Below are 65,158 nucleotides of genomic sequence, written 5' to 3' on the forward strand. Positions count from 1 at the left end.
AAATTTAAATTTAAAATTTTAAAATATAATTAAAGTGTATAATTAATTTTCCAAAAAATAAAAGGACAAATTATGTGGAACTGACGAAAATAAAAAATAGAAACAAATTATGTGGGACTCGAGAGTATTTATTTAGGGTTAGAAAACAAAGACACACGAGGTTGACGTGAAAAGGACAGAAGTTTTCAATTCATTTTGTTATATAATTTTGGATGACTTTTCTCGTATGCTAATCAACTTTTTAAATTATTCCTACTTAGGATATGTTATGATCGCCGTCCATCAAGGGAGGAAAACACACCATAATTCACCAATGTACGATGTTTCCAAAATCTTGTTATTTATTTATTTATTTACTTTTTTCATTACTCTCAATATTATATACTTCCTCCGTTCCAGAACAAGGTTGTTGTTTATTTTTTACACAATAAAATTTTAAATATTAGTATTATAATGGATTGTTGTGAAAAAGACAAAAATACCTCTATTAATATTGTATAATATAAAAGTAATGACATTTGTGTAATATAGTGTAAGTTGAAAGGGTATTTATTATGTTATGCATGTAGTACAATTACTAAATTAGAAAATTGTAACCTTGTTTTGGGACGGACGAAAATAGAAAATGACAATCTCTCAATGTGACAGAGGGAGTAGATTTTTTGGTATTAATAAAAATATATTGATTATACTCCCCCCGGTCCCATAAATATAGTTTTAATTGAGTTGGAAACTAGATTTAAGAAATATTGATATTATATTGGTAGTGGATAAAAAGTATGGATAAAAAGACTTTTTTGCCTTTGTGAGTGTATTAGTAAAAAAATAGTGGCAATTATGTAATAAAAATGAAAAAGTATGAGTAGTTTTATGGTGATAGGGTTATTTATGGAAATAAGACTATTGCTTTGGGACGGACAAAAATGGTAAACAACACTATTATATTGGAACGAATGAAATATATAATATCAAGACTTATAAAACACAAACCAAACACACCGTATTATTTTGTGCATGTATATATATCATTTCAATTACTTCTCATTCCACATAAATTGTTTATATTTTTATTTTGGTTCACTCTACATAATTTGTTATTTATAATATTTATACATTTTAATAAAATTTTATATTAATTAAATTAATTAATTATTTTAATTTTAATATATAATTATTTATATTATTCAATAATTATTTACATATTATAATCTTTATAAATTTGTCTGTAAACTGGACAACTAAGGTGTGTAGGCGAAATTTTATTTTTGAAAATTTTTAGATTTTTAATATTTTATATGTTTATATATTGGAATAATGTGTGATTTTAAGAGGGAAGGTGATGGTTAATTATTTTTTTATTTATTAATTATATGTTGGATAAATTGTGGTTGGATTTGATTAAGATTTAATAATATTCAAGGATGACCATAATATTTCTAAAAAAATATTTTATACATGTTTGCATTAATTTCAGTCTAAAAATACTTTTGAAATTGAAATAAGTAAAAGCAATTTTAAATTAAAATTATTTTTTTAACAATATAATAATAATAATAATAATATAATAGTATAATATAAAAATAATTAACTTATATATTATATTTAATAAAAATTTTAAAATATAATTATATTATTATTTTTAATTTATATACTATAATTAAATTAAAATTTAAAATTATAATTGAGATATCAAATTTAAATAAGAGTATATAAATTTTTTAATTATACTAAAATTATTAATTTATATAATTTTAAAATAAGTTGCAAAATATAAATCATTTAAAAATAGATTGTAATTTTATTTATAATTTATACATTATCTTTAAATTAAAATTTTAAAATATAAATAACAATTTTTTTATATTTTAATTTGAAATCTATAATATAATTAATAAAAATTAAAAATAAATTATAAAAGTTTTATAAAAAATTACAATTATATTAATAAAATGTCTTTGGTGTAATTTAACAATTTTAAAGCACTTTCAACTCTATTACATCTCAATCCAAATGAGCTTTAATATATTTCAATATGCTATGGATGTCAGTTATTTTGGATTATTAGAGTGTATAATAATATTTTATCACATTTAACCATATGTTTATTATAATGAATTAAAATCCAGGATCGATTAAAGCCCGCTATACTAATATACTAATTAAGAATAATTAATCATACATACATGGATATAATTAATTTATCAAGTAATATTTATATTAAAATTTAGGATAAATTGATTTTTTAGTCATGCTGACATCTTTATCATTTTAGTCTTGTATCTGGAACATATAACAAACTAGCCCATAAGTAATTTTTTTTTTTTAATTCTAGTCCTCCGGCACCGGAGATGCCTACATAACACCCGCATGGCTCGCCGTAGGACACGTGTCCGCCAAGTCAGCGACACTTGGCAACACGTGTATTATTATTTTTAATTATTTTAAAATTTTTAATTTTAAATTTTTTAAAAAAATATATATATATTCTTTTTTTAACAAAAAAGACAAAGTAAATAAATTAATTTTTCTTTAAAATAAAAAAATAAAAAAATCCACGTGTCCGTCAGGTCGCTGACATGACGGACACGTGTCCTCCAACGAGCTACGCGGGTAACGCATAGACATCTTCGGTGTCAGAGGACTAAAAATGCGAAAAATTTTTTTACTTATGCGATTAGTTTGAGACAAACTCCAATTTCAAGATTAAAATGATAAAATAGTCTAGTTATGAGAAAATAAAATCAGTTGACCCTAGTGTTAAAATATGAAATTGAAAATTTCTATTTCAATCGTAAGAATACGTACATATTTATAGTGATATATAAATCGTTTACATAAGACAAGAATCCCATGAAACTCTTAAATAAGATAACTAACATAAATATAATATATTGCTTCTAAATATATTTTAACACCCCTCCTCAAACTCAAGATATGATGGAACAAACTTGAGTTTGTGAAGTGACCGAAAAAGATATAGCCGAGATTTTCCACGTACGAATTTGAATTGACCAAGATTGTCTGAAAGTGGTGTAGCCGTCCACTGAATTAGAGTCAAAAGCAGAACTCTCAACACCGTTAGAATTGGAAACAGGACTCGCTCGCTCACAACGGAACTAAAACTGAAAACATGACTCGCTCACTCTATAGGGCTAGAGTCGGAAACATGACTCTCCCGCTCTCAATAGAGTTAGAGTAAAAAACAGGACTCTCAACGACGTTAGAATCGAAAGTAGATGGAGACGACATGAAAATAATAACATGATCCTGGATAGAAGCAAATACATTAATAAAATATAAAAATATATACGGGATATAACAAGTTATTGAGGTACCGGGAGAGAATTTGGTTTTGATACCATGCTAGAATATAAACTAAAATTCTCTATTTCAATCATAAGAATACGTACATATTTATAGTGATATATAAATCGTCTAAATAATACAAGAATCCCATAAAACTTTTAAATAAGACAACTACCGTAAATATAATATATAGCTTCTAAATATATTTTAACACCCATCCACAAATTCTTAAATAATACTAATACTTATTAATAATATAATCCGTTAAAGTAAATGTACATTGTATATATATATATATATATTTATATTATTCATAACACTTATGAAAATATTTTTAGAAAACATTTTCATAATGATGTTGTCAAATAATATTCTCATGATAATTTGCAGAGTCAAATATTTAAACACAAATGTTAATAAAAATGAGTAATAATAATAATTTTTTATTTTTTATAATTAAAAAGTAAAAATAATATTTTTTTTTTTGGCTAAAAAAACAAATACTGTAATGACAATAAAAAAAAAAAAAAAAGCTTAACGAAAAGAATATATGTATTATATTGAAGTATATTTATTTATCTTAATGCTATATATATATATTAATATTGAAAATGAAATAATTATAAGGTTTATGGACTTTATTTCGTTGCATAGCATTTTTATTTATTTGCATTAATAGATTTCATGTTACATCAATTTCAAATTTGAACTCATTCATTTAATTAGTTGCAACCACATACCCTAATTATATATATCTATATTGGGTCCAACTGCTGTTTTAATTATGTATTCCTAATTTATCCAATATTTTGGGAACGCGCAATTCATGTGCCACGACTTTTCTGTAATTTCCTAGCTGTGAAATAATCATGATTTAAAATATATATATATATATATATTATTTAATTATAGTTTGAAAAGACAATAATAATAAAGAGGAAGACAAGGCAAGTAGGTTTGAAGATTACCCAACTTTGACATTGTAGCAACACAAAACAATTATTGAACTTTTGTTTTGCTACCTAGTCATGCTTCCCCATTCATTTTTCCAGATTTTATAAATCTGTATTATATATATATATATATATATTCATTATTTATTCCATAAAGGTAAAAAAAAATAAAATCTATATTGCAATTTTATTTAAAATATTTCATTTAATGTCATTTCTTTACTATATGCATTTGTAACGGGACCGACATCATAATAATTACGCTAAAGTGTACAGAATTCACGAATTATATATTTATATTTCTAAATATTTAAAAAATTATAAATATATATATTTAGTTTTAAAAAATTGTAAAAATAAACTTTTATAACTTAAAGAAAAATAACTATTTTTAGTATATTTACTATTTTTTGAGGCTAAATATAAAAAAAATAAATATATTTGTAATTTTAGAGGTTTAGAAATTGAGTTTTTAAAATTTATCGTCACTACAGTTAAATAAGACCAGAGTTAGACACAAAATTTATGAAAAGTATAGCTAACAGTTTTAAAAAGTCAATTTTGTAAAATTTAGGCTAGTAATAAAGTACTCCAGTGTTACTTTAGATTAATTAGTGGTAAATGCAGTTACAAAGGGTTAATCTCCCGCCGTCCATTTTTCAGTTGATGAGGTGTCAACAGTGTAGATTGGTTGATGTTCGTAATTGTGGATGCAGTAGCATTACTTGGTATAATTAATAATGAAGCTTAGCTTTACAGTGAGAAGAAGAAATCCGACGAGGAGGAGGAGGAAGTGTTCTTCTTCGTCCGGCGTCCTCACGGTTCGTTTCTGTTAGCTCCACCAATCTGATTTCCATTTAAGCTACCAGTTGCTTGCCGTTTTTCCGTCGCGATCTTGCTTCAACGGCTTCGAATGCCGCTGCAGTTGCGTATTGGTGTATCTAATCAATTGCAGGAGTTTTTATTAATGAATTGTTTGGTACCGAGTTTGCGCCGCCGACGATGGATGATCGCCGTCGTGATTTTTGTCGCGGCTCGAATGTTGCTGTTTTCCGTTGCCGAATCGACGATTTACGAAGCTGGTTTGTTCTGCGGCAAGTCTCTGCCGCCGCCGAACACCACTTTTATCCCTATGTTTGTCACGTTGATGGAAGGCCTTTCGCAGCGAGTCACGGCCAACGGAAGTGGCCAGAACGCCGTACATTCGAGTAAGGTTTCGATATACACTCTGGCGCAGTGCTACGGTTATTTGCGTCACAACGACTGCCTCCAGTGCTACGCCGCGAGCCGCACGCGCCTCCCGCGCTGCCTTCCCTCGGTCTCCGGCCGCATTTACTTCGACGGTTGCTTCCTGCGCTACGATAACCACAGTTTTTTCAAGGAGAGCGTGGATTCAGTTACCGATAAGGTGAATTGCAGCTCCACGGTCGGTGACGAAGCTGGTGGTATGGATTCCGATTTCAGGAAGAATGTCGGGGAGCTGCTCCGTAATGTGACCACGAGCGCAGTGGTGAATGGCGGTTATGCCGTTCGGGAGGGTAAAGGCGTGTTTGGATTGGCGCAGTGTTGGAATACTCTGACCAAGGAAGGCTGTAGAGCGTGTTTCGCAAAGGCGAGAAGAGAGATTACCGGATGTTTGCCTGGGAGAGAAGGCAGAGCGCTGTATACTGGCTGCTATGTGAGGTATTCGACATTGAAATTTTTCTCAAATCAATCTCTGGAAGGAAACTCAAATTCTGGTGAGTTTTAAGCCAAATCACTCCATAAATTCCCACTACGTTTCACGAACTACCTTCCTTCTTCCTTAAGTACGATCAGAATCACCACACTGTGTATTCTCTGTGCCCTAATTGCTGGTTATTATTCTTCCAGGGGTCTTTCGAAGAGGAGAATTAATCGCAGTTGTTCTGGCCATGATAGCCTTCGTCATGCTCTGTCTCTTTTCCTCTTACGCTGCTTTCAGAAGATGGAAAAAACAGAAGCAAGGTATTATTAACTGAAATGATTCTTGCAAGATACCTTGAAGTTACGATTTCTCGCATCATTCAACTTGCATTCTGTGCAGAACGCAACAATCTAGGCCAGATTTCATATTCCTACAACAAGTCCGGTTTGAATTTCAAATACGAAGTGCTGGAGAAGGCAACCAATTATTTCAATCCCGAAAGGAAAGTAGGCCAAGGAGGAGCAGGTTCTGTTTACAGGGGAACCTTACCGAGTGGGAAAACCGTGGCTGTGAAGAGATTGTTCTTCAGCACCCGGCAGTGGGTCGACGAGTTCTTCAACGAGGTCAATCTTATCAGCGGAATTGAGCACAAGAGCCTTGTCAAGCTTCTTGGCTGTAGCATTGAAGGCCCTGAAAGTCTTCTAGTTTATGAATTTGTCCCCAACAAGAGCCTTGAACATTACCTGTTCGGTAAGTCTCTTCCTCCCTTCACTAATATAGATAAGAACATTACCAAAATCTTATATGATGATATGCTGTCTGATCCAACTACAGAAAAGAACAAAGTAAAAGTTCTGAGTTGGAAGGAGCGTTACAACATTATTGTTGGAATAGCTGAAGGGCTTTCATTCCTTCACGAAGGCTTGGAACTCAGAATAATCCACAGGGACATCAAGAGCAGCAATGTACTTCTTGATGAGAATCTCGACCCCAAGATCGCAGATTTTGGCCTAGCACGATGTTTTGCAGCTGATAAAACTCATCTCAGCACAGGGATTGCAGGCACATTGTAGCACACTGATTCCCTTCAATATCATAAACATGTTGCAATAGATTTGTCTATTATTATAAACTAACACATGATTGTTGGTTTGCAGAGGATACATGGCCCCCGAGTACCTCATAAAAGGGCAACTCACCGAGAAGGCTGATGTTTATAGTTTTGGCGTGCTGGTTCTCGAAATCATCTGTGGTAGAAAGAGCAATGCTTTTGTCGAGGAATCCGGATCTCTTCTACAAACAGTAATTAACCATTTTCACACCATTTGTATACATTCCCCACTATACATAAACTGTATATTCATCCAGTCTTTATGGAACCAGGTATGGAAGCTTTACAAGACTAACAAATTAACAGAATCAGTAGATCCATGTTTAGCAGATGCCTATCCAGCCAAAGAAGCATCCAAAGTCCTGACAATCGGGCTGCTATGCGCACAGGCATCTGCCACACAGAGGCCATCAATGGTGGATGTTGTGCAGATGCTTACAGACGAAAACCGCAAAATCCCAGAGCCAAACCAGCCTCCATTTTTGAACACCAGCTCCATCTCAGCCTGCTCCACTAGATCCTCCTACAGCCTAAACAGTTTGATGTCAGGTCAGGCAACAAAAGCTCAAGCATCATACACTTCCACCGAGTCTTTCAGCAATCAGAGCTCCGACGACCATCTCCGAATGAAGTAGATAACATTAACGTGCTAGTACAAGACTGAAGACCCTCGTTTCTTCCGGAAATCCTACTTCACTTCCTCCACAGAGGTTAAAGAAAAAAACATCAAATTCTTTTACAATCCTTAGGGTACAGCAGTTCTATTTGGCAATGAGCTTCAAAGTTCCAGGTAAGTTTTGCAAGAACAGAAATTTGTCATAATAGTGTAGACCATAGCATAATTTTCATTACAGTTAAGTTAGCTTAGGCAAAATGGTGAATTATAGGCAAGTTTTTTTTCCTACAAGAAGTAGTTGAAATAAGGAAGAGGGTGGTTGTCCTGACCCCATTTGCATTGTATCTCCAACATGTTGTGTTTAGTAACTTTCTGGCTGCATCTCTGAAACATTGTCAACCTTTCAGTCGAAGCCGTAACAATAAATTGCGATGCGACACAGCATCTTGCGAGTGTGTGTACGTGTGACTCAAACTGTGTATGGGACCACGTGTGCTGCGATTGCCCGCCCGACAGTTGGCAAGATGGACCAGACGATAGTCGACGACAAGAACAATCACTCCACATGATCATCCTTGGAATCTCTCTGTTCTATTCAAAACATCATCATTCTGTGTCCTGGGACATCAGACAGTTGCGTGTCAATTTCGAAGTTTAATTTACTCACAACAAAGATATGAGCAAAGGGTTGAGATCAGAAAGACATGAAACAATTTTAACAACTGCAACACTACGCATAAAATGTGCATTGCAAATTTTGAAATTTTGAAAATTCACCGATGCCAATATCCAACATGACTTTCAGACGGGTAAGCTTAACGGACTAACTATAGACTCGACATTTTCCTGTTCCAGCGCATACAGAACACTCATCCTCCTCGCCAGCAACATGGCTCAAGCAATAACTAATTCTGTCGTTCACCACATCCTGCAATAAATTGCTACCTAAATTCATTTTTCCGCTTAGGGATCATGATTAAAACCTAAAACCGGATATAGGATGATATTATTATACCACGAGCAGTTCGTGCAGACCAAGAGGGGCAGTAATCACATATGACGCCCCTGGATGCTCTTTTGCAGCTTCGGCAGTTAGAGAAGGAATATCCTGTAAATTGCAAATAGTCAAGCACATCGGCATCCAAGCAACATAATCATTTAATTGGGGTGTTCAAAATTACGATCTACATTATCTGCTATGGAATCACCTGGTGCCAATGTCTTCCAGGAAACAAGAAAAAAGGGCTCACAATAACTCGGCGTGCTCCTTGTTGAATGCATGCAGTGAAAGCATCCTTGATGGATGGCTCAGCCAGTTCCTAATTGCAAAAGGAAGATATCACATGGAATAAAGCATCTTTAAGTCAGATCCTTAATGAAAAATCTATAAATTTGCATTGAATAATAGATGTAAAACATGGGATTAATACCATATGAGCTGGCTCGACGATCGGATATTGAGTTTTTTCTTTGAACATAGCCACAAACTCATCTGAACAAGTAAACATCACAGTAAATATTGTATCAGCATATGCACTGAAATTACAGTAACCACCATTACAAATTGCATATTATCCTCTAAATCACAACATGCTTTTTTAGAAATAGTTCATTGATCAATCGTGCAGTCTGTGAATCATCGAATGCATAAAAAAGCTACTCAGTTGAAATGATTTACTGCGAGTATAATAATGGTCGAAATCTAGGCGTAGAATACAAAATCGAGAAGAATACATGACAGTTTAAAATTAATACGCTGAATTTCTAGCACAGCTGAACAATTGGTAACAAAACCACCACAATAGTTTAACTAGCAAAGTATTCGATTCGCAAACTACGAATCGATAGTGAAAAAAACTGATAAATCATGAAAATGAACTGCTTACTCAACATAAGGTTGGACTCCTTGCGACGCGAACCATGGTCAACAATAATGACACCATCACCTTCGCCAACGACGCCTTTTCGTCCCTCCGTCCTGAAGCCACCGCCATTTGCAGTGGACACACGCAACCTCGAAGGTAAATATTCGGTTCTCAATTTCACAAACTCATGAACTGACCGACCAGAGACTCTCACAATTCCTCGTCCACTTTTCGGAGAAAATAAATTCGACCTTGCAATTACCCTCTCATAGTTTCCCAATTACCAAACCCCAAAAAAGAAGCAACCTTGAGTTCCTCGAAACAGATACAAAAACCAAACAGTATAGCAAAGACGAATTTCACTGAAGAAGGCGAAATCACTCACCTATTTCCCACGTTCAGCGACGATGACGGCGACGACTCCATTCCCGGCAGCAGCTTCTTCTGCAGTCCCTCCACCCTTTTCCTTTCTCAGCTTTAATTATCTAAAAAAATAAAAATAAACTTTTCCGTTATATTGGGCCGAATATATTTATTGAGCCTCCACATGCGGCCCAATTAGTAGAAAACACTTCAAGGCCCAATTTAAGTTGTTCACTAGCCCTAATTTATTTTGTATTTTATTTTTCACTTTATTTGCATTGGGGATTGAGAAATAAAGAATCGTCACAAGTTGGTTGCTAACGAATAATTAAAAATTTCTTTTCTAACTAATATGGTAGTATTGCACATCTAAATCTAGTGCTTGATGCAACATCTCATCTAGCCTTGTGGGAATTAGACACATGCTTTATATTTGGTATCCCAATAAATAAATAAATATATATAAAACCAAAAAAGCCTGCAGAGGACAGGTCGATCAACGGGGCAACGGGCACACATCACATGCGCCTATGATAATTAGAATAATCATTCCACTCGGGTCGGGTTAGGGTTCGGGTTCGGGTTCGCATTTAAAGGAGCGACATTTAAAGGGTACGCAACGCAAGGGAGGTGCGGTGTGCTATTAAAAGCCGACACCGCACACAATCTTGTTGCTTCCTTTCCATTCATACTTTCTCACTCTCCAAGCCAAGTCTTCTTCTCTTCTGGTCTCTGGATGGTGCGGAGGAGTTTTGGTTTGCGTGGTTTGGAGGTTGATCGAGCTTTCGGATGTGCGTTTCGGAGATGGTCATCGATTTTTGTGCGAGCGGATGTTGTTTATGTGTGGTAACTGGAGATGACTTGGGGAGATTGTAGTGGTTTGGGCGAGTTTTGGAGTTTTTTCCGTGTGTTTGGAGGTCTTTGGGAGTGAATTTGGGCGTAGATCGAGTGGAACTAGAGCAGCTGCCATGTGTGTGGGTGAAAAAGCGCCGTGTGATCGACGTTGGTGAACGGAAATGCACTGTGGATATGTTATTGTAGAATGTAGTGGTTTTGAGATGCTTGAAGGCATTGGGTTGGATTATTTCTAGTGCGGATGAAGCGGAGGTCGAATTCTCAGAAATTTCACCTTTCATGGAGGAGAAAATTTCTCGCTGTGGTTTTACTTGTATTTTGTCTAGCAACCATCGGATTGATGGAATCGCAGTACAGTAGAGTCAGAACATTGATGTTAATATCTCCTCCTTTGCTAAAGCCGAAAATTGCTTTTCTTTTTATTGCTCGGAATCGGATTCCACTAGATATGGTGTGGGATGTATTTTTCCAGGTAACTGCTTGGTCTATCTTTCTAAAATTTTGTTGCTATGGCAATTTTGGAAACCGATTTAACTTCACTTATTGCATTAAATGTCACTTTGCTATTTTTGGTTTGATCTTGGGCATCTGTTTGCGTGATAGAAAAAATTGATCAATTTCCTTTTATGTTGCCGTTGCATATTAATTAATCTTATTGTTAGTTAACACTTGCAATACAATATTTAAGTTGCTTTTACTTTTTCCTGGATAGTGAAGTATATAATTAAATATCTCTATTGTATTCTTGCATTTCCACCGAGCTTGCAAAACCAGTTTTATATAGAAGGCCAGCTAATTGTCAACTTCAACACGAATATCATTGATGCATTGATTGGTTCGTGTTGTCATTGTATTACTCTTTAGAATTTTCTTTTCCCAGTATGAACCCGACATGGAAACTGGCTGTTTTCTGGGGACCATTTATTTGCCATTTTCTTTTAACTGATTCTGGCATTGATGGGTTCGATTCATTAGCAAGTTCTTCATGAATTTAATCTAAGTTGACCTTTCTCATGAATCTATTTGGTGAATTCATTATAACATTCAGAGATCTAAATAAAGTGTTAGATTGTCCTTTCTAGTTTTGCCAGTTGTCCATCAGTGTTTTGTTTGAGGGTTTTGATTTGAATAATAAAATTTTGAATTGAAACTTTGTAGCACTATTTTTTCAGACCCTGCAGGTGGATTTCTGTGAATCATTTTCTAGGGATCTTTTCATGTATCAACTGAACCATTGTGTTGTTTTTCAGGGCGATACTGAGAACAGATTTTCTATCTATGTCCATTCAAGGCCTGGGTTCTTGCTGACCCAAGCAACAACAAGATCAGAATTTTTCTTAAACTGTCAGATAAACAATAGCATACAGGTGAAATTTTTTTGGCTTAGATTGCACCTGTTTTGTTCTAAAGTATCAAAACTTGTACTACTATATTGTTAAGTGTTATACAATTAACTTAAAATGAAAAGGAGGCAGTGTATTTTCCTCATAATATGATATTTGCATTGCTTCCACCTGTTACTTTATGTCAGAACATTAAAACCTAACCATTCTTGTCATTTCTTCAAGTAATCACTGGCAAGTGTTCCTTTATTAGGTAGAATGGGGAGAAGCAAGCATGATCAAAGCAGAGCGCATTTTGCTTCAGCATGCACTGATGGATCCTTTTAACAGTCGGTTTGTTTTTGTCTCAGACAGGTAAGCATTTGTTTCAGTGGTTCGAGAGTTTTAAGATCCCCCTTGACTTCTTACCTTTTATCTAAGATTAATATATACTGGTTTTTTTATTTCCTGCATTTTCTGTTCATTTATAATATTTGTGATTGATGTGCTTTTTTATTGTTTTTCCCTATTTGCAGTTGCATACCTTTGTATAATTTCAGCTACACATATGACTACATAATGTCTACCTCAAGTAGCTTCGTGGACAGGTATTGGAGGCTTCATTGTTACCCTATAGCAGTCCCTGACGTTCGAAAACTAGGGTGTGTTTGTTTGGGGTTTTAGATTTTGGGTTGAGATTTTAATAGTAAAAAAATTGAATTAGAATAGCTGTATGATGTCTTATGTGATATTTTGAATGTAGAATTGATTTTTAGTATAATATAAAAAATGAAAATAAGTGTTTGATTTAATAAAGAAAACTAAAACTGCTAGGAATGTTTACATACTTGTGTAGTATCTATTTAGCTCATGGAAACTTCTTGGTCTATTTGTGCCAAAAGCTTTGCTGATAAGAAAGAAAGTCGTTACAATCCAAGAATGCACCCAACGATTCCAGTTGAGAACTGGAGGAAAGGATCTCAGGTAACTCTTTCTCTTGCTATTCCCTGGTTTGGACTAGTTTGGACAATGTCTTTTCACCCACAGATGAAAATATGAAAACGAGAACAGAACAAAGAAATAAAATCTTCCCTGTTTTTATTGTCTACGTGCAGTGGGTTGTTCTGACTAGAAAGCATGCAAGGATTGTAGTTGAGGATGAATCTGTCTTTCCTATGTTTCAGTTGCATTGCAAGGCAAGTGCCTATAACTTACTTTCTACTTCTTGCTGTAATTATGGTGATGTAACACTCTGCCTTAGTAAATTCTCACACCCCCCCCCCCCCCCCCGGCGGTGTGACAGCCTTGTTAATGCAAGTGTTTCTATTGCTTGTATGTGGAAGGTGCTACACTTTATGTTTATGGCTTTATTCTGATGCTAAATTCGAGTGTATTTGTTTGGGGGTTTGGATTTTAGTTTGGGATTTAAATAGTAAAAAATTTATGTTGGAATAGTTGTACGATGTGATATAAGAATGTATTGATGTGATATTTTTAATGTAAAATTGATATAGTATAATCTAGAAAATGAAAATAAAAAATAAGTGTTTGATTTGATGTTTTTGGGGGAAAAAAAAATTATAAAAATTTGGTGAAGTTTGATAAAAGAACACATGTGATATTCCGGTGGGTGCCTCTAATTTCTTCAATGATGAAATGACACATTGTGATTCTACTTTGGTCATGAGTCCAAACACCTACCCTTAATTATGAGTTTTCAACATCCTAAGCTGATGAACTTAGGCGTTTGACATGCTATGCTTAACGTGAAGTACACTCATTTCTGTTATAATTCATGCAAGAATGCATATGAAAGAGATGACGCCATATATGCATGTGTGGCTGTGTTTTCGTATCATATGTGTATCTTTTCCAAGCATCATTTATTTTAATACTGTGGTAAAACTTTCCCCTTCTCCCTGAAACAGAGAAAATCTCTACCTGAATTTTGGCGCGACCGTCCAATAGTAAGTGTTCTTTCTCCTTTTTTCCTCCTTTCCTATGATATATATATATATTGCCATGACCTTGATTTACTATATTTGTGTATTTTCTCTTATTTGTAGCCGGCCGATACATCGAAGGAACATAACTGTATACCAGACGAACATTATGTCCAGACATTGCTGGCAGTATGTACACAATTCTTCTTAAGCCTGCCTGAGCACATTTTCATTCAACCAATATATCCTATCCATCATGATATTAACAATGTCTACTGACTGTCTTTGTACACTCAGCAAAAAGGCGTGGAAGGCGAAATTACTAGAAGGTCCCTCACTCACAGCTCGTGGGATCTCTCATCTTCCAGAGATCCTAAAAGGAAAGGATGGCATCCCGCAACTTACAAGTTGGCTGATGCTACACCTGCACTCATCAAATCCATCAAGGTACTCATTTTTCCGATCTAGATTTTCAAACTATCTCTACATTCTGATATTTCTGATGGCATACTTTAGAATATACACTGCAATTTGTGTCGAAGCTATACTTTGAATCATTTCATTAGGAGAAGTCACCATCATGGTGGGAAGATCATATACAACTATATATATTTACCTTATTCACTCTCAAGAAACTAAACGTGACCATAATCATTTCCCGAAGCTATTATCACTCAAATTCTACCAGAAATAGAGTTAAAAGGTTTATATATTATATGTGAATATGCTTACTTGCGCACACAGGATATAGATAACATCTACTTCGAAACGGAGTACAGAAGAGAATGGTGCACTAGCAAGGGTAAACCCTCTAAATGCTTCCTTTTTGCGAGGAAATTTACTCGTCCTGCTGCCCTGCGGCTTCTTAACACGGTGAATCAGTTCATTCTGTTACCATTTTCATCTTTTTTGTTATTTTCCATTTGGTATCACATTCATTCTACTTTTATCTGTGGTTGCAGTCTGCTTTGGAAATTTCAAGCAAAGATCAATCGGATACAGCATAGTTAGCTAATAATTGGGGAGGAACATCGAATCATCTACTGACCTGCAGAATATCTGAATTTGTGAGAGATTTCATTCCACGGGTAAAGTAGAAAGTCATACAATATATATATAAAAAGTAATGGCATCTGTGTGCATCGTTATATAATGCATATATAGTTATGGCAGTTAATAATCCAAAATTATTATAGTAGTAGAACTAGAAGGATCATGATATGCTTCACCTTTTTGTCATTAATATTGTATTATATATTATTCTTGATTTTCTAGCGCTTCTTTCCTGCTTAGATTAACAATGAGATGATGGCTTTTAGCATATCCTAGAAAAAGATTCTAATTCTCTTAATTTTTTACTTTTTTTTGAAGTTACAAAATTAGAACAACTCAAACAATCCTTTGATCCTTATGTTATAGTGAAATGAAGTAGTAAGTTGTAAGATGAATGAGATGATTCTTGAGGGGTGTGGTGACCAATAGGTAGGTAAAATTGCTTATAACTCCCTGTGGTTTCGAAATCCAGCGTAAAATCTCTCTGTACTTTAAAAATTGCATGGTATTCCCTTATAATTTAAAAAACGTTGCATGAAACTCCACCACCACGAAACTTTCGTCGTGTGATAAGAAGATGATTTCCTATCTATATGTTTTGCATGACATGTGGTTTTATGTAATATTTTTTAAAGTATAAGTGAGCGTCATGCAATTTTTTAAAGTAAAATGAGGATTTATGTGGAGTTTCGAAACCATAAAGTGGTTTCATGCAATATTTTTTAAAGTATAAGGGGACGTCATGCAATTTTTAAAGTAGAAGAGAAATTTACGCCGAGTTTCGAAACTACATGGAAGTAATGGGCAATTTTGCCCGAATAGGTATCATTATCAAATGGTATTAATTCGATTTTGTGGTCAATTGGTATGTATAACATTATATTGGATGGTGGTGTGGGTGGACTGAAATAAAATAAAATAAAATATTCGTGTAGATGGAATCCATAGAGATAAGTAGATAGTAGTATAGTTAGTTTGCTGGTGTCCATGAATTTTTGAAATTGCAAAATAATAATAATAAAATTGACAATGGAATGCTTCGCCACCAAGCAAGCAAAGCGTGCATGCATGCAAGTGTACGTGTTGCTGCAAGAATAAGTTTGTTATTATTATTATTATTGAATGCGAATCTCATTCATTTGTTGAGTATCCTCTAACAAAGTAGTTGTAGTATATACTTCCTTTCTCATTTACTCTTTTTCCCTTTTCATTTCTTTTCCTTTTTTTTTTATTTAATTTGCACCTTCCGATAAGCTATAGAATCTCCTCCAATTAATTACTCCCTCCGTCCATTATCAGTAGTCTGGGCTTTGGCTTGGCACGAAAAATATGAAAGAAAAATAAATATTTTATTGAAAAAGTGATAGTCAGTTGAGGGTATTTTTGAAAAATTAGTTAAAAAATAAAGTAAATAAAAAAGAGAAAATGTAATAAAATTAGTGGTATTTATTGTAAATAAGTGTTGAATGGAGGATAATAATTAAAGATTGATTTGTTAAATTTGTCAAAATTAGTAATGGAATAAATTTAGTGGACGGACTAAAAAGAAAAATAAGAATAAATTTGGCGGACGAACGAGTACTATTTATTATTTGCCCCTCCATCCATTCCTTACAATGACAAATACAATTATATATCCGGCGGCGACTAAAGTGCTGAAGTATATAATTAATATAATACAAATACATCACATGAAAAAAAAAAAAAAAAAAAACACATGCTATAGTATTGATATAAATACAAATACAACATATGATCTAACACCACATGCTACAGTCTTGTACTACAATTGATTTTAGCGTACTATATAATTCACTGTAATACGTGTTCATGTCAAAAACCAAGATGGTGCTGATTTTTTGCAGCATTTATGATAATACTATATAATATATGGATTTTTGGAAATCATAATGAACTGATTAGCGTCACCAATATTGTTGTTGATTGCTTGAAAATTATTATTATTATTATTTTTTAATTCCATACGTGACCCTTTTATGTTTACAAAAATTTTGGTAAGAATCATAATTACAGTTTAATTGTATTAGTCTCTCAAAAAATAAAATAAAAATAAAAATTGGCAGAAATAATTCTTAGGTATATAATGTGACGTGGCAAGTCAAGGATTGTACGGATTACACGTGGACATTTATCTGATGATTATTTTAAAATTATAGCTAAATTTGGTATTTATCTGCCATGAATTTCAGTGTACGAGGATCCTTTCTATCAATTTCTAATTTTAATTGTGGAACTAATTCATTGTCCTCTCATTTCCATATAATTTGTTCATATTTTTAATTTTCGTCAGTTTCTACATAATTTGTTCTTTTTTTAAAAAAAAATTAATTATACACTTTAATCATATTTTAAAATTTAAAATTTAATTTTTTTAATCTTAATTAAATTATCTTAATCTTAATTTTAATCTATAATTATTTTTACTAAATAATAATTATTTTTATTAATATATTTCTTAATTAATTACTAATTATACTTTATCTAAATTTTCGTGTCTACAATCATGCATCCATATTACATGAGGGAGTACAATATTTAGTTATAATATTAAAATACATGATTTTAAAAATAAAAAATAAAAATATCATGTGATTATTATTGTTGTCATGTCTAATAATTACTTAATTAAATAAGGCTTTCGGAGCAGCGTCCACGTGTTGGAGGTTTATTTATGTTGTAGGTTGGTGGGAATGGCTAATGTGCATATGTATATATATATCCAACGCTCCACAATCAAAGAGCAACTACTTCTTAACGCTTTTCATTCTTTTTGTATAATACATAAAGACTTGTTAAACGAAGTGAGCCGTTCGTGAATTCGGTTCGATTTGATTTAGTTAAAATCGTTCGCGAACGTTAGCGAGCTAAGTCGAACAATGTAAACAGATTCGTTTGGTTAATGAACGAACCCGGGCTTTATTCACGAACGTTCATTTAAATAATATATATTTATTATAAATATTATATATACATATAAAATTATAATTTATAAATAAATAAAATATTAATTTAAATTATATAAATAAAATAATTTTAAATTTCCTTTATAATTTATATATAAATTTTAAAAAAATAAAAGAAACAAGCTCGAACGAACTCGAACGAGTTTAATCGAGCCTAAACGAGCCGAACACAAACACGAGCTCAAACAAAAAAAATTCTTAATGAGCCGAGCTCGAACACTACGAACGAGTTCGAAAGTTTAACGAACGAACACGAGCCTTGTTCGCGAATGTTAACGAACACTTAAAATTTGGCTCGGCTCGGATTGGATCGTTAACAGCTCAAAATCTAAATGCATAGTATAATTATAATTATTATAATTATAACTGTTATAGAATAACTTTTCCATCTTTGCATTATTATATATATTCTACTATTTATTTTTGTAATTATTGGTTGCGCTTGTCATAATCAAGCATTACTTGCTTATTTTATTTATTTATTTTAATATAATATAATCTAACGGTGAAAAGAACAACAGGGGATAATAGTAATATCATTATCGATTTTGTTGTTATGATATGATATGATTATATAATATGACTAGCTAGCAATTACCAAAGGGATGCCTATATCACTAATTAGTAAGTAACATTTGGCTGATCGATGTTACTTCATTGTTTGATATTGTTTGATATATATATATATGTACGATCATTATTAATTAATCCACTCAAATATTCAAAGTAAAACCAAACACACACAGCGCCGCATTTTCGGATAGCGATTGCGAATTTTTCATTTAAAAAAAAAATTGCACTAATTATTGATATATATATATATATAATACCCACAATTCGTTTATCTTGTTGATTTGGGAAAATCAACACAATACATATTAAAAGTCCATATGATTCTCATCCTTAGTGCTATTTGTTCATATTTTTAAGATGTGTGCTATGTAAAAGTATGTTATGAACTCTTAGTTTTTGTCTATAAAAATATGTTATAGACTCTTTAGTTTATGTATTATATTAATATAAATGATGTACTTTCTATAGTAATATCATATATTTTTTTATAGTTCATCGTGTGCTATTCAATTTGGTACTGAATGTTATATATCAATAGTATACTGTCGTATGTAAATATGTAGGTGAAGTGGAGTTAATTAAGATAGTAGTATTATATGTTGAACGTAGATTGTATTTGTTTTTGGATTTTGGTTGATGCTGTTTGCAGATGGTCCGAACAACAGACGAATAGTGATTGACAGACGAGACTCAATTTCTCTTGAGCCTAATCAAACAAGAAAATGACCTAAATTGATCAATCCAATGATGACTCAAACGAATGGATCAGATCGAGAAAGTTCGTTGGTCTCCCAATCCATGTGTAAAAATAACAAATATTGGATGTAACAACCTTTGTGGATATAAGGAGAAATAGTGGAAAAATAGATTCTATTCTTGTTGAGTTTGTTAGAGTGAATATTATTAAATTTGGATATAGAGCTTCTATATAGTATATAGAGTTGAGAAAAGATAGATTAGGGCAGATATAGAAAGAATTGAGGGTGAGGGGTGTGTGAGATAGGTTGAGTACGAGAAATCGTCAAGAAATTGGTAGATAGATTGCGTAGCTCAATTGTATTCACACATCTTGTGCTTTAATGTTTTCAACATTGAGTTTTGTCTGGGTTGGAACCCCCAGATGTAGGCTGGTGCAGCCAAACTGGGTTATCATTTCGTTGTGTTTCTAATGTTTTTCGTCACCAGAATGTTCATTCGCAGTTCGATCGTCCAACGAACAACTAATCTGTGCTGAGAAATTTTTCGGTGTTGACTTTTTAAGTTTGTTGCTGTTGTGCGTGTTTTTTATGTTGGGATATTGCTGATGTTCGGTTTTGAGCGAGTGTTTTTTATGTTAGGATATTGCTGATGTTCGGTTTTGAGCGAATTTAAGGCCAACATTATATATATATATAGTAGTATATCCTTTGAATATATACTAAAGAGAGATTGAACATATACATACATATACATATATACTATATGTATATATACACTCATATAATTGAGAAGAAAATAGAGGAGAAGATGATGATGATGAGGTGAAGGGTGAATAAATATATATAAGAATGGGAATGAGGAATGAGAATTAGAATACTTTATTGGGTATTACATTTGGATTTTTGTGGGAATGTTGAAATGATAAGATTAAAAGGGTTTGGACTTTTTTTCATCATATATATTCATCATTCCCAACATCATGTATGTATATATATATATATATGTGCGTGTCTTAATATTTTGGAAAATTAAAGAAAAATAAAAAAAATCGAAATAAATCAATGTAATTCATTTTGATAAGATTCTCAATTCATTTTTTAGAAAGTTACATATGAATATATGTATGTGCTATGTGTATAAAGTGATGGATGCTTTCTTACTTACGAAGCAGTCACCCATCTACACATATAAATATTTCCAATTATTTTTATTGATTAAATTTCAAGTAATATATATATATATATATTTGAATAAAATGAAAATCTGCAAGCTGCTATTCAATAAGTGCAAGGTGAATAAACTCCTGCCGAACCTAATTATAATCATGCAGAAGGAATGGATGGAGATTGTGCACTTCCCAGTGTGCTTAATTAATTTTATATTTTCAATTTATATATATATATATAAAAACAAGTCCTAATATATGCTTCTTAATTTCTTTTGTGTATGCAATAATAAATGTTAACCAATATATATAAGGCTGCATATAATTTGTAGCTATTATTACATTTTTATTATAAAGAAAAGTATTGATTCATTTCTAGCCATATCTATATATATATATGCTGCAATGCATCCCACAAACCTTTATATTTCTTAAAAATGAATCTTTGTGAATAAATTTTACTACATATATACAATTATTGAAAGAAGAAATTGATTCCATACCACTTAGCAACTGCCAACTGCAACTATATATATATATATATACTGATTAAAATAAATGAATAAATAAATAAATAAAGACACTAGTTCTTCATGCATCATAACATCATTTATTCTGTTGATTCAGAATCTACTTTTGATTAATTTATTAATAATGCAAATATTCCTTTTTCCATACTTGCCATTCCTCTCACCAAAACTATTTTTATTGCAAACTACTTTGGAGATAGATATTCTTATTAAACATAATCCATACTAAGTTCTCAAATAACCAATTTGCATTGTAACTGAAGTTTTGATTTTTAAAAGTGTTGGAGGAGGAAGAGGGTGTAAAAAATTTGAATAATTTATATGATATTTTGAATAATAATAAAAAAATGTAATATCTTTTAATAATAATAAGTGAATGATTATCGTGCTAATTTGAAAATATCAACAATATTCAAATCAGCACAAATAAAATATACTACTGATACGTGTCTTTATTTTACACCGTACAAGTTGAGTGAAATAAAAACATTTGCTATATATTCATACTTAAAATATATGTGTATTGTTATTTCATATATTATATTTATCTTATATTAATATAAATGATGCGCATGGATTGTTAACACATGTTATTAGTATATCGTTAGAATTTTAAAATTCAATGTTACACGATGGTCTCTGATAATTATATAAATGATAAATGCATATATAAACAGAGACATGTATTTGTGATCGTAAGGTCATGGATTCAAACTCTCCGGCCAGAGATTTACCCGGTGCGCATAGCGGCTGCGGATTCCCACGCGTTAAATAAAATAAATAAATTTATTATTTTATTTAAATAAAATCGATGCCACAAAGGCATAACAAGCTAGCGGTGCAATTAATGAATAAAGACACGGGAATGTTTCATGAAATTTAGCACATGAAATCCACAACTATTATTACATCACATATCAACAGAAACTCATGGATCCATATATAGATCAAAACCCCTTTTTTTTTACTTTATATAATTAAATTAAAACTCCATCGGTAAAAACTTCCCACATTAAGCTTAGCCATAAAAAGATTCTGTATCGTAACCATTAACCAAAGAAAGATACATGTCATCTTTTTTACATAATAGATTCCATTGTAGCACTATATAAACCCCACTCACCCCTCTCCTCCCTCACCACCACTATTACCTCTGCATTTCCAATTACATACACACACATACATATATTATATATTTATATATATTTATATTTACTTCTCAGCAACTTACAGCTGCGATAGCTATGGCTCCAAGTTTCAGCAAGGGGGCCTCAAACGGCGCCGTTTTGAGCGATGACGCCGTCGCCACTCCTACAATATCTCTCGACGGCTCCAACTTCACCGCCAACGGCCAAATCTTCCTCACCGACGTCCCCGCCAACGTCACCGCCGCCGCCGTCTCCTCCGGCTGCTTCGTCGGCTTCGACGCCAAGGAGCCGGCCAGCCACCACGTCGTCTCCATCGGGAAACTCACCGGCATCCGGTTCATGTCCATTTTCCGGTTCAAGGTCTGGTGGACCACCCACTGGACCGGCTCCACCGGCTCCGACCTCGAGCGCGAGACCCAAATCCTCGTCCTCGAAAACTCCGGCGACGGCGCCCGCCCCTACGTCGTCTTCCTCCCCATCATCGAGGGCCCATTCCGGGCCTCCCTCCAGCCCGGCCCGGCCGACTTCATCGACGTCTGCGTCGAGAGCAGCTCCACCAAGGTCACGGCGGCGTCCTTCCGGTCGGCGCTGTACCTCCACGCCGGCGACGACCCGTTCACCCTCGTCAAAGACGCCATCAAAGTCGCCCGCCACCACCTCGGCACGTTCCGCCTCCTCGACGAGAAGTCGCCGCCGGGGATTGTCGACAAGTTCGGGTGGTGCACCTGGGACGCCTTCTACCTGACCGTACAACCCCACGGCGTCTGGGCCGGCGTCAAAGGCCTCGTCGACGGCGGCTGCCCCCCCGGCCTCGTCCTCATCGACGACGGCTGGCAGTCCATCTGCCACGACGACGACCCCATCACCTCCGAGGGCATGAACCGGACCTCCGCCGGCGAGCAGATGCCCTGCCGCCTCATCAAATTCGAGGAGAACTACAAGTTCCGGGAGTACGTCAGCCCAAACAAGTCCGGCCCGGGCCCGAATACCGGCATGGGCGCCTTCATCCGCGACATGAAGGAGACCTTCAACACCGTCGACTACGTCTACGTTTGGCACGCTTTATGCGGCTACTGGGGCGGGCTCCGACCCGGCGTCCCGGGCATACCCGAATCCGAAGTAATCCAGCCCGTTTTAACCCCCGGGCTCAAAACCACCATGGAAGACCTTGCGGTCGATAAGATCGTCAACAATGGAGTCGGCCTCGTCCCGCCTGAATTCGTCGACCAAATGTACGAGGGTCTTCACTCCCATCTGGAATCTGTCGGAATCGATGGCGTCAAAGTGGATGTCATCCACGTAAGCAATCAATTCTTCAAACATCTCAACAATCTCCATTAATGGTAAAACCCTCATTAATCTCCATTTTTCTTCTCAGCTTCTGGAAATGCTGTGCGAGGACTATGGCGGCAGAGTGGAGCTAGCAAAGGCTTACTACAAAGCACTGTCGAACTCGACGAAGAAGCACTTCAATGGCAATGGCGTAATCGCGAGCATGGAGCACTGCAACGACTTCATGTTCCTGGGCACAGAGGCCATCTCCCTCGGCCGCGTCGGAGACGATTTCTGGTGCACTGATCCCTCCGGCGACCCCAACGGCACCTTCTGGTTGCAGGGCTGCCACATGGTTCACTGCGCCTACAACAGCTTGTGGATGGGCAACTTCATCCATCCCGACTGGGACATGTTCCAGTCCACCCACCCCTGCGCCGAGTTCCACGCGGCCTCACGCGCCATCTCCGGCGGCCCTATCTACGTCAGCGACTCCGTCGGAAAACACAACTTCGACCTCCTCAAAAGCCTCGTCCTTCCCGACGGCTCCATCCTCCGCTGCGACTACTACGCTCTCCCCAGCCGCGACTGCCTCTTCGAGAATCCTCTCCACAACGGCAAAACCATGCTCAAAATCTGGAATCTCAACAAGGTCTGCATCATCTGCCCTAATTTCCTCGAAATCGATTCATTGATTCAATGGCTAATCTGTTTTCTCTGTTTGGGCGAAATCAGTTCACCGGAGTCGTCGGAGCTTTCAATTGTCAAGGCGGCGGGTGGAGCCCCGAGGACCGCCGCAATAAATGCTTCGCCGAGTACTCTCGCGTCGTCTCCTCCACCGCCGGCCCCGGCGACATCGAGTGGAAGCAGGGGAAAACTCCGATTCCGGTGGAAGGCGTCCAGACCTTCGCCCTGTACTTATTCAAGGAGAAGAAACTCATCCTCTCCAAACCCTTCGGCACTGTGGATCTCACCCTCGAACCCTTCGATTTCGAGCTCATAACCGTCTCCCCCGTCAAATCTCTCCCCAAATCCTCCGTTCAGTTCGCTCCGATCGGCCTGGTAAACATGCTCAACACCGGCGGGGCGATTCAATCAATGGTGTTCAACGATCGCGCCAATTCCGTACAAATCGGAGTGAAGGGCTCCGGCGAGATGCGGGCGTTCGCCTCCGAGAAACCCGCCGGCTGCAGAGTGAACGGCGAGCGCGTGAGATTCGTGTACGAGAATTATATGGTGATTACGAACGTCCCCTGGCCCAGCTCCTCCGGCGTGTCCGTCGTCGAATATTCATTCTGATCACGCCGGCGCCGTTTGCGCATTTTACTACAAAACGGCGCCGTCTCTTTCCGTCTAATTTATTATTGAACGGCGCCGGTTGTTTGGAATTTCTCCTTTTATTTTTATTTTTATTTTTATTTTTTATTTTTGGCTTTCCTAAATATGCAATCAACTACGACTTCCCTATCTATATATTGTCATCACTCAGGGGAAGCAATATTTCGTGTATTTCCAACTTCCAAGTATTATTGAGATATGAATAAATTTCATGCTTTTCCTTTACGCTCTTGTCTACGTAGAAAGTTTTAAATATTTACTTACAATATATATATATATTTCAAATTGAATACAAATTTCTTTCAAAATATAATGTAAATTTACTATTATCCAAAATTTTGAAAATTTAACATTTGAATTCTATATTAATAAAATATTATTTAATATCAAATCAAAATAAAAAATGTCCCAATTCAAACTCAAAGAAACATACCCTAAAACTATTTAAAAATAAAATAAAATAAAATAAAATAAATTGCAAATTCCTAAAAATATTAATAAAGAATACAAAATATTATTTTACCAAATTAAGAAATTAAAAAAAATAATAATTCAAATACTTGTTAAAAAGAATCAAATATTTAATTTAAAATATTTAATTTTATTTTTTTACACAATTTCTTGTACGGCACGCCAAAAATTAATATATCTGTATAAAAATGGTGAACAAACCCAATTTTATATTATGAATTCAATTTTTCTTAATTAATTATAAAAAAAAAATACATCCCAAATTTCTTAAACAAATTTTATATTTGGGCCATTAATAGGGCCCATTAATACAAATTGTGCTGAATTTTAGGCCATTTTGTCTATTCCTCGATTGTAAAAAGTGCTGTATTCGGTCCATTTTACGGCCCATGAACTCATTTTCACTGCGCTTTCGTGCGGTACACTGCGATTCCATTGCCACCATTTTCGTGGCGTAGCCAGGAAGGTAAGATGGGGTGCTGAGTCGAGATGACTTCTTCTGCCGACAATCTTCTTAGAGGATCGCTCCTTAATTTCAAACAAGAGTGGTCTGTGTATATATAACGCTGAATTGGGTTTGAATTCTGGTGGTGTGATGAACTCGACTATGCAATACATGGACAAGCAGATAATGGATCTATCCAGTGCGGAGAGCCATGCGGTTAAGGGCAGAGACGATAGAAGCAGCGACGACTTCACTGATTTCGTGAATAGTTTGCCGGAGAAGAAAGGGGGTTTGCTTCCGAGCTACGACCTTATGCCTATTCAACCAGCTGTTACATTTACGTTTCCGCAGCCTGATCGTTCCCCTAATTTCGATTCCGTCGGCGATGGTGCGCTCTACAGGACTTGGAATTCTATGGATCCCAAGACCAACGCCTCTCCACTCAGAGTATTTCGTTATACCTTGTTCCTTTAGCTTCGATATGCTTATTATTTCCTTTTTATCTTGCTTCGTTATTTCTTGTGGCAGGCTTGATTATTTGAAGTCTGGCTGGTTGATCCATGTTTAATTAAATTACTGATTATCCTCTGATTTTGAGTTCAATCATTTAAGTGATTGTATGGACAATAGTCAGGAGTATAGCTCAGGGAATTGGTTTAATGGAAGCTATTGGAAGTTCACAATATTAGTATGTGTTTTCTGGAAGCTGCGTTGGATTATTTTCACCCTTTCTTGTTGATGGTGTTGTTTGTTCATAAGTTCTTTGATTAGAGTTTGGGGATTGAGTGATCTTTTCTGTGAGTTTAAATGCAATCTTATGACGATTTTCTTGTGTTCTTTTCAGAAATATGGTTCTGTTGATGCAGACAAACATTCCAAATTCATTTCGGGGATGAATGAAAATCCCAAGTTAGACATTTCTTTGGCCTCAGAGATTGATCAGATAATGAAGAAACATGTGGATAATCTGGTGCATGCTTTGGACGGCGTGAGCACACGACTATCACAGTTGGAAACAAGGAGCTGCAACGTTGAGAGTTCGGTAGATGATCTGAAGGTGTCTGTCGGCAGCAACCGTGGAGACACTGATGGAAAAATAAGATTTCTGGAAAATATGCTTCGAGAGGTAGGTACCTTCAATGTCTTATATCTTGGCATATGATATTTGAGCAGCATTACAATTTCGTATGATGTGGTCATTAATATGGTAATTTGGCTGATTTAGTGTGTTGAAAATCTGTGTGTTTGATTTGTATCAATCTTATGATTCTGCTCGTCCTTGCCGAAACTCAGGGGCGTACACACTGATTTTTGGATTAATCATTTGGCCTTTTTTAAATGGAATCATGTTACTTAGATCATCAAATATCTTAAAGCTTGCTTGTGTTGTTCTTAGGGTAACTTTACACTCTAAATCGACAATAAACTACAGCATTGGTGACAGTGAAATGCTTAACCTGTCATATGAGATTTCAAAAATAATGTACCACAGAACACCGATCAACTTCACATATTGACCGGAAGCCAAGACTCCAAATTCAATTTTTGTCCATTGCTTTTCAAGTTCTTGCTTGCTTTGTGTCTTTTGGACGATGCACTGTTTCCTCTATAGTTGCATTCCATATCATGCTCGTAATTAGCCTTAGCCTCTAGCGTTGATTCCTTATTCTGTTTATCTCCATGAACTACATTAACTTCTCACATTTCTTGCATCGTATTCATATCTTCAGGTGCAATCCGATGTTCTGTTTATCAAAGATAAGCAAGAGATATTAGAAGCTCGACTACAAATCACTAAACTTGGGGCTCCAAGAGTAGAACAAGAATCTGAAAGCAAGAAGATTGCAGCCAGCCATTCTACCAAGACAGGAACAACTTTCTCCAATGTATCTCCACCACAGCCAACCCCAATTTCATATAATCTGCCTCAACCACCTACCCCGCAGAACCCGCAACCTCGTCTCCCCAATCAGTTACCTCAGCAACCCGATTCTTACAACCCCTCACCTAACCAGACCCCAGAAACCCCAATCCCATCGTACCAAATGCCTCCACCACACCCCCAATATCAGTCACACCCGTCGCCCATATCTTTTAACCCGACCCTTCCTCAGCCAAAATTATCTCATCCACCCGAAGAAACATCCCATATACTTTCTCAAACGTACACTCCCAGCCCTCACCTATTGCCCCCTCAACCCCAGCAGTACTACCGACCAAACCACAATATGCATGAGCCTCCCGGCCTAGCTTATTCAGCTTCCTTCGGTCCATCGTCAGGTCATGGCGAGCCGTATCCTTACAGCAACACTCCAGGACAACACAGTAAGCCACAGCAGCAGAGCGGTGGAACTGATTATCATCAACGGCTACCAACTGCTCAAATATTACCTCAGGCCTTGCCGACAGCCTCCCCAGTAAGTGCGTCGGCAGGATCAGGTGGCTCTGGGAACAGGAACCCTGTCGATGACATTGTCGACAGGGTTACAAACATGGGATTCCGGAGAGATCAAGTGCGAGCAACAGTACAAAAGCTAACCGAAAGTGGCCAGGCCGCAGATTTGAATGCTGTCCTCGACAAGCTGATGACTAACGGCGACGGCGAAGCTCGTCGAGGATGGTTTGGCCAGTAATGGAAATGAAGGTTCTTCTGCTTCATGTTTCAAGCTACCATTTGAAAGCTTCATTTGTGTATTGATCTTGTTCTTTCCATTTTAAGTATATATAACTTGTCGATATACTTTCATCTGTTTTACTAATAAAAAGATTGTTCTTTAAAAACAACATAGACTATGTTCCACAGTACATGTTTAAATTTCACTGTCTTACCTATTCATTCCTTGTACACATAAAAAGCCATATTTTGTCTGTAATTTATGTTATGGTTATTTAGAGAAGTTTTTTTTGGAGTGGCTTTTATTCGTTACATCATTCTCACGTGGCTATTATGTAGGAGAGAGATGCTGCCACGTGGCCACCAAGAGGTCTTTCTTCTATAAATTCTAGAACATTCTATATAGTTCCTCTATTTTGTATATTTTCCTTTTATGATACTATATTTTTAATATTTTAAGAGATTTTTTTATTTTTGTTTTTTAATAGTTCTGTACCCTATAAAATACCATTCATACATCAGTGGAAATAACCTTACAGGTCTGTGTTCCAACATTACAAAAATTTGTGGGGCAAATTTATAATATCGTAAAATTTGAATGTACAATCGAAAATATAAATTATATTTCCCACCCCAATTATTTTAAGAACATAGCCGCTAAAGTCCGTGGGTCACTTCTCATATTTATTAAAATTTGGGGTCTCTGAAATTAATTATTTTTCTTCATATCCAATCCCTTGTTCGTAAAACCTCCCTTTTCCAGCGTTTTTTCGTCTCCTCCATCTGAGAGCGAGCTTCTTCTATACCCGCGCCGACGCACGCAATTGATTGCTCCAGGTATATAATCAGAAGACCGAAGGAACGGTTGGGGGAGGAGATTCCGGTTTGTTATTGATTAAATCTTCAATCGACGGGAGTCTGGAGAAATCCCGTATGTATCCGCGATTAGGAGAATAAAAGGATCAAAACCCTAGGAGCAACACCGTTTTGCCAGGTCCGGTTTAGCTGTTCATTCGTTTCTCGTTTTGAATTTAATCTCATATGTGATGAATTTGTATTTTTCTCGCAAGATTTTTCGATGCTGTCAATACGCCTTGTTGATTGTGAGATTGATCCTTGTTCGTTTTTTCAATATATATTTTCTTCACCTAATATAGTTTTAGATGTCTTTATTTCTTGGGTTTGTTGTACGAGGCTGGAGAATGTGGATTGTTTCAACAAAAACTTGTAAATCAAATGCGTTTGTGTTCTTCATTGAATATAGGGCTTCTCTGAATCTCTTACGAGTGAGCTAGGGAATTGGGAGGATATGTTATTTGCTGGTTGTGTCTAAGTTGTTCCTTAATATTCGTAGATTGCTATACATCAAGGGATAATGGATTTTTCTTCGTGTGATATCCCTAGTGTTTATTTCTATTCTCTCTTCCAAGCTGTTCATGGTTCTTTGTTAAATTGTGTATGAACCTTTATGGTTGGTTATGGTTTTTAAAGCATTCAGCTCAAATATTGTTTCTAGTGCACATGTGCACATAACATGGGATGAAGTTGGTTGGTCACTTACATGCGTTGTCTGTTAACTGATTTTGATTCGCTATTACATTGATTTTTTAATGTTAAGATTATGATAATCATGTGCACGATTTCAGGAAGAAATAGAGACCAAAATTTATTGTATGCCATTCAATAGATTAAATAGATTCCTTGCTGGTAATATTATGTCATTCACATGGGCGACTTTACGAAAATATCGAGATCTCAAATTTATTGTATGACACATTGAATGATTACTGAACCTATTAACATAGAAGTTGTCTTCTGTGCCACGTGCAATTGTTTTACTGAAATTCCCCTCGTTTTTGGAGCGAATGTATTAGTAGTTTAATGGTACCTCTCCATTGCAAAATCTAAACATAAATCTTTTGATTGGAAAAATGTTAAAGATTGCTAATCTCAAGTGATTGATGGCACCACCATGTGTTATTGGAAAATTTCCATTCCAATGCCAAGTTAATGAAGAGTTTGAGAGTCTGCTTTAAGTTTATTGTCAGCATCAGACATTAACTGGTAGGATGGCTAGACAAAAATAAGTAGGGTTTGCTTTTGGAAGCAGATCTGTTTTGAAGAATATGTTCCATCTTCATGATTGCTAACATGTCTATGCTAGAGTAATCTATTGCGCCCATCAGTGCTAGTCTAGATTCATTATTACGCATTGTATATTCACTACAATGCACTTGTAATATGCACTTCAAGTGAATGATTGTATTTCACTGTTTTCTGATATTTTGCAATTATTTCCTTCCTTATTCAGAAGAGTTTTTTGTCTAACCTATTTCTGAAAGTGAATTTGTATAATCCTTATCAAAATTACTGATCTTATTATTAGTTTTTGTTTTCTACATTTATCTAATATTAAACGCTTTGGTTTGTATTGACATTTTTGTTATCCAGGTTCTGAAGCTAGCACAGACAACTACACAATTGTACCCCACTTCGGGATCTGCTAAACAGTATAGAACTTCTGGTGCAGAATAAAAAGTTTTTATAATTCTGTTACAAGGATTTCATGGAGCTTAAGACTGCTTCTCAGAAGACAGGCATTTCTTCTTCTGACTGCACCAGTGATCCTGAGAAAGAAGTAAGTGAAGCTGAGGATGAAGATGATGACCGAAACCATAAGCATCGGAGACGGGATGCACATTCTCAATCTCTGGATGAAGATTCAATAGATCATGGTTTGACACGACCATATAGAAAAAGAAACAGACCTTTTGAAAATGGGTATGCTTACAGGGAAGGTGACTCTCAATTAGGTGGAATCTGGAAAAATTCTAATATTCCTTCCGATAGAGACTTCTCAAGGTTTGAGAAGAGGCGATTAAACCAGCCCTCATTTGCCCGAGCTCCTTTGGAATTGAACCAAAGAATCAGAGGAAACCAAGCAATGCCAGGTGACATTGGCCTTGCTAGAGGGAGGGGAAGGGATCCTATGCCTTGGGGCCTTCGTGATCCTAGGTTTGGCTTGGTTGATGTTGCATCTCAAATTGTTCAACCTGGACTTGTTCCTCCTTCCCTGTTTGCTGGGAGGGAGTTGGCTAATGTTTCTAATTCACAAAGTACATCCTGGAATGCCTTTGGATTGGTTCCTGGAGTAGGTAATGGAGGACTTGACACACTTCATCCCATGGGTTTGCAAGGGGCACTGAGACCAGCCATTGGTCCATCAATCAACATTGGAATTCCACGACAACGGTGTAGAGATTTCGAGGAACGAGGTTTCTGCTTAAGAGGAGATATGTGTCCTATGGAACATGGGGTTAATCGCATTGTTATTGAAGATGTTCAGGTATGTGCATGCATTTATATGGGAATTATGGTCCGTCCTTAATAGTTAACTGTACGTGATTGAGATGTTTCACATTTCTAGAAACAATTAGCTGGATACACTTTAAATACATTGAAAAATTATTGGAGGAATTAAAGAGTAATACTAATACCAGAAATACTTTATTAATTACTTTGTTACTGTGTTTAAAAATTGCAGAGCCTTTCACAGTTCAATCTTCCTGTTTCACTTCCTGGTTCACAGCTTTTGGGATCATCTTCTGGACAAGGAGCTTTGCCTGTAATAAGTACTGGCTCTGGCTCTTTATCAAATAATAAAGCTTTTCATGTACCAAATAGCAATCATTCACTGAATGAAGAAGGTTATAGCCTGAATGTTGGTGTTGTGGGAGGTTCCGTGGCAGCGGCATCTGATGTGTACGATCCAGACCAACCTTTGTGGACAAATGATAACCCTGAAACATCAGCAGCACTCCTAGGGCTTAACCAATCAAATGCTGATGAAACAGAGTCATTTATGGATAAGGGCTTTTCTGGTCAGCCAAATATTGAATCACATGAAGGATTCAATGATGCACGTTCCCTCCGAAATGCTAGTACTGCTAGAGGCCCAAATTCATCTGTGTGGGGGAGAATACGAAACTCAAAGCGCAAGTCAATAGAGGAAAACACGGATTCTGTTGGAACATCCTCTACTTATCTTGACCAGGGCATCAAAAGTGGAGATGTGCTAGACACAAACATTCCTGAAGGAAAGTGGACGAATGTAGGGGGAAATGATCCTCTACCCAAGGAATCGTCTGTGAAGTCACATGGTGTTGGCAATATTCGGAAACCATCTCAGAAAGCACTTCGCACTCTATTTGTCAATGGCATTCCTCTAAAAGACAACAAAAGAGAAGCACTCCTTTCGCATTTTCAAAAGTTTGGGGTGGTCATTGATATTTATATTCCCCTGCACACTGAACGGGCTTTTGTTCAATTTTCAAAAAGGGAAGAAGCAGAAGCAGCATTAAAGGCACCTGATGCTGTAATGGGCAATCGCTTTATCAAGCTTTGGTGGGCAAATCGAGATAATATTCCAGATGATGGAAAGATTGGTATCAGTAATATGCCAATTCCTCATGGGATGACACATTCCTCTCCATTTGTCCTTGATAAGGGAAAAGAAAATCCTCATCCTGTTGGTGGAAAAGATGTTAATACCCAGGCACCTGTTCCTCAACAGACAGTCTATGATCATCCAAAGCCCTCTGTCCCCAAAGCCTCTCAACCACAACAAAAGAAATCAGAGAGTTTAGAGATTTTGAAAGAAGAGCTTCGTAAGAAGCAGGAGATGCTTGATCAGAAGCGAAATGAGTTCAAGCGCCAATTAGATAAGCTCACAAAACAGGTAATATTTCTAGAATATGTTACTTCGTATTTATTTTAATTATGCATTCTCTGCTGAGTTATATTATCCTTGCATTTATATCTATACATTTGGTTTGCAAGTTATATCCTTCTATCGTCTGGAGTATTTATGTGCCATGGTGTATCTTGTTTTGAAGCTTCAAATGAGCTAATATGTAGGTGCAAAGTAGATTTTAGCTCTCCGAAGGTTATAATGCTTATTCCTTGTTTGGAGTATTTATGTGCCATAGTGTTTCTTGTTTTGAAGCTGCAAGTGAGCTGCAAAGTAGGTTTTCGCTCTGCAAAGGTTATAATGATTAATTATTCCATGTGGGTTGGGCCAGGGTAGATATCCATGTGAATTGTTCATCTGAACCTGATGAGGTCTCTAAGGGATGAAGAGCAGAGTCATTTTCTGTGACAAATATCTATGCTAGTGTTTCTTCAGTTAATAGTCTCGTTCTGTTTCTGGTTTTGGTGAGACTAGTTATCCTGCTAACCTGTCATTTGCCACTCAATAAATTTCTGTTCTTCTGCAGACTGGGGGCTCCAAGGATGTGACCCTATCAGATGCTGCAATGAAAAGGCAAAATGGTGAAACAACTCCTACACAAGCAAAATCTGAAGCTTCCAATAAATTACCTACAGATGATAATGTAACAACAGAGAAAGCTACCCCTGCTGACCATGCTGTGGAACCTACTGCCACTTCAAACCAACCTGTAACTGTGCAGGAACCTTCTAAGGCTTCAGTTCGTCCACAAGCACCTACAGGAGCACCTTTTCTTGTAAACAGATTCAAACTGGACAATCGCCCAACAGCATTCAGAATTGTTCCACCACTACCAACAGGCCTTGCAAACGTAAGTTTCTTGTCGCTGTCATACATCTTTTTTTACATCCTTTGCTATGTTGATAGAATTACTCTATTGCCCCTGTGTCTTATCACAATCACTTTATGTAAAATACCGGAGTATTGATTGTGTCAAAGATGTGGGAAGGTAGTATTTGTTTTTCTGTGAGAATTGGAAACCTGAAATCTGAGATTGTCATCATAAAGTCTTTTTTAAAGCATGGTTTTATTTACTGCCATGTTAGTTTATGTTGTATCAACAGGCTTTTGCTAACTTTACAAACATTTATGGGTTTACCAGGTAGCTACCCTGAAGGAGCATTTCTCTGCTTTTGGTGATCTTTCTTCGGTGGAGCTGGAAGAATTGAATGGCCAGAGTAATGATACATCCATATCGTCTGATGTTTCAGCTTGTATAGCCTTTACAGCGCGGCGATTTGCTGAGAAGGCATTCTTCCATGGAAAAAGCTGGCAAGGTCACAAATTGCAGTTTACATGGGTTACACCTGCTAATTCTCGCAAAGAAAGTAGTGCCTCTGGGAATGTTTCGGCCTCTTCTAATATGCCTTTGGATGCTAATAATCCACCTGCTGGAGAGGCTACCCCCGCACATTCTGAGAATGCTCCTGCTAACGACGATGCTGGAGAAGCTGAGCAACTGGCAACAAAAGTTGATACGGATTCTTCTGAACAGGACAAGAAAGATTCGAATTCTACTTCAACATCATCTCCCCGCGAAGAACAGCTTCCTTGAAGTTCCTGGCAATCAGAGTTGTAAATTGAGGTAAAGTGATGTCCATTTAAATATAAATTCACATGGTTTATCAAGTAGCAAATTGTGGTATCGGTTTTATTTTTATATTTTTGTGAAACGGAAAAGGATCTCTCTAATTTTCTATTTTTAGCCGGCGGCAGCAACTGCATGTGTAATGCATTGTGGGTATTTTTAGATGTTTGTATGAACAAAGTTAACAGTTAAAATTTTGTTCTCATGAAATACCAATAACTTTTTAGCCTTTCCTTCTTTTTTCTCGTATTAATAGAGCTGAGCTGAGCTGCCTGTTGAATGGAAAGTTGTCTTTACTTGTAGTGGCTGATGAATAAATACATGGTTTGTCAGAATGATATGATCGATCTATCAAATGATATTTCTGTTCCAATTTTTGCCTTTCTTCTCCCTCTGAATCAAACTTTTCCTTGCCATAATGACTAGGGTCCTATTAGTATCGTCGAATCCTAGATAAGCACTAGGAAGGGGCTTTTGTTTTTGCTGCAATTTCTATACTATCAAATAAAGATTGCTCAAAAGTAGATTCCTTCATGGTTAGTTTTTTTACTGGATTTTCATTTATAAACTTGGGAATGGGATTTTAGGTGTGGTGATGTACTACTGAAAGAAAATCACCCAAACACTTTTTTAACATACATTATGCACATGAACCAAGAAGATGATGATGGCCTTTGATTTAAAATCACTTAGTAAGCTATATGATTGATCAGTGGTCGAGGAAGTATCTCGCATGTAGAGTATAAACGGAAGTAGGAATAGAACAAAGTGTCGAAGCAATTTTGATACAAGAATTCAGTCTTCTCCTTAAGTAATAAGCATGTTAGCAAGCCTTAGCTGCTTATCCGGAGGCAAATATTCTCTCAAAGAGACACAGCATTGATGCATCACTTGGAATAAGAAATCTGCCATGCCAACCTCGCTATGATCGATTGGTTGTGATCCTGGAAAATATGTGCTGCCATTCTCCACATGTCTGGCCCAATCATGAATTCTTTCAGTTGATCTGCAAAGATACGATGCTATGGATTCGGCAACTATACTCCAGCCACTGCCACTGTGTTGGTCTTGGAAGATGCATGAGACAGTAGCCGGCAAGTCACTTAACACACACCATTTGTCAGCAACCAAAATAGGCATGTATTTGCAGCAGCTTCCACATAGCAGACCTATAAACCTCAAAGCCTGCATAAAACAACCCCAACAGTATATGAGTTTCGAGCATGGGGTACACTACAGAACTGTACTTTTAACAATCAAAGTCACTACATTCATAGCTTACAAATTACTAATTTTAAGTGCAGCGTGATTATTCTTACTACAGATATGCATCCACATAGGCAGAAAGCCTAACTTTAAACAAACAAGATTCGTGAGAATGACCAGTTCATTAGAATAAGATGTATTGCAAGGAGATTATAGGAAGTAGGGTAATCAAAAAAAGAGAGGAAGCAAAAAAAGCACAAAAATAACAAAAAGGAAGGCGAACTTTACAGGTGAGAAGGCATTGGTATATAGATATAACAAATGGTTATCTGACTTGCTTGCAAAAAGATTGTAGTTAGATAAGGAAAAGAAGAATAACATTATTCAACAGAAACATTCTTTGGTTCATACCGTTGAAGGATACCGTGTCACACACAGAATTTCCACTGCATCAACAAGCCACTGTCTTCGAACACTTTCATCACTGTGTTGCAAAGTTGCAACAATTTCCACCAGAATGTACCAGATAACTAGATATTTGGATAATTGATAGTTTCTTGTTAGCATCAGAACAGTATATGTAATGGTGCTGCTTAAAAAATATATTGAGTTACCTTCTGAATCAATATCCAAAATATATGCCTTCAATCTTGCAAGTTCCGACAATGGAATGGCACCTATTCGAACAAGTACAGCTTTGGCCAGGACCCTTTTCAATACTTCAATGCTTTGGCTGCTTAATTCTTTGAAACTTGCATCAGAAACCTGTACAGTAGGAGAAGAAAGAAAAAATTAACGCGTCAAAGCAAAAGTGATTATCGCTGTCTAGGGTTTGTTATAGACAACTTCAAGGGCATTCACAAGATAATTATGCAATAGATAGTTTGCTGAGTCATTCAGTTGAGAGTCCACAATTATATTTCCTCAAATTTTTTATTCCAAATTTACTTGCTTACAGAGAGTAGACAAAAGCAAAAGCAAAAACAAATCATGGAGAGGAAACAAAAGTAGGAGTAAATTTTGGGCAAAAAGAAGCATTTTCTGAAAGACGAAAACAAGGATCAGCCAAACAGTGAATTTCCAAAGATTATATCACAATGCCAAATAAGTTTTTAACACACATCTAACTGGACTCCACCTAGTAAACTAATGAAAGATTACCGATAAAAGATCTGACAGCCAGCTTTCCCTCGCCTTCCCAAGGCATCCAATTGCCTCTGTCCATTCTGATTTGAAATTTGCTTGGTGCGGCTCAGCAGTGACACATGAGGTAGACAGCGGCAGCATTGTAAAAAGAATCTCCATGCAATGTTCTAAACTATATGAATAGTCTAGCGTTTCAATGGCACTTTCATTCAAACAAGTCTGCAGGCCCTTCCAGCAAGCAACTCGCAATGAGATTTTTTGTTCTTGGTTGTAATGATCAGAGTAAACAACCCCCTGTAAGAAGTCCACCACGTCATCAAAAAGCTTTACAACTCTAGAACTAGAGTATATCTTCAACAGGTTTGCCAAGTGCAAGAGTACGAGGGATTGCAGATTTATCTCGAGTGTCTTAAACCTTGCTAGATCAGTTAGTTCATCAAGGAAGCCAAGAAGTGTATCTGATTGGTTTGAATGAGATAACAGAAACAGAAAGCATTCCTCCCTGAGGATTCCCTTTCTGAAGGCTTTATCTTCAGAAGGCATTTGAGCAAATTGGCCCCCATATTTCATGCATCGCCTGATCAGTGCTCCCCAATCTAATGATGGCAACCTTGGAGCATGAGACAAACAATGCAAAGCAAAAGCAGTTCTTCTAACAATATCACTAGTTCCAAGCTGAAATTTCATAATAAGAAAAGGTAAGTTTACATTAAGCTTAACTAACAATGCAGTATAGCTGCACAAAGGGACAGAAGTGTGCCAAAATGTACAATTGCAAGCAAAGTATGAATTACCTCAGCAAAGTTCACTTGCATAAGCCACAAGGACAGTTTCATGACAAGGCTATCTTCAGAAAATCCCTGAGATATGGGTTTAGGGGTAGTATGGTCATTATGTACCTCAGTCTCCTCATTTGAGAGTTCTCTGGAGAAAACAGAATGTCTGAGAAACGACACTGCCCATGCTGCATACTGCTGTAACTGAGGATCATCAGAATTTTGGGCAACAATAAATATTTCTTGAATCAGAGTTGTTAGCTCCATCTCCAAATCATGATTTGGAAGCACTGGATTTGGGAAAGGAAATTGTTCCTATAACGAAAAAAAAAAGAAAAAAAGAAAACCATATCAAACCAATGAGCTATATAAACACAGCAGGCAGATTAGTTGATTATGAACTATGAAATATTGTTCATCCCACATCTTCTGTCCATTTTGAAGTTGCCTGTGTTTGATGAAAGGATGTTCCATTCCAAGCTACACGAGTTTCAAGAACAAATATAGTAACAATTGATTACTACCCACACCATATATGCACTCATATTAGTACATACACGCAGAATACCTAATATTGTATAAAAACTCAATATAGACTTTCCAAATACAATCAACTACTCTCCGCACTAAAACCACTATTTTCCACCTAAAACATATGACCATACACAAACTCAATTTTATCACACCTCATGAAAAAAAAGTAAGAATGCCACTACTACTATTTTCATAAAAAATCATATGAAGTTCAAGGGAAATTTTTGTTTGCCAACCTTTTGATGAAGGTTATGGATCATCACCGTACCAGCACCAGAGCCCATTGCATTTATCACACCAAGCATACCTCCTAGATGAATAAAGGGCAGGTTAGGACTCGAGTAAGTTCTTCTAAACACTTCCAGCAAACCTTTAATATGTTTGACTTCTACAGAGTGCAGCCCCGCATTCAAAACAATAGAAATGAGACTTCCAGCACCAGCACAAGATGCCACCAACAAACCCAAGTGGAAGGTATCAGATTGTTCAGTGGATAACAGTCCCGAGTGAAGCTCCAAGAAGCCACTGACAAGACGGCTCAACTCATCATCATCAAGTAGTTCTACTCTATAACAGAACGACACTATAGTTGGTAGTGCAAGACAGGCTCCAATAGATTCTGAAAACAAAGCATCTGCACTAGGTAACCATGAAATGATCAAGTTTTTTATGTAGATAACTGCATCATGACCCCCAGCCCGATATATTGCCCCAAGACAATTCCCTATTCCAATGATAGGTCCAGCTATACCCCATGGATCCTCCTCTAGTTTATCAATATTCTCAGAGAGGAAATCAGCTTCAAGTGAGGAGGAATCATCAATTACAAGAGGAAAAGACTTTGCTAGAACCTTCAGAATACCAGAAGCAGATCCAGTACCCCGTGATATCATCTGCACTAAAGTCCCGATGATCTTTCCCAACAATTCAATTTCCTTCACCTTGAATGATTCTTTTTCATATTTAGTATTAACTTCAGAATCAACTCTTGTTAGAAGATCTTGGCTTGAAAAACCCAATCCAATTCCACAAGCAGCTTTCACAAGGGTGCTTTTGCTATTCTTTGCTACCTAATAAAGAACAGTCCAAATAGAAATGAAACAGCTAAGAGAATTCTGATGTGCCAATTATTAAGGACCCAAGTTATGCATCAAATAGTAGCTATTGCATGCCAGCCTTTCACAGAACAGAGTAAGTGGTTACACCAACAACGATTTCAGAGTAAAGAAGACTTAAAAGCTGTTTCATATGAAAAGAAGTACGGCTTTCAAGTTTCAACAAAAGCTTCTAATCATAAATCGAAACACAAATAATCAAAATATAAGTAAAGTATATCTTGCGAAAGCACGAAAGAGGGAAGAAATCAATAATAACTTGCATTCCCCATATACCTGAAGAAGAGTATTGATATTCTTAAACTTCTGCTGGTGATCAGTAGCATGCAGGCTACTTGAGATCAATCCAAGAGAAACTGCAGCTGACCATTGGCGATATTCATGCTCATACTGGGACAACCAATTTAGTAAGAATGTCGAGGCTGCAGACTTCAGTGCATGTGCAGATGCAGGCAATACCTACACTGAGAATACCAGCTTAACACACTTTAACATTCACAATAATCTTTTAAATTTGATACAAATTTGGTGCATTTGGTCGGGGGATTTTACCCCAAATTTTACTATTCACAATTTTTTTTTCTTTTAAAAATATTGAATCGAACACCTATTTTTTTATTTTTTATATTATATTAAATAGCAACTTTACATTCAAAATATCACATCAACACATATTTATATCCCATATGATGATAAAGAAATTAAATACTTCACTTAATTTACCTGACAAAAAGCACCAACTGCTAGTGCTATATTCTCAGCAGATCGAGGGATTTCAGTTTCGGCTAATTTTGTCAGGATCTGCAAGATTAAGCATGTTTATAGGGTATATTTTCAAAAGAGTGACAAGACACAAAAGGGTGTCGAAGATATTAAAGAACAATAGGGCACCACACCTTCAGAATATCATTAGCAACTTTTGAAGTTTTGTCCAGCACTGTGCCATGAGATTTTGCCTCAAGTACCATTACACAAGACCCAAGCCATTTTTTCATGAAAGGTTTCCATGATTGTAAGGAGAGAAGGGCGAGCAAAATATTTCTTGAGAGCTCGAGAGACTTGGATATTTCAACAGCTGCGTCCTCATATTTAGCATGCACATCCCCTAATCCCTAAACATTGGTGTTCAGAAGTCAGAAGTCAGAACTACAGAAATTAGGAAATAATTTGATACGATACAGATACAAAAATCACACTTTTGATACTTGTTGCTTCTTCAAATCCTTTGGAGTTGGAAGACAGAGCAGAGCAGCACCAGGTAGTACTTTGATGCTTCGGTCACTTCCTGCGTAGGAAATGCTCAAAACATGAACATATTCAAATTAAATATGAAATTCACCATCCAATGATTAAAATCAAGCACATTCATTGCATGAATACACTAAATCATTGTATGACTACTAAGTAATCATTGTCCTGACAGATTCATCAAATATTTGCACAAATAAATATAATTATGCAACTTATTACTACAGAGGATGTCATTACGCTTAGTTCATATTTATTGAACATAAAGAAAAAGAAAACATGATCCCTAATTTGAAAGCAAAAGATGGTTTCAGTAGAACAAGAAAAAACCATTACATTCAGATAGGTCAAAATGGTTGGACTTGCTGGCGTATTAAAAAATCAAGAGATGTCATGTAGGATCTATATGTCAAGCAACATATTATAAAGAACAGATATGCCAGTGCTCCATTAATGACTAATATAAAAATATCACTGCTGATTTGTACCTGACCCGAAAATAACCCCAGGGACAACATCCAGCAGTTTAACAATTTTGCTTCTCGAAACAGAGACCTTTTTCTGTTTTACGAATCTCCGCCTCGTACTGCAGAATAGTGCAACATTATCAATATAATAACTATCATTTCTTTCCTCCAAAGTAATTTATCAAATATGCAGATAGTATTTTTCTAACATGTGCTGATAATTTATAATTTTTATCTCAAACTCTTCCAATGATGTCAGTAATTCTGGATCAGCCTGAGAAATTAATAATTCCATGTTCCTGACGCTGAAATCTGGTATCCATCTCTGAAGTTGATCCACCTATGAAAATTTCCGAGAAGGGTAACTATGATTGTTATCTAAGATATCAATGGAAAACCAAAAAAATAAAAGAATCCACATAGATACGCAAATAGAACATAAGAAATTTTATGATAATCAGCAAAACTTAATCAGGTAATATATATATATAAGCCCAATTCCATACTTCTGAGGAACTCAATTTATTTGATATCAATTCATTTTGACAAACAAGATAGTTTGCAAAGCGCAAGTAAACTGTTTTGAAAGGAACAAGGACATCAAAATGACCTACCTCATATTGCATTAAAGCTGTGAATGCAGCTTCTTGTGCTCTCTTCCACAAAAAACTTTGGCCAGATTCTTGATGGGTTCCAATATCCCACAATATTTTTACAATATTTTTAGCAGCCTCTGGATATGCTTCGGCATCCATTGCTCCCCATCTCAAAAGTAGAGACAGCCTAATGAACCATAAAGTTATATGACATGAAAGTCGTTTGAGATTATGAAAAGAGAGAGACAAGCAGTCATGTGAATAGATATATATATACATATGTGTGTGTTGCTACAAATGAACGAAACTAAGCCAAGCATTTCCAGGATGAGTTTACTTGTTTGTGTTCCATTCCAGTCTCCACTCATAATCAGCTACCTCAGACGGATTTACATCTTAAACTTAAAAATCATGAAGATATATGTAGACAAACAAACAAAGAGAGAAAGAGAGAGGAGAAGAAGAAATTACCCATAAGAGACCACAGCATTTTTTAAGTAAATCTGCACATGCTGTGCAATCACATCCCAGGCAGTATAAAAATCTGCACAAGAGATAACATATTTTGATACAAAAAGATTAAGACCAATAAAAAACCCTTTCTTTAACAAGGTATAAGAATTAAAAATGACTTTGCATCAATTTATAAGCAGCCTTCAAATGGATGTTATTTTTTAATCTGTGGAGCAACAAAAAGTTAACATTGAAATTACATCAATTGCCGCAGCATGCTTGATTATAGGAAAATTTACAAACGTGCATTAATAAAATCACAAAACAAAGAAGGTCTTTGACAAAAATATTCACAATCAACACTAGAGAGCTTGAAGGAACAATGAGCCAAATTTGGAATTTGAAGATATAAAAAATTAGAAAACATTGACGTCTCATTAAGTATGCACCAGTCCTAATTGGCACTCTTCATTTAACCCCCACCTTTTAAATTTTATTTATACTTGTTATATACAAATGAAATAGCACATTAGTTTAATTGTAATCACTCCAATAAATCTAGTGATTGAAATGATCCGAAGGAAACAATAATTTATTCAACGACATCTCATATTTACCTACAAGCTCTACTAACCGTATCTGATATTTACTTGTAGTATGTTCACAAAACATACCATCATGTTCATATTTAATTTTCATTATGAGACTGTCTGCCACAACCATTTTCTAGCCTTCACTCAAGTGCTAAACTTAAACCAATTGTATCAACGTTAAATCAGGAACACCAAATTTACTCGTACTTTCCTTTTTAGTCTATCCGCTAAATTTACCCCATTACTAATTTTAATCAACAAATCAACATTTAACTATTATCCTCCATTCAACACTTACTTACACCAAATGCCACTACTTCTATTAACTTCTCTCTCCTTCTTTGTTCTTTAATTTCTAACTAAAATTTCAAAAATACCACCACTTACCCTTTTATTTTTATCACTTTTTCAATAAAATATTTATTTTTTTTTATCTCCATACCGGAACCACATGTTCTAAATTTACCAGACGGAAGGAGTAATAAAAATTTAAAAAAAAAAACTACAATAAATATTTAAAAATTATTAATTTTATACTATTTATATAAAAAATTAAATAAAGGCCTTTCTTTATTCTTTTTGCCCAGGGCCCATTAAAACTCAAGAATGGCCCTGACTCAATCTAGAAACACCAATACATTGGAAAGAAGGTGAACATTTTATCAATGGAATTACGAAACAAAGGACCCTTATGACTTATAGCCACATAAAGTGGCTTAAGTGCAATTTTTAGAGCATGATCTGTTCTTTTCAAAGCTTTGCTAAATGGAATAAGACAATGGAAGATCAATAGAATCATGAAACAAAGGACCCTTAGCCAGACAAAGTAACTTTAACGGAATTTTTAGAGTAGGGCTTGTTCTTGTCAAAGCTAGGTAAATTGCAAGAATAACACAAGGAAAAAGGTTAAAGGGAAGGACCATGCAAGAACCATGGTAATATTCAAACAAAATATTATCTCTATATTAAACCTAATATATCTCCACCTTAGAGTGTTTGAAAACAAAAAGCCTTGTTCATGATTTATCCTTGGTCTATTGACCAAGATTAAGGCAAAAGGATTCAAGCTCTTGTCATATTTTCATGGTAAGAGACAAATAGGTTAGAAGTAATGAAACTTGAAAAGATTACATTACCGATCACATCAGCTTCACAAAGATGGGAAAGGCTTTGTAATCCGAGAGATTGAACCAAAGGGTCATGATTTTCTATGCATGCCTGATAACAAAGTTATGTAATTAAGAGATTAAAACGCAAGTACAGGAAAACCTAAACAAAATGAAGAGCCTACCGCAACAGATGAAATAATGTCCACCCCCCTATCAGGGTTTCTCTTGCAAACATCTTGAATAGAAGTAGCAATGCTGATACAAATTCCTCGGTCATTTGCATCTTGTAGTAATGCATTTGGATGCAATATACCCTACAATCCACAAAAAGATTTGTACAAAATAGAAAAAGAACAGACTCATTTTTGCGTATAATTTAATTGGGACAGAACAGCAAAGGCAGTGACTTGGTAAATGATGATCTCATTGGTATGGATAATAATTTCTTTCAATATCTAGATGTTCTACTCAGGGAATTCCATACACACTTTTAACGGTGGAAAAGAATAGAAACATAAAACAAGGATTACACGCTACATGCATTAACTGCATACAAAAATGATGGATGGAAATAAAGGAGGTTAAAAAACACAATAGTAAAGCCAAAACGACAAAATAGCAGCAGGTAAATGGTGTAATTAGACAATCATAACAAATCTTGTACTTTCCAAATTTCAATGATCTTTTTTTTTTTCAATTTTAGTTGAAACTTCAAGAGCTCAACAACCTCCACCACACGAACACACAGACATTGATAGAATATAAACTTGCCTGCAAACTTTCAAAGACACGGTCGTTGATCTCCCAGGTCTTAGAAATCAAACGTATGGCAGTGGCTTTTAAGACACTGAAATATAGAATAAAACCAAAGCTAGTAATCATTTAGGAACAAGACATAAAACAGAGAAAGAAAAAGGAAAACTCGCCCTTGCACTCCATCCTCACTCTTGAGTCTTGAACTCTCGATACAGCAATTAAGTAAACAAAAATGCTCAAGGGTCAGAACAAAATCTCCTGATAATGATCTTTGATTCTAGTACTTCTAAATTATTGTAAAGTGATTGCTTTATGAATAAAGAAATAGTGTTTTTATGTTGAGGTCATATATGTTCTTCTCAGAGAGTAAACTAACAGTAACGATCAGAATGAGAAGCCACTACGTTTTTAAATCTTCTAAGTCTAGATAAAAATGATATTGCTTCACTTGTCCAACTACTTGTCTACATGATAAGATTGTTTGCAAGAATCAGAATGAGAAGCCACTACCCATGTTAAGCTTGTAAGATTACAAATCTCATGCTTCCTTGTCTTATTTGAGTTCTAAGACTTAACAGTATGTAAAAATGATCAACTTACCAAGTGCCTCCGTAAACCATGACTATTTAATCGCAGAAATGAAAAGGGCATCATTGATAGTACCCATAGAGTCACACTGATTATTGTCCTATGTACCAACTATTTAAAATTAGATAAAAATTGCAGATAACGTACAGATTCATGTCCTTCTGAAGCATTGGAAGAAGAATTTGAAGAATTAATGGTATACTTGCAGGATGTGAAGCAACTGATGGAAGCAAACCCAAGAGCTTCAGCTGCACAAAAAAACAAATTATATAAAATTTGCAGAGAATGCATGTATGAGTTTAATTTGGTCAACATAACAAATATGAGACAGAATTCAAAGTGCATGCTGCATAAATAGAAAATTCTAGAACTCACCAACATATCAGGAAAGCCATCAGATTTCTCGATGCTACAAAACATGTGACTGTAGAATAAAACTAGCAGCAATAAAGGAACACCCATTTTAGGTTGCATATTAGTGACGGCAGCTAACAGATCAATGAAGGAGTTTCCTTTTTGATGCAAAAGAAGTACACTTGATACTGCAGAAAGTATTTGAGGCATATCTGAAAGAACAAACAGTATTTACAATCAATCACAGATAACACTTAATTTAAAGGGCCATCAACCAAAATCGACAGAAGTGGATGTATAGAATCAATTTAGGGGAATTTCACCTATCAAAAAGTTTTCTTCAGAGACTGAGATAGTTGAAGCAGATTTGTGCTTTCCAATATTACCCCAACAATAATCACTCATAGAAGTTGTCCAAGTTTTTATAGCAGAACGTTCATCATCACAAGCCTCACTATTAGAAAAATAACATGATGAAGCATACAATAACAACTCATCCTGAGAAAAACAGTTATTTAACGGAGAAGTTAGGAATATGTGAAGCAGAAACGAGCACAGTAAAGAAACAATTAGTGTATAAACGGCTTCTCCCAACCTATTAAAGTATGCTTATTATATCAACAGCCATTTTTCAATCCATGATGACAAATAAAATAAGAAGATAATAGAACCACACCTCAAACCATAGATTCCTTAACAACCTAAACACAATGTATCCTGGAGAGGTGATTGATAGATCCTTCCCATCTGCCCTTTGCTTTTTTTCCAATGGTGAGATTAGTAAATTAGTTGTAACCTTTCCCAAAAGAGAAAGTAAATCAGTGGCAACTTGTTTGATTGATGTCGATGGAGAGGAAACAAGGGCAAGTACAGGGAAAATAAACAACAGCTCTTCACTCGGGTCACTAGCAGAAGCATCATTGAGGTATCCTGCAAGAATGATGCTTTCTATCAGAAGACATAGTACCAAGGTAATGGGATAAAGAAGAATTTCATTCGTGCAGATACAATAAAGATGATGACAATTATTCCAGATTTTAAACATATATTCCAAATGTTGCACTTAGATTGTAATTCATCAAGACCAAATGGCTGTGAACTCAAATAGAAGTTGACACAAGAAATTGCAGCATTGAAATAAGCTATGACTACAGAAGACTGCAAATATATTAGCCCCATGACTGTAGTTCAGAACACCAGGAAGTTTCATCTTTTGATGGTTTCGATCTTCAACCATATACAATCAAAGAAAGGAGAAAATTGGGGGGAGGGGGGGGGGGGGGGGGGGGGGGAGGAACAACAGAATAACAAAGACATAAGATTAACAGAAACCTGTAGCATTTTCACTTTTCCATTGTAAGAGAAACAAAACCAGCTTCAATACAGAATATTGTTCGTGCTCAAACTCAGACACGATCAGGATTTCGAACAAGGAAACTATCACTGAGGAAAGTTCAGCAACAAAATTAAGGCCAAGCTCTTTCTGGACAGCCAATAAGTGTCTCGCCAAATATAATACTTCCTCAACACCACTAGAATACTTGCGAAAATTCCTATGTTTGTATAAAATTGCGTCCAGCATCTCTAAGCCACATACCTGAGCTTCATGTACAAGCTGTAACATTGAGAAAAGAAAAGAAAATATGTATATAAATCATGTAGAATCTTCAACCAGGTGCACCTAAAGGAACATAATTATTTAAATAAATATATATATATATATATAAAAAGGTCGGTACAACAAGCATACCAATCCCATTGGAATCAACTGCCTCAAAACCACTTGATATGCGTCCACTAAGCATTCAAAGATGTAAGAAACATTACTAACATCCTGCAAACATTGAATAGAACAGAAGGATTAAAGTTTGCCCCATTTTACGATAGCCTGATTTAGGTTCAAAGGAGATGCTTCTGCAGCCATGTTCCATGTCCCATGTCCCAAAACCCAACCAAATAACCAGCATTGTTGTGTGCAAAATTTGAACTTACTTCAGCATTCTTACATGGAATAAATTTGAGGCGCCCCAGAAACAGTCTGAATATGGAAACGGCTTCTTGGGGAGATGAGCAACAAAATGCGGCCAATGTAGAGGTTAAATTCCTCACAAATGTGCTACCAGAACTCACCATTGGAAGCTTTATTAAGGAATAATTAAGAAAAGTGCCCAAGAACCCGCAGGCAGCCTCCATTCCAATGTGTTTACACTTGGTGATAAATATAATTATTTGTTTCACAAGCTCGGGTTGAACTTCAATCCCGCAAGACAGTATCTGCCATCAATGAGGCATAAGCATCACATTCGGTCGATTATATCGATTAAAAGTACAAATTTCATTCGTTAGGGAAATTAAACAGATCAAATATATATATATATATATATATTCTGAATTTTATTGCAAATGACGTAATAGCAAATTGATAATTATAACTCTATAAAAGCATTTTAAGCAAACCACTGTCCTTACTTTGACAAATGGATGATTATCTGACGAATAAAACCTAAAGGCAGCTGGCTGTTCTTGGAAACCAATCCTACAAAGCAATCCAATTGCTCTCACAAACACACCAGCCAACTGTGGATTGGAAGACTCCTCAAGTGCGGACTGAAGCTCCAAGAGCCCCGCAGAGACATCCAATTTCGAATCCTTAACGAGGCGGCAGAGCTCCCTGGTAGCCTGATCGACAACCGCCGGTGAGGGAGTGCGAAGGCAGCGGCTAATGGCATCCCGACCTGCATCGGAAGGCGACGTGGAGCGAAACTTTTCGAAGATTGCGATAACAGCAAGCTTCTGGAGCGAGGTCTGTGGAATCCTCGTCTTCTCCAGTAGAGCAGCGTAGGAGGAGTCCACCACACTCCTGCTCATGTTCATCGGCGCAGAAGAAGAAGAAACGCCGCTGAAAATATTAAATATTATGCGAAACCCCCTTTCATATACAAGAAGCTCCGTAAGACAAAATCGCGTTTCTTAAATTGAACACGTTTCTATGTGTTAGCATTGTCATGATTCGACGATTAACATCAGGAAACAAAAGTTGCTAAAATTTTACCCGTCATACTCAAAATAACATAGTATTGAGGGTATGTTTCTCCAAGGTTCCTGTTTTTGTTTTTTTTTTTTTCTGTTTTTTGTTTTTTGTTTTTTTTTTAATTAAAATTTTATTTAATATTTATTATAATTAAATAAAAAATATATATATACAATATATATGTTATTTTATAGAAAATAAAATTTTTTATAATACAAATAAATAAAAATTTAAATATATATATTGGATATAATATAAATTCATAATCAAATCATACCATATAAATTTTATCAATTAAATTTAATACACATTTATATTATTATATTCATTATTCATCAAATCAATAGATCAAAACTCTCCAAACTCCAATCAAACTCAAACACAAAAAAAACAACAAAATCCAAATTCATCCCAAAATTCAAATAAAAATCAAATCCAAATCAACATTCCCCAAACTCCTCCGAAGAAACATACCTTGAGTAAAGAATAAATGAAATAAAATTACGGTTTATTTGGTAGAATACAAAAAAAAAAAAAAAAAAAATTGTAAATTATGTAAAAATAATAAATATATGTAATATATTCCCTTTTCATTTATTTTTTGTTGCGTCTTGTATCTGATATTAAAAATATTATAAAAAAAAAAAAAAAAAAAACATTAGCTTCCTCTCTCTTCATCTTCAAAAGGGTTTTGTTACTAGGTTAAGAATTTAGTAAATTAATAAAATTAGATTATAATATTATATTATTATTACTTCTCGCTTAACTATCTATATTTTTTTTTATTTTTACTGTCTAATAACAAATTGTCTATTTTTTTTTAAATAATCTACTATCTAACTAACATTATAAATATTATTTTAATTTATACTATATTACACAAATATCGCTATTTAATTTTTTTACTTTTATTTCTACTGTATCTTTATATAATATTAATATTTTTAAAACTATCGAAAAAAAGCAAATGCATAATATGAGAATGAGGGAGTATTATTTTTTATGCTAATGATATTAATGTTTTTAGAATAAAAAATAATATATATAATGTAAAATTTTTAAAATAGTTAAATATTTTAAGTACTGTATCTCATAAAAATATATATAATATAAATATTATTTTCAATAAAATTTTATATACAAAATATATATATTTATTTATTTATAATTAATATAAATTATATTTTAAAATAAAAAAAATTAAATATAAATAAAAATATATTTATTGAGAATGGAGAGATACAAAAGAGTTTTTAGTTTTGTTATAGATAAGATTTTAGAATTTTAATTTAATTAATTTATATTTATTAAGTATATTTTAAAATGAATAGATTTACTAAAAATCAAATATGTTAATTAATATGAAATAGATTAAGTATGATAATTTAAAAATGAAAGAATGTGATAAAAAAATAAATGTATATTTATTTATTTTTATTTGAATGATGTGAAAATATAAAAAATAGTGTAAAAATTAAATATAATTAATTATTTTTATTTTACAAAGTGTTTAAAATAAATCAAAAATAAAAATATTGCAATATAGTTGAGGTGTGAAAAAAAATAATACTTTAAACAAGACAAATAAAAATAATAAAAAAAATTAATATTACATAAATATTTATTCAAATATATTACATCAAATAGTTATTTAATTCAAAACTTAAATAGCCAAACACAATGGTGTGTTTCTCAGTCCAGTTTTGGGCTGAATTACTGTACAAACCGATTTGGGGATAGACGTTTCTTTTTTAAAGTTTTTTTTTAATTATAAATTAAAAAAATTACAATAATTATAATTTAATAAAATATATAGTATAATATAAATTTATAATCAAATTATACAGATTTATATTATTATATTCATTATCATCAAATAAATATACATCAAAACTCTTTAAATCAAACTCAAACCTAATCACAAAAAAAAACACATAAATTCAAACTCACCTAAAGAACTAAATTCAAACCTAAATTTCCTCAAAAGCCCCTAAAGAAACATACCATCACCGTCTTTTTTTTTTTATATGACGTGAAAATCCGCAGCCGTTACCCGAAAGTGCACATTGGATAAATTTTCGGCCAAACCTAAAATTAAAATGATACGTTTGTATATTATATGTTGATACAAATTGGAGCATATATATAATATTAAATGGTATTATAAAAATTATTTGTTACAAATAAAAAGTTTATATTTTTTATGGACAAAAACATAAATATAGATTTAGTGAACATGAATGTGTGTTTATTTTGTAAAATAATTTGAAAAAAAAAAACTTCTAATGTGAAATATGATAAATTGTATAAAAAAAAATATAAAAATAATAAATATATATGATATATTAATGTATTCGAAAAATATATAATATATATTTTTTCTAAAAGAACACATCGGAAGTAATTTCTTCTATCATTAAAAAAAGTAATTTCTTCTATCATTAAAAAAATTAAAATAAAAAAGATATTGATATGACAATAGGTACCGCAATTGAGAAAACAATTAAAAATATTTTTTCAACACATTATTTTAATTATGATTTTGAATAAATATTATAAAAAATACTCCTACAATATAACGATACATTAATTTAAAACATACTCCTATAATATAGTTCTTTTTATATACTTTTATAAAAAAATTTAAAATTTAATATAATTATTATTATTAATTTTTTTTATGTTAGCAATACAATTCTCTCTACCAATACTTCATTTGTCCTACATAATTCTATTTTGGGACGTTTAATTAGAAAGTAACTGTTTCATTAAATATCCCAAGTTTTTTCATAAATGCCTTTACTTTACATCACATTATTATTTTTATACCAAAAAGTAAAGGCAAAAATGTCTTTACACTACTTTTACTTATTCACTATAATTAAAATACTATTATTTCTTAAACTTCGTGCTAAAAGTAAATTTATACTTATTATTTGAACGGATGGAGTATAAAAAATACATATAAAAAAATACATCTGAAAACAATTACTCCCTCCGTCTCATATCTATATATCTATTTGTTTTTTATACGGAGTTTTAGAAATATTATTATTATATTGGGATAAAGTATAAATAAATGTAAAAAGATTAAATTAACCCTATTAGTATTATATGATATAAAAGTAATGTCATTTGTGTAATATATTGTAAATTGGAAGTGTATTTGTAATGTTAGGTAGATAGTACAATTACTAAAAAAAAATGAAATAGATACTTTGTTATGGGACAGACCAAAATGAAAAAATAGATAGATTGTTAAGAGACTGGGGGATTATAAATAATAATGTTGTGTTATTTATTTATTTATTTATTTTCAAAAACATTAAATCATACTCCCTCCGTTCCAATACAATAGTCTTGTTTACCATTTTTGTCTATCCCAAAACAATATTCTTATTTTCATAAATAATCATATCACCATAAAATTATCTCAACTTTTTCATTTTTATTACACAATTGCCATTATTTTTTACACTAATACACTCACGAGAACAAAAAAGTCTTCTATTTATATTTTTTACCAACTACCAATATAATATCAATATTCTTTAAATCCTGCACCGAACTCAATTAAAACTATAGCTCTTGGACTGATGGATGGAATATATTATTTTTATTACTTCATATTTTATTAAAATTTAATTATAGATACAAAACATCACTAGAATCCAAATTTATATCAAATCATAAAATTTAAAATTTCTTAACTTAAACCCAAAATTCAAATTACCAATCAAAACACACCCAAAACAAATACATTCAGAACAATTTAGATTCATAAAAGTCATACTACAGACAACTAACTCCCTTCACCTTCCCTACCCTAAAAACAAATTAAAGACGAACCCTAACCCTAATATTCTTGCACTGTACTTACTACTCTACTATCAAAATCATGCGTATGAACCGATCGATCGATCAAATCAAAGACGAAGAAATTAGGCATCACCATTCACCATTATATATATATATTATTCGGCCCGCCTGAAGCTAACGGCGAGTCGGGACTTCCTTTGCCCATGGGGTCGATATCCCCAAATATCAACCACATCGTCTTCCCCAACGCTCTTCTTCAAAATCAAATCCTTCCACTGCGTTTTGATGACCACCACATTCAAGCTCGCCCAGCTCCCAACGCCAAGTTTGTATTCAGTTCCGTCGGAGTCGATTCCCACCACTCGGGCCCCCTCTTTTCCTGCCATAGCCGTCCTCTCCTCTGCCGTCAGAAACCCCATAAGTCTTTCGCTCCTCGTCACAAACAACCTGCTTTGCGACGGATTGACATCCGACGCAGTCAACCTCTTCGAATACAAGAACATCACCGGCACTTCCGCTGCGGCAACCGTCACCCACGCCGGAGTCGCCGGAATATGTCCGGCGTCGTCATTCTTCTTGTTGCGACGCTGTTGTCGTTGTCGCTTTACTGGTGCTGGATTTAGATCAGAAATCGACCTTTTCTTCTTCTTCTTCTTCTTCAGTTTTTTACCTTCTTCAGAAACTGACGGCGTAGGAGTGGGGATTTTAATTCCAGATGGAGAAGAAGACACGCCATATTCAAATTCAGATTCAGATTGAGGATTAAACCCCTGCTCAGAAGTTATATCAGAAACGACATTGCCGTCTTTCACTTTTCCGGCCACTGTGAATTCCTCCCATGGAATAATTCCTAATTCAGGATGTAAAACCCGTATAGGATTTGGATTGTGAATTGTGGTTAGGGAATGGTCGGTGTTTCTGGAGCTGGAAGGATCGACATTAGCAGGGTGAAAATTACTCTTTTGGATGACATTTGAAGTAAGCAATTCCGGCGCCGGCGGCTTCTCATCGACGACGGGAGATGAATCGGAATGACGCCAAACAATGTGACCGAAGAGCTTCATGAAATTATCCCTCTCCATAGCTCAGTTCTCTCTCTCTCTCTCTCTGCATGTATGTGTGTATTTTTTCTGTGGGTATTTGTAGAAGAAGATTATAATGTAGCTAACTCTTGAATAATGGGAGATTTAGATAAAATAAGACATGATTAGATTTTATTTTGGATTTGATGTGATTTATATATAGCAATATTTGATTTTAAATTTTATTTATCATTAAATATTTCACGTTATTACAAACATAAAATTTTATATTTTAAGAAATTATTTATTTCATAATGAAAATTATTATTAAAAAATTAATATAAAAATAATAGTCTAACAGTACTATTTTTGTATAGTTAATATTAATGTCTCCTAAAATAATTATTACCAAAATATTTCCTAAAATAATACTAGGAGATTTAATGTTACATTTATAGTTTAGTTACCTTATTTTTGGAAATTTTATAGAAATTCTATTATGCATAAACGTGCATATGGTTAAGGTAAACTAACTTTCTCTTCTTTTATTTATTTCTTAAAATAAATAATTTGTCCTTATAAATTAAAATAATCATTTTAATATTTTAAGAAGTAATATAAATTAGTATTATATAAATATTCCTTTTAATAATAATAGTTTAATTAGCAAATATTTTGTTTATGATTACTAATTGAACTAGTTTATTTATATTCTTTACATAAATTGATGAAATTACACTATTTATTATATTCTTATTCTATTAAGTAATATACCAACTTTTATTATTTTATTTTTTATATAAATTTAAATTTAAAAATATTACATTAACATTTATTTATATATCACAACAAATAATTAATTAAATTCAAAATTTTAATAATAAAAACCTCACTATTATTAATTGAACAAATACAACCGTAATTTTACAATTAAAATGATATACTTGTATATGTTCATGTATATATTGATACCTTCTAAAATAAAAATTTTACATTCCATATGTATGTATATATATATATATATATATCTATGAAATTGATTATTATGTTTATAAAAAATTATAAATAGAAGAAATATGTAAACTAAACATATAATTTGTGTTTTTTTTTTCTAATATTTATAAAATATATTAAAAATTATTAAAATATTTATTTTATTATTTTTAGATATTTTAGGAGAATAAAAATATTTTTTATTGTTAAAAAACAAACACACACCATTCTTTTTGTCAAAAAATACATTTCTTAAAATATATATTTAAAAAAAATAATATATTACACATTCATTATTTTTATATAGTTTTCTATGTTTTAATGAAAATATCATTTTAAACAATTTCATTTAAACAAACAAAAACTGTATTTTTTTCTTTTTTTTTCTTTTTTTTTCTTCTGTATTATTAATTTTTATTTTTGTTCAAATATTTAATTTAAAATGTGATGATGGTAAAACAAAATAGTAAAAGTATATCTTTATAGGTTACAATGAGTATTATATTCTACCAAAAAAAAAAAAAGAAAAAATTGAAACTATGAATAAATTTGTGTTAGGTAATACTCTTTCTGTTCTCCTTTTAAGGTCATATTTACTTTTTGTATAATTGTATTTAATATTAAAAATATCTTTATATTTGTATAGTTTTTTTTACAAATATCCTTCTATTAGTATTATAAGATACTAATAAAAATATTTTTGTAAATTTTTTTATATTATATTACGTTTTGATATAATAATTAATATTCAAATGTCAAGACATAAAAAATAAATTAATATAACTTTTTTTTTCATTTAAATAATAGTTGTATGTGATATTAAAAAGAAAAATAATAATAATTTTATAATCAACAATGAGTGTCTTATATCTATTCTATATTTGAGTTTTGAATAATATAATTTTAAATTAAGATAGATTTTTAATATTATATAAATATATATTAATGTTATATTTTAATATATATATAATATATAAGTTAATTTGATATTATTGGAAGAATTCTTTTTAAGAATAATAAAAGTTCTAAAAAAATTCTACAACTAAACATAACATAAAATTTTTTTCATTTATTTTATTTTTAAAATTTTAGTTTAAATAGATTGTACTGTATATGATATGTTATGAGAAAATAGTTGTATATTTTTATAAGAATAATAATTATTAAATTGAAAAAAATAACAAAATATATAGAGCATAGTTTTTATTTATTTATTTATTCCAATAATATTATATTTAATATTTAAATCATATACTCTCTTCGTTCAAGTCATATGTAATTATTTTGTTATTTTTGTTTGTCCAATTCAAATATATATGTTCTTTTAGTAAAAGTATTTTTATTTCTTGCCTCCAAGTCCACTTTACGATTACAAGTTTACTGTCCACTCCACCAGATCATCTTTTATGACACACGTGACAACTTCATATTGATACTGTATTTTGAAGTGGTTGAGTTATTTAAAGAATTATAAAAATTTAAATGCACGTTGAATTATAAGTATATAGGGTGCGTTTCACAATTAGTTGATAGTTTTAGTTGTTAGTTGATTCAATTAGTTGTTAGTTTAACTAGCTGATTCAATTAGCGGTTTGTATTAAAGTGTTTGGTAAAACAACAGTTTAACATTAGTTATTTATACATGACTATTAAGGACATTGATATATTATTTTTTAAAATATTTAATTTTGTTCATTTTGGTTTGAAATTTATGAGAATTTTGTTATTAATTATTAAAAAATAAAAATATTATAAAATATTTATTTTTATTTTTATTATTTATATTTGAGAAAATTATTTTTACTAAAAAATAATATTTTTTTATTGAAATTATGTAAAATATAAAATAATAAATCTTTTCGTATATATATTTTTATTATGTTAATTATTGTTTTAATATATATAAATAAATTAATAACTTTTGTTTTTTCTATTTGATTTAGTTTTAAAAATTTATATATTTTACAAATAAAATAATTTATATGTAATAATTAATAATAGTAATTATTTTAAATTTACAAAAATAAAAATAAAAATAATATATTAAATATATTAAAAATAATTAATAAATACTGCTATAAAAATATATTTATATGTATAAAATAAATAATTAAATTTTAAAGATAAATAAAGAATAACCAAAATTAAAATAAAAAAGCTATTTCAAAACGCTGGGTATATGAGCTTTTCAGAAATTAGTTTTTTTGAGTCCAAAAAGCTAATTTACAAACACTTAAATTAGCTTTTTGACTGGTCAAACAACGCTGTTCAATAAGTTAAAAGCGCTGTTTTCCAAACACACTCGTAATATTTCTTATATAAAATAAAATTCATACAATATCTAAAAAATAAATTCAGATAAAGTGTGTAATAAAATTAATTAAAAATAAATTCAGATAAAGTGTGTAATAAAATTAATTAAAAAAATCGCAATTTTCTTGTTTGATAAGGTGCTGTAATAGAAAATCAAATAAATTTAGCTAACATTCACTAAGATCAATCGAAATACATATGACAAATTATATAGTCTCCGTTCATGCAGCATTATGGATTGATTTTTTAATGTGAGGTACGATAATTCTGTCAAAAATATAAAATATATTATTTTAAATTTTTTTTTTTTTTACTTTTTAATGAATATTTTATTTTATTTTATTTTGACTTTGTAAAACGTTTTTGTATTATTTATTATTATTTTTAAAAATCGCAATTGAAAAATAATATTAGGAGAACAGAGCGATAATATCTTTTTGTTTTAATAAAAATGCATAAAAATTTCATATTTTATTTATTGCATAAAATTCATTTGTTAAATTAAAGTTGACACAACATACGATATTCCTCTAAAAGGATGTTCAATTGTAACTATGAGTCTAATTATGCTAGTTTTATACAAATAGAATATGTGAAATATATTAAATAGTCTTTTTAATAAAATAAATAAATAAATAATTGATGAATTCTTCATTTTATTTTATTTTTTGACAAACTAATTTTACAAAAAAAAAATTATAGAACGAATGTTTGATCAATTATTTGTTCAATTATCTTATTTAAAAAAGATTAGTTAAGATATTTTATTTGTATAAAACTAATAAAATTAGATCTGTATTTATAATCAAACATCAACTTTGGACTAAGAAGATATTTTATGCATAATTTAATTCAACACAATAGAATTTCATACAATAAATAAAACATTAACTATTTTGTATATTTTTACTAAAACCAATGACATAAATGTTTGTTTGGTTGTGGTTTGAAATTGATTTGAAATAGAGAGTTGGATTTGAGTTTTTTTTTTACTAAAACCAGCGACACCTGGATTTTTTTATTTATTTTTTATTTTTTAAAAAAAAATTTTATTTTTAATTTTATTTGTTTTTTTTTATTTTTTTATTTAGTGCAATTAAAAATAAATTAAAATAATTATAAAAAAATGAAAAAAAATAAAATTCACATGTCCACTGGGTGTTGCTGACTTGGCGGGACACTTGGCGGACACGTGACTTCCGGCGATCCACGCGGTCATCTCCGACGCCGGAGGACTAAAACAACAAAAAATTTTAACTTATGGGACTAGTTTGCGACAAGCTCCACTTACGTGACTAAAATGATAAGGGGGTCCAGTTATAAGACTAAAAAAACAGTTTATCCCATATAAAAAAGTGGTTAGCGGTAAAAATAATTAATATTTTCATTGGCTAATCCTATAATAATATCACAACAGAGTGCTATAGGATGTGTTTGCTTGTTTTTTTTTTTTTTCAAATAAAAAACTTTCACTCGGATTTTTAGATGAATTGATTTTTTTATGTGTGATATAGAGAATTGTATTTGGTAAAATATAAAAAATAATATTTTATGTTTAATAGTTGACTTTTTATGAGTGAATAATATATATATATTATATTAATGTGTGTATATTTATTATTTTTTAATATTCCCTTATTAGTATTGTGATATATAAATATAATAATATTTGTGTAACATATTGTAAGTTGTAAGGATATTTTTAAATGTTAGTAGAAACTATAATTACTAAAAAAGAAATAGATACTTTGTTATTAAACAGACCAAAATAGAAAAATTGATAGATTGTTAATCGACGGAGAGAGTAATATTTAAGGAGAATTGTTCTATTGAGAAATATTGAGTGAACATTGATTATATTTACTCCGTCTAAGAATAAGTTTTGTATTATTTTTATTTTAGTATGTCGAAATTACACTTTTTCATTTTTTATACAAAAAATAATTATTACGTAAATACCAAAATATTAATAATTTTTATAAAAAAATAATTATCAATTAAATATCAAAATTTACTTTTTTACATTACTTTTTTGAAATAAACATACTCATTTTTTATAGAAAAAATAACTCCCAATTTAAATACCAAATATCCATTTTTTTTTTTATTTTTTTCACACTTTTTCACACTATTGTATTATACTACGTATTTATAAAATATTAATATACTTTAATCAAATTAATGTATAAAAGTCAAATAAAAAAATTTACCAAGAGACAAAAAGAATATTATTTATTTTATTTATTTTTAATAAAAAAGTATTGTTTTTTTTTTTTTACATATAAAATATTTACTTGAAAATGCTATTTAAATAAAAAATTCAAATTAGTATTTAAATAGTTTTGCAGAAATATATAATTATAGTATATTGAATACTTCTTGATATATTTAGTTATTAATATTTATAGTTAATTAATTATATATAATTATAATAAAATTGATATAAATTGCTTTAACATTTTTAGTGATTTTTTTTAATATATATTTATATTGTAGCTACACTAAATTAAATATATATTGATATATTTAATTGTTTATTAATATTTATAATAAATGAATTCTATATAATTGTAGTAAAATTGATATAAGGTGTGCTTGGCACTTAATTGCATGTACAAAATTGAATTGTAGATTTAGAAAAAAAATTGATTTGAAAAATAAGAATTAATTATTTTATTCGGTAAATATACTATAATACAATTAAAAAAATTATACTCCCTTCGTCCCAGGTACCGTGTCTACACTGTAGACACAGTATTTTAGAAGGGTTATAATTAGTAGATAATTAAGAATGTATTAGTGAAAATAATTATCCTATAGTATAAATAATTATAAATTAAAATTAAGATAACTAATTAATTTAATTAAAATTAAAAAAATTAAATTTAAAAATTTAAAATGAGATTAAAGTGTGTAATCATTTTCCAAAAAATGAAAGTGATATGATATGTGGGACGAACAGACATGGACATGGTATCTGGGACGAGGGAGTAATAGAGAACTAATTACTACAGAATAATTTATTCTACGTATTTTTTCTATTAGTCAAATTTACAAAATAAATATATTTAATAAATATAAATAATTTAATTAATTACATATCATATAATATTATATATCATGACCAATTTAAAACTATTTTATTTCTAGTTCTATTAAAAAATAAATGGTAAATTGATTTTTTTAGTTTGTCCTTTTATCATTTTAATTCCGTAATTAAAAAATGTATTAAAATAGTTACGTAAGTGAAATTTTGTTGCAATTTAGTTCTCAATGTCTATGTGGTATTTGCGTGGCATGCCGACGTATACGTGTCCTCCAAGTCAGCTCCATGTGACTGATACGTGAATTATTTTTAGTTTTATTTTTTAAATATAAAAAATTTACAAATATAAAAATAAAAATAAAAATAAAAAATACTAAAATAAAATTAAAATTTTAAAATTAAACATTAAAAATAAATAAAGTAAAACATAACAATTACTTATATGTTCGTCAGTCTGCTCCACGTGACCTTTTAATAATTTATATATTCATATATTTTTAATTATATTTATTATATTATATTTTTATTTTTAATATAAAAAATACTACTCCCTCCGTCCCATGTATTATGGGCCTATTACTGTAGATACGAGAATTTAGATAAAGTGTAATTAGTAAGTAATTAAGAAGTGTATTAGTAAAAATAATTATCGTATAATAAAAATAATTGTGAATTAAGATCAAAATAACTAAATAGTTTAATTAAAATTAAAAAAATTATAAAATTTAAAATTTAAAATGAGATTAAAATGTATAATTATATTTCCAAAAAAATGAATGGACAAATTACGTGGGACGGACGAAAATAGAAAATATGGACAAATTACGTGGGATGGAAGGAGTATAAATTATTGCTTAGGGGCCACGCGGCGATGTCATGCGGATAATTTTAATTTTTTATATTTTTAATTTTATTTTTAATACATTTTATATATTTAGTTTTATTATTTATTTATTTATAAAAATTATCCACATGACCGACACGTGTCAATCCGGTGGCGATCTGGTTGATATGCCTCCACCAGTCTGCCACGCAGATGCCACATAGGCATTAAGGACTAAATTGAAATTTTTTCACTTACATTACTATTTTAAGACAATCTTCCGTTATAGGACTGAAATGATAAAGTAGTGTACTTAAGGGGCAATTTACCCAAAAATAAAATATTTTTATATACATTTAAAACTTTATATCTTTTATAAAATTAGTTTATATCAATTATAAATAAATAAACTATTTATTTGTATTATAAAAAATTTCACTATTTACAATATCATATTACATATATTTTTTTATTACTATATAAATTTTAAATTATTTAAGTACTAATTATATTATTTCTTTAAATTATACATATTAAATTATTTTAAAATTATCCATATTATATATTATATAAAATAATAATAAAATAACATAATACTACTTCCGACCGACTTTAAGAGTAACATTTATTTTTTGTGCATTGATATTTGAATATGAGTTATTATATCAAAATCGTAGTACAAATTAAAAAAAATATAAAAAATAGTTCTATTGTAAAAATTAAATCAACCATTTATCTTTATTTTTTATATTATATTAAAAATTAATTTTATATTCAAAATATGATATCAATACTTATTTATATCGTACCGTACTATTATTTTAATTCAATTTTTTTACTATTCAAATTTCAATTCAAAATCCAATCCACCGAACAAACACACCCAAATGTTTAACCAATCAAATGCTATTAATTTTTATTTTATTAAAAAACAAAAGGCTTGTAAAGGGCGAATGAAGTATTACCTTAACTGCGGTTGCATGATATGCTTAATAGCCATTTTACTATTATTCCGTTATTTGTTTATTTATTTATAAATTACTATCGTCTGTCGTTTGATCGGCGGTGGCGACGCTTGTAGCGCAGCCGTACAAATTCCGGATGGCCGCTGTTCCAACCGTGCTGCACTGTAATGCCTATTTTATTCGGCACAGAACTCATTCGATTCCAGTTGTTGTGCCGGCGGCAAAGCTAGGATTTGGCGGCTCAGTGTGCAGGCAAAACCTGACGCGCGGTGTCCATTTTTTACCGAATTCTAATTCAGTTTGGGCTGGAAGATATCTATTTGTTGTAAATGCGTTTCAACAAAGCCAGGAGGACTGCTGCGAGGCAGGGAATGAACTTCGCTCTAGCAGACTCAGACGTTTGGTGCGGTTTATTCGCGATATGTTTCCCGGTGGAAATTGGTGGAGTTTGAGTCCTTTCGAACAAAAATTAGGTGGTTATCCAACGAGATCTGAATCGACGACTGTTTTTCAAGTTCTGAGCCAGATGTGGGCACTGTTAGCTGATGAGAAGTGGATTCTGTACGCGGCCTTTGGAGCTTTAGCTGTTACCGCGGTGCGTGAGCTCATTATATAGGTTTTACTTTGATTTATTCTTACCGTTTTATAAGCTAATTAACCAATTTCATCTCCACTTATTATGCTATCAGTTTATTTTATGCTTCAATTGCCAAGTTTACTCATTAGATTTATGTTTCAAACGTGATAGCAGTTTGCATCCTTTTAATTAATACATGGCGGTCTACTGAATTTCAGTTAGTTTGTTGATTAGTGAGTGGCCTTTTCAAGTTGATTTTCTCTGTGACTAGCCAGCACTTAATCTGTTTCGCAAAACAATCAGAACAAGATTATATGTCCATGTTTTTGCTTCCTTGTTAATTGCTTTCACTCTTAAATAAATGCTCGCAATCTATTGAGGTCTTCATATAGTTTGTGGTGTGCTATTGCAGCTCTCTGAGATATCAATGCCAGGCATACTGACTGCAGCAGTCTTTTCAGCTCAAAATGGGGAGACGCTGGTGTTTTATCAACACACACGCTTCTTGATTTTGTTGTGTTTTACCTCCGGAATATTCAGGTTACTCTGTCAAACTTAATATTTATGCATGTATGTACCGTATGCAATGTTCTATTCTAATAATTCCTTATGCAATTGGGTTTTTCATGCGCTAAAGTGGATTGCGAACAGGGTGTTTTGCTATAGCAAATACAATATTGGTGCGTCCATCAAGTTCTAGTTTCTTTTATTACGTTATCTTCTTTCTTTTCATATTTTCTTAACTTTGAAGCATTGTGGAAAACCCTGTCTTTGAGCAAAATTGATTCAGAGATTGGAATTATAAGATTATATTCTTCTCACTCATCTCTGAGACGATTAGAACCTGGTCGAAAGGTTTTTTCTCTTGACGTCCTTGGTTAATGACAAATATTTTAAGGTGATTTTTCAAGGACCCTGTTGTTAGAGGCAGAATGCTGTGTTGAAGGGTGTGTAGTAAATTTGAGTTATGATGATTTTAACCTAGTAGCTTACCAATTTTTGCAATTTTATTGTTGGCAGTATATTTGATTTATTTTTACCTTTCATTATCTATATTGAAGAGTTGATTCTCACAAGCAATCTGGTTTTGCTCTTATTTTAACAGGCATAAGTTAGGGTCTGTTTACTTGTGATGTAACTGCACATTTGTTGCTGTCGGATCTTATAATTTTTTTTTTTTTTTATACATCACTTTCAATAATTATTTCACTTTATATATATATATATATATATAAACTCTGTGTTTTCAACTTTAATTTTCAATAGAAGTAATACATAGCTTTGGTCTCTGCCAAAACAAGACATAGGTATCAATGATTACTGTAATTTCTTGCAGGTTAAACGACTCCGGAAAACTCTGTATAGCTCTCTTCTTCTTCAGGTTTGAATTATGTGTAGTTTGCAAACTGAAGTCAGTTTATGTTCATCTATCCATCTATATCTGTTTCAATGCAACTTGTGGGTGTTACGGTTAATGTAGGACATATCATTCTTTAACACAGAAGCAGTTGGTGATTTGACGAGCAGACTGAGTACAGATTGCCAACGATTATCTCGTACTGTTGGATATGATATGTATTTGATTCTGCGAAACATTATTCAGGTTATTGCACTTCGAAAATATTCCCTGTTTGGTTTCTATTTTCCAACCTCTTATTGATACCTTCCCCTCCAGGGAACAGGTGCTTTTATCAACTTGATGACTTTATCATGGCCTCTTGCAATGTCATCCCTGATTATATGCTTTATTCTGTCAGCAGTTTTCGTCATCTATGGGAGGTAAGTTTTGATGGATTTCTTTGTTACTGAGTTGCAATGATATTTTGCAGTTGAGTGCATGCAGTTAAGACACTAGAACATAGTCAAACAGTAGTCTTCGAAGAATGCAGTTGATGTATCTTTGAGTTCTAACTTTGGTCAGCTGTCTGAAATTTTTTGTTTGTGTGATGGCTTTGATGTGATCGCTCCACCATGGGTCAATTATAGTTGTAATGTTCCTTGCTATTACATATTTGCACTGATTTTGAATTTTGATTAGTTGTAAAGTGCCTTCATTGAGGTCTGGAAAAATGCAATGTTCTTGAACTAGGACTCGTGTGGGTTTATTTTGTGGAGCTTAAGAGAAGGAACCTTTTGATTGGCCTTTATCACATGATTTTTTTTTTTGTTTTTTTCTCCTTGAAAATATGCCAACTTGGAGCTCATTTATATGGAATTAATCTGTTACCATTTTTATGCATAGTAGATATGAATTTTATTGGTTTATGTCTATAATGTAAATCTATATGCATGGAAACATATAAGATCAATGGTTTCATGTATGCGTTTCATGCTTGCTGAGCCATGCCCATGCCATTTCATTTGATCTAACTCATATTGTTGTATCTGGCAGGTACCAGAAGAAAGTGGCACTGCTTGCCCAAGATTTTGTTGCTTCTGCCAATGAAGTAATCAAAATTTGACCAAATTTGTATTGTCTTCTTCCCTTACTTTCTTTTTGCGTGATCAAATTTTTATTTTAACAAACACTTAGGTTGCACAAGAAACATTTTCCTTGATGAGAACGATCCGGGCATATGGAACAGAGAGGAAAGAATTTCAGAGGTTGTAAAATGTTAAGCTAGAAATGTTTGTATGTGAATATACCATCTTTGTTCATGGAAGATTTATTTTTGTTCTGTGAATTGTTTTTAGGTTCTCACAGTGGCTTGATGGATTAGCTTCTGTTAGCCTGCGAGAGAGTTTAGCATATGGATTTTGGAACCTCAGCTTCCTTACATTATATCGATTGACACAGGTGTTCCTGGGTGTAAAGGAATTCAAATGCTGATGTTCTGTAGATAGAAACTTTACTTGTGATAGCTTTTTCTACCCATAAATGCTAAATGATAGTTTAATTAGAATGCAAACCTTGTAGGTTTTTGCCGTTCTTTTAGGAGGAATGTCAGTTTTGGCTGGT

At 33.1% G+C, this 65,158-nt stretch overlaps 8 protein-coding genes across 16 annotated transcripts in view; 6 read left to right on the forward strand and 2 right to left on the reverse strand.

The window, feature by feature from the left end:
* Positions 1–4,983: 4,983 nt before the first annotated feature.
* LOC127258118 (cysteine-rich receptor-like protein kinase 42) lies at positions 4,984–7,942 on the forward strand. The gene is made up of 6 exons (XM_051284794.1): positions 4,984–5,998; positions 6,132–6,245; positions 6,325–6,675; positions 6,760–6,994; positions 7,083–7,227; positions 7,309–7,942. Exons 1-6 carry the CDS (start codon positions 5,173–5,175, stop codon positions 7,669–7,671), a joined length of 2,034 nt encoding a protein of 677 aa, XP_051140751.1. The 5' UTR covers positions 4,984–5,172; the 3' UTR covers positions 7,672–7,942.
* LOC127258119 (sirohydrochlorin ferrochelatase, chloroplastic) lies at positions 7,227–10,017 on the reverse strand. 6 transcript variants are annotated; one of them, XR_007840213.1, is made up of 8 exons: positions 9,903–10,017; positions 9,539–9,780; positions 9,083–9,144; positions 8,861–8,971; positions 8,668–8,760; positions 8,481–8,580; positions 7,982–8,270; positions 7,227–7,732 (listed from the first exon to the last, which is right to left on the reverse strand). XR_007840213.1 is itself a non-coding variant. In XM_051284795.1 (7 exons), exons 1-7 carry the CDS (start codon positions 9,941–9,943, stop codon positions 8,248–8,250), a joined length of 672 nt encoding a protein of 223 aa, XP_051140752.1. In that variant the 5' UTR covers positions 9,944–10,017; the 3' UTR covers positions 7,809–8,247. The 6 variants fall into 6 exon arrangements, 5 of the variants coding, with proteins under 5 accessions (XP_051140752.1, XP_051140753.1, XP_051140755.1 ...); XM_051284795.1 differs by lacking the exon at positions 7,227–7,732 and having other exon boundaries at positions 7,809–8,270; XM_051284796.1 differs by lacking the exon at positions 7,227–7,732 and having other exon boundaries at positions 7,809–8,270; positions 8,430–8,580; positions 9,903–10,016.
* A 488-nt stretch (positions 10,018–10,505) lies between these two features.
* Positions 10,506–16,055, forward strand: LOC127258552 (glycosyltransferase BC10-like). The gene is made up of 11 exons (XM_051285426.1): positions 10,506–11,207; positions 11,986–12,102; positions 12,332–12,432; positions 12,594–12,665; positions 12,960–13,041; positions 13,173–13,253; positions 13,986–14,024; positions 14,124–14,189; positions 14,298–14,447; positions 14,745–14,873; positions 14,963–16,055. The coding sequence occupies exons 1-11, from the start codon at positions 10,977–10,979 to the stop codon at positions 15,005–15,007; spliced, it is 1,113 nt and encodes a 370-aa protein (XP_051141383.1). The 5' UTR covers positions 10,506–10,976; the 3' UTR covers positions 15,008–16,055.
* A 6,074-nt stretch (positions 16,056–22,129) lies between these two features.
* On the forward strand, positions 22,130–24,987 carry LOC127258172 (probable galactinol--sucrose galactosyltransferase 5). The gene is made up of 3 exons (XM_051284901.1): positions 22,130–23,451; positions 23,531–24,076; positions 24,160–24,987. The coding sequence occupies exons 1-3, from the start codon at positions 22,249–22,251 to the stop codon at positions 24,721–24,723; spliced, it is 2,313 nt and encodes a 770-aa protein (XP_051140858.1). The 5' UTR covers positions 22,130–22,248; the 3' UTR covers positions 24,724–24,987.
* Positions 24,988–25,641: 654 nt separating this feature from the next.
* On the forward strand, positions 25,642–28,586 carry LOC127258315 (uncharacterized). Of its 2 annotated transcripts, none has more exons than XM_051285113.1 (3): positions 25,642–26,125; positions 26,523–26,804; positions 27,409–28,578. In XM_051285113.1, the coding sequence occupies exons 1-3, from the start codon at positions 25,829–25,831 to the stop codon at positions 28,309–28,311; spliced, it is 1,482 nt and encodes a 493-aa protein (XP_051141070.1). In that variant the 5' UTR covers positions 25,642–25,828; the 3' UTR covers positions 28,312–28,578. The 2 variants fall into 2 exon arrangements, with proteins under 2 accessions (XP_051141070.1, XP_051141071.1); XM_051285114.1 differs by lacking the exon at positions 25,642–26,125 and adding an exon at positions 26,148–26,366 and having other exon boundaries at positions 27,409–28,586.
* A 399-nt stretch (positions 28,587–28,985) lies between these two features.
* LOC127258314 (zinc finger CCCH domain-containing protein 41) lies at positions 28,986–34,898 on the forward strand. The gene is made up of 5 exons (XM_051285111.1): positions 28,986–29,286; positions 30,744–31,638; positions 31,837–33,030; positions 33,569–33,892; positions 34,184–34,898. The coding sequence occupies exons 2-5, from the start codon at positions 30,859–30,861 to the stop codon at positions 34,634–34,636; spliced, it is 2,751 nt and encodes a 916-aa protein (XP_051141068.1). The 5' UTR covers positions 28,986–29,286; positions 30,744–30,858; the 3' UTR covers positions 34,637–34,898.
* Positions 34,899–35,081: 183 nt separating this feature from the next.
* Positions 35,082–48,558, reverse strand: LOC127258313 (protein RST1). Of its 2 annotated transcripts, none has more exons than XM_051285110.1 (25): positions 48,080–48,558; positions 47,603–47,884; positions 47,361–47,444; positions 46,943–47,225; positions 46,287–46,540; positions 45,934–46,108; positions 45,632–45,822; positions 45,404–45,504; positions 44,684–44,759; positions 44,095–44,226; positions 43,940–44,021; positions 42,229–42,301; positions 41,776–41,944; positions 41,371–41,501; positions 41,183–41,280; positions 40,652–40,731; positions 40,343–40,558; positions 40,170–40,247; positions 39,723–39,905; positions 38,568–39,401; positions 37,816–38,112; positions 37,037–37,696; positions 36,490–36,640; positions 36,287–36,405; positions 35,082–35,854 (listed from the first exon to the last, which is right to left on the reverse strand). In XM_051285110.1, the coding sequence occupies exons 1-25, from the start codon at positions 48,482–48,484 to the stop codon at positions 35,477–35,479; spliced, it is 5,532 nt and encodes a 1,843-aa protein (XP_051141067.1). In that variant the 5' UTR covers positions 48,485–48,558; the 3' UTR covers positions 35,082–35,476. The 2 variants fall into 2 exon arrangements, with proteins under 2 accessions (XP_051141067.1, XP_051141066.1); XM_051285109.1 differs by having other exon boundaries at positions 35,084–35,854; positions 40,643–40,731.
* Positions 48,559–61,673: 13,115 nt separating this feature from the next.
* Positions 61,674–65,158, forward strand: part of LOC127258261 (ABC transporter B family member 26, chloroplastic-like) — a 6,230-nt gene continuing 2,745 nt past the window's right edge. Inside the window, exons 1-10 of one of the 2 annotated variants that reach the window (XM_051285049.1) lie at positions 61,674–62,217; positions 62,612–62,739; positions 62,837–62,879; positions 63,536–63,580; positions 63,680–63,802; positions 63,875–63,978; positions 64,592–64,646; positions 64,733–64,803; positions 64,894–64,996; positions 65,117–65,158. The exon at positions 65,117–65,158 is cut by the window's right edge and continues 169 nt beyond it. In XM_051285049.1, coding sequence (XP_051141006.1) covers positions 61,759–62,217; positions 62,612–62,739; positions 62,837–62,879; positions 63,536–63,580; positions 63,680–63,802; positions 63,875–63,978; positions 64,592–64,646; positions 64,733–64,803; positions 64,894–64,996; positions 65,117–65,158 — 1,173 coding nt within the window. In that variant the 5' untranslated portion in view covers positions 61,674–61,758. The remainder of the gene's footprint in view (positions 62,218–62,611; positions 62,740–62,836; positions 62,880–63,535; positions 63,581–63,679; positions 63,803–63,874; positions 63,979–64,591; positions 64,647–64,732; positions 64,804–64,893; positions 64,997–65,116) is intronic. The other variant, XM_051285050.1, reaches the window with a different exon arrangement.

This window comes from Andrographis paniculata, unplaced genomic scaffold, assembly GCF_009805555.1.
Source record: "Andrographis paniculata isolate CXL003 unplaced genomic scaffold, ASM980555v1 Contig59END, whole genome shotgun sequence".
Classification (NCBI taxonomy): domain Eukaryota; kingdom Viridiplantae; phylum Streptophyta; class Magnoliopsida; order Lamiales; family Acanthaceae; genus Andrographis; species Andrographis paniculata.

What these genes read in the sequence shown, in the direction of transcription:
- LOC127258118 (XM_051284794.1), top strand. Translation starts at nt 5,173, where the DNA reads ATGCCGCTGCAGTTGCGTATTGGTGTATCTAATCAATTGCAGGAGTTT. An exon ending in GGAAGGAAACTCAAATTCTG is followed by an intron (nt 5,999 to 6,131) that starts GTGAGTTTTAAG and finishes TTATTCTTCCAG; the next exon opens with GGGTCTTTCGAAGAGGAGAA. An exon ending in ATGGAAAAAACAGAAGCAAG is followed by an intron (nt 6,246 to 6,324) that starts GTATTATTAACT and finishes CATTCTGTGCAG; the next exon opens with AACGCAACAATCTAGGCCAG.
- LOC127258119 (XM_051284795.1), bottom strand. Translation starts at nt 9,943, where the DNA reads ATGGAGTCGTCGCCGTCATCGTCGCTGAACGTGGGAAATAG. An exon ending in GTCTGCACGAACTGCTCGTG is followed by an intron (nt 8,581 to 8,667) that starts GTATAATAATAT and finishes AATTTATTGCAG; the next exon opens with GATGTGGTGAACGACAGAAT. An exon ending in AGGAAAATGTCGAGTCTATA is followed by an intron (nt 8,271 to 8,480) that starts GTTAGTCCGTTA and finishes CTGATGTCCCAG; the next exon opens with GACACAGAATGATGATGTTT.
- LOC127258552 (XM_051285426.1), top strand. Translation starts at nt 10,977, where the DNA reads ATGAAGCGGAGGTCGAATTCTCAGAAATTTCACCTTTCATGGAGGAGA. An exon ending in TTTGTTTTTGTCTCAGACAG is followed by an intron (nt 12,433 to 12,593) that starts GTAAGCATTTGT and finishes CCCTATTTGCAG; the next exon opens with TTGCATACCTTTGTATAATT. An exon ending in TCAAGTAGCTTCGTGGACAG is followed by an intron (nt 12,666 to 12,959) that starts GTATTGGAGGCT and finishes TTGTGCCAAAAG; the next exon opens with CTTTGCTGATAAGAAAGAAA.
- LOC127258172 (XM_051284901.1), top strand. Translation starts at nt 22,249, where the DNA reads ATGGCTCCAAGTTTCAGCAAGGGGGCCTCAAACGGCGCCGTTTTGAGC. An exon ending in TCAAAGTGGATGTCATCCAC is followed by an intron (nt 23,452 to 23,530) that starts GTAAGCAATCAA and finishes TTTTCTTCTCAG; the next exon opens with CTTCTGGAAATGCTGTGCGA. An exon ending in AAATCTGGAATCTCAACAAG is followed by an intron (nt 24,077 to 24,159) that starts GTCTGCATCATC and finishes GGGCGAAATCAG; the next exon opens with TTCACCGGAGTCGTCGGAGC.
- LOC127258315 (XM_051285113.1), top strand. Translation starts at nt 25,829, where the DNA reads ATGAACTCGACTATGCAATACATGGACAAGCAGATAATGGATCTATCC. An exon ending in CCAACGCCTCTCCACTCAGA is followed by an intron (nt 26,126 to 26,522) that starts GTATTTCGTTAT and finishes TGTTCTTTTCAG; the next exon opens with AAATATGGTTCTGTTGATGC. An exon ending in TGGAAAATATGCTTCGAGAG is followed by an intron (nt 26,805 to 27,408) that starts GTAGGTACCTTC and finishes TCATATCTTCAG; the next exon opens with GTGCAATCCGATGTTCTGTT.
- LOC127258314 (XM_051285111.1), top strand. Translation starts at nt 30,859, where the DNA reads ATGGAGCTTAAGACTGCTTCTCAGAAGACAGGCATTTCTTCTTCTGAC. An exon ending in TTGTTATTGAAGATGTTCAG is followed by an intron (nt 31,639 to 31,836) that starts GTATGTGCATGC and finishes TAAAAATTGCAG; the next exon opens with AGCCTTTCACAGTTCAATCT. An exon ending in TACCAACAGGCCTTGCAAAC is followed by an intron (nt 33,893 to 34,183) that starts GTAAGTTTCTTG and finishes TGGGTTTACCAG; the next exon opens with GTAGCTACCCTGAAGGAGCA.
- LOC127258313 (XM_051285109.1), bottom strand. Translation starts at nt 48,484, where the DNA reads ATGAACATGAGCAGGAGTGTGGTGGACTCCTCCTACGCTGCTCTACTG. An exon ending in GTGTCTTTGAAAGTTTGCAG is followed by an intron (nt 44,227 to 44,683) that starts GCAAGTTTATAT and finishes TGTGGATTGTAG; the next exon opens with GGTATATTGCATCCAAATGC. An exon ending in GGCTGTCAGATCTTTTATCG is followed by an intron (nt 36,641 to 37,036) that starts GTAATCTTTCAT and finishes CCTACTGTACAG; the next exon opens with GTTTCTGATGCAAGTTTCAA.